This window comes from Typopeltis vanoorti, chromosome 22 (assembly GCF_054136105.1).
Source record: "Typopeltis vanoorti isolate ZY-2024b chromosome 22, IOZ_Tvanoo_1.0, whole genome shotgun sequence".
NCBI lineage: Eukaryota > Metazoa > Arthropoda > Arachnida > Uropygi > Thelyphonidae > Typopeltis > Typopeltis vanoorti.
The window spans coordinates 27,763,236-27,835,324 of record NC_143570.1 but is presented as its reverse complement, the minus strand read 5'-3'; positions in this window follow the sequence as shown (position 1 = coordinate 27,835,324).

Here is a 72,089-nt window from a genome sequence, read left to right as displayed (position 1 = left end):
CAAACAGTTGCCTATTTCTAAAGTGAACTTTGGTTTGAAAAAAATCCCTAACCTCCCAACGAAAACAGTAATGAAATACACTGACAGAAAAACTAGGCTTATCTACTAAGCCTAACTTACATTACTTTATAACGGCATAAGTAACCGAAATAATGACATGATTATAAATAACAATTTTTGTTTATAAACATAACTAAAGATGAATTTGATGCATAAACACGTAAAATAAACGTCTATTAAGAATTTAATTTACTAGAACGAGTCAAAATAAACTTCTCTGCTGTTTCATTATTTATTAACGAGTTAATTTACATTTGACTGGCATGAAAGTGGCCGCGTAAGGATGCTCAATTAAATGTAGTTAAATGAGTGAAGTGCTTCCACTATTATAAACTCTTAACTGTTCAACTATATCTAATTAAATTGCTTACAACGTAAAGTATTTGTTGTCTGGAAAATTTCAGCTCTACAGATCACTCCAAGCTTCGAGGAAAGTTGAAATTTCATCGCCAGAGGATGTGTTGGTGAGTGTTACTGCACTCGAGTGCTACGTGTACGTGGGTTGCTACTGTCATCACAAGTTCCTAAGGAGATGTAGGATGTAGACGGTTAATGCAACTTTATACTATCCCATAGATTTCTCTTGTTCTTTCGCTGTTGGAAAATCCTTTAGACGAAAATGCTTCAAGTGCAGCCCTCCTTTTGAAACTCACTTTGTATGTTTATTGTGTTTGATCGTAAATGTATTTGAAATTAAAATAATATATGTATGCATCATGAGAAAATAGAAAAAATACTAGATAGGTAAATAACCAGTATGAATTCCACTCAGAATTCATACTGGTTTTGTAAATTTTGTATCGTATAGAAATGTATTGATTTTATTTTTAAATTGTCTTAATATGTTCACATAGATCGTTGAAATATTTTGTTTATCAGATCAGATCATCAAAATACATTCTTTACCATCAAATACATTCTTTACCAACAAATCTTTACTATCAAAATACATGCTCTAACGAACAATCTATTTAAATTATTATTATTAAGAGAGACCTCCAGGGAGTTAGACTCATAGAGGGAGGCCACATACTACACAAACATTCTTGAATTCATTCATGCTACTTGCACACACAGCATCCAATGGCAATCCATTCCAATCACACACCACCCTCTGAGAGAAAAATCTAGCCCTCTTGGCGGCCTTCATTCTCAGCTTCCAGGGAAGAACCTTCTTGTCCTTTCCCCACCCTCCATAAATTGAAAAATTCCATCAACTGAAATCCTGTATGACCCTTTCAGAGTTTGTAAGTCTCAATCATATCACCCCTCTTTCTCCTGTTTGCTAGTGTCTGCAGCCTACAAATTCTCAGTCTGTCTTCATAATCAGTATTCCACAATCCTGATATCATTTTTAACACTCTCCTTTGCACTCTCTCCAATATATCAGAATCACAATGAAAACCAGGAGACCAGACCTGCGCGCAGTATTCCAAGTGAGGTCTTATCAAGGCCTTGTAAAGAGGCAAAAATAATGATCTGATGAATAATATTTTGATTAGGTATTTTGGTGTGATGAAGAATCTGTTTTGATTATCTGTCGATGGGTAATATATTTTTATTATAAAAATAATCCAAATATATTGTTAATCAGATCTAATGACTGTAAATAGTGATGCCACAATCTTTATCTCATCAGAATAGATTGTTTATCGAATTCAATGATTGTGGCATGATCACAATCATTAGCTCATCAAAACAGATTATTCAACGGAGAAATTGTTCGCTGCAGTCACATAACTGACGAACTAATTCAAGTTATTCTGCGGTAATACTCTCTCTCTAAAGAGTTCTACTATCCTTTCTGGTGTGAACAACATAACGAGAATTCGAAGAGACAACAGGACAGTACTTTTTCATTCGACCTTTCAAACATCCCCTCAGTTACCGAAGTAACGTGCGATGAAAACCGCCCCTAGGAAGTAACCCTGTCTGTCGTAAGAGGTGGACATTAATCAATGACAAGAACGTTCTTGTCGTCTTGTTGTTGTTCGTAAGCGATGGACATCCCACACAGCGAGAGTCTGCGTATAAATGCCCCCTTCCCCTAATGGAAAAGAGGGATGGAGAGGAAAATGGTAAGAGACGGAGCGATAAAAATAAAAGAAATACCTCGTACACTGAGAAAATGAAGAGGGAGAATACCTCAATCTATAAGAAATACAAAGAACTGTATAATTGCCTGGTTTTATAGCTAAAAGATTATTGGATTACGTACAATACGAATATTTTGATTTTGCATTGGTTAACGCTTATTAAACCTCTAAATTGATTCCGGTATATTCAACACCCTCCAAAGACCAGATGTAGAGGCACATCTTAAGGTGTAGTCTGTCTCTATGAAGGACACGTTCCTTTGACACTTGACTTGAATCATTTCTACAGATACGCTGTCTTTATTCTTCAATATTTATAAATGGTGAACTTGTTTGTATCGTCTTTCTTTCTGCAAACAGCTAAGACTACAACTCAAACCTCACCGGACACAAAACGAGATGAGAAATCCGTTACAAAAGTTCATTCAGAACAGTTAGTGACATTCTAAAATAAAGTGCACCTGAGACATGCGCATTTGAAGCATAAATGCCAACCGACCCATTAAAAATTAACATATTAGGGTTAACGAATGGTTTTAGAACCCCCAACATGAGAACGACATTCCCACAGCGTAGAATGACTTCTTCAGACTTTGTGTTGATTATTTCTTAGTTTCCCCCAAGGATGGAGCGTTGCTATGGTAATGCCACGATATGTTTCTTATCTCTCAGGTCTCCCAGAGCTTGTTTTCAGAAGGTGCGTTGTGACAAGACCATATAAGTGATATAAATGATCCGGTTCTGTCTAATGGCCATATGAAAGCATCCTGAAAGAAATAGGAAATATCAGAGCAGACTAAAATGTCTTAGGAGAGCTCTTTCTTTGAAGATACACGAGAGTCTTAAGACAAGGCACGTAAATGAAGATAGAAGTAGAACCGCAAACCTCAGTGACAGACACATCAACAATGCTCTTTTCACTAACTATACTAGCTCCATTAAGGGACTCTTAGTGCAACGATGGGGGACCGAGTCGGAATCATTTTTATAGTGAGGTGCGTGGGATGTTGTGAGAAACCAAGCAGGGAGTAAAGGCCATCATAGGGAGGTCTAAATCAACAGACAATAACGGCTCACTGCAGTTGAAATAACACGAGGATTTGCTACACCCTCGGCTTTGATTATAGATGGTGATGGTTTCCAGGGGAAAAAATTACCCATCAAAAGAACTTTTAACTTTTCATTACTTCGAAGTTTCTCTCTCTTGCTTACTTTCATTCATTTTCTTCCCTCTGACTCTTATTTTTTTTCTTTCATACTTCGACACTTAAGTTTTCTTTTAGTGTTTCTTAAACTTCACTTTTTTTTGCTTTCTTTTCCAAAGAAAGAAAGAAACAATACTTAAGTCTAAGTGTTGATTAGCTAGTGCGAGAAATATAGCAAGAAAAGATAAAAGAAGGGACAACGCAGATGTCCCGGCACTGATTATTTTAGTTTAGTAACAAGCACTGATACTGTTGGAAGGTTAATGGGTCTCTGTTATAGTTAAAACGCAGGCATAATTCACGTATTTAAAGTCTTACCAAGTTTTTATAAAAACTATCTTCACCTAATAACGAAAATAGTTATTCGAATATGTCGATTATAGAGTTTAGTTTGTCGAAATTACTCTTAGCACGCCATCGATACACAAAGACAGATCACATAGAACGCCTACGAAGTTCGACTGATAGAACTAACACGAAATTTGTTCGTCAATCGGAACGTTGCAGTCGTGACTGGCAAACTTCTGTCAGAATGATGATGTTGAACTTCCAAATGTGGTTAAAAGCACTTGCAGAGAAAAAGAAAGAAGGAAAAAAAAAAGTTTTCGAACGTACAAATACATCGAAAGGAAAATGGGGTGCATTCACGACGCACGCGAAAGCTAAATTTACAGAACGCATCTTACGTGTAATCTGTCTTTAATCGATTTTGCCATTACCTTTCGCGAAGAACTAAACGTAATTTACGAAGCACGTATTCCTTTGACACCTGACCCGAACGTATCCTCGAGTTTTATAGCAAACCTCTGTCTTTTATTCGCCAATATTTCGTGCGTAAGCGCTACCTGCCACTCTACTCTCTTTCTACGAATAGCTAAAGACGCACCGTAAACTTCACCAGGCATAAATGACTGGGGACGAGGATACATAAACCTGTTAAAGAGGTCGTTTCGAAGGCACCGACATGCACAATCTTTATCAGGATATGAGTAAAGCATGATTTAGTGAAGATTCTAAACCCGGTAAGAGGTCTGTCCACTTTGGGTTCTGTGTTTGTCGAGTGGTGCCAGTAGTCGTCGTACAGTTTTTCTTTCTTTCCCCCATCTCGTTGCTCGAGTGTGTGTTTTACTGATACGAGAGAAATGAGCAAGAATGATAGAAATCAAAATCAGAACCGTAGGGAGCCGAGGAAGAAAAATGAATAGACAGAAAAAGGTAGTAGACATTGACAGTTTATTGACAGAAGGACTAAATCGAAGATAATAGAAAATCAACAGACCTTGCCATAAGAGAAAGAAAAACAGAAGAGGATAACACACACAGCAACCACTTTTTATTTTCCCGCAAGATTATAAACCTATACCCAGTGTGGAGTGGGCTAAAGAAACTTAATCCGGATATTGTGCTCTAAGAATCAAACTGAAACGTTTCCAAGTCACTTAAGGGATCCAATAAGTCTTATAACGGTCTATGTCAATAGTCGTACACCGGACGATGAACATCATTTACTACATAAAAACATTTCGTGCCAACAGTAGGTTCAGAACCGATTGTCCATTAGGCATGAGTAAAGTGGCTATCCACTTGCTAAAGATACTGACAAAAACTATCGGGATAAAAATCGTGGGATTCTAAGAAGAAAATAGGTTCACCTACGCATGAGACTGGTCAACTCACCTTTCAAAGAAGAAAAGAAAAACTTATATTTCTCTGATATTATGATGAGAATCAAACTAATGTATTTTCTCTTTCCAGACTGCATTAAGAAGGTGCAAAATAAAGCGAAGAGTTGAGATGAAAAGACTGATTCATTCTTTGTAATAAAAAAAAAATATTTATTACAAAGAATGAAACAAATGAGAATGAATAAGACATAAATAGCGGACTGAAAGAAAAATCGAGGTTAGCTGGAATTACAGCCAAAGCAATTAACTGTTTGTGTGTGTGTGTTTGTTTGTTTTGCAGATAAAAATTGCAACCAAATTTAATTATAGAAATACGATGATGATAATAATGATAATTATTATTATAAAAGCATAATTAGGGTGTTTAATTATTATAATTAATTGTATCATTAATTATTACCATTAGGATAAAAACCAACATTACTTTTGTGAATTTAAAATATCACTTAAAAAAATCGTATATCTGTAAACACAAATAGGTTCTGTATGAATCAGATGCAATCTTTCCCATGAATCACAAACACATCTTGCAATTGAAAGACAAAAACGCATCATTCTTGGATAATATTTATAATTCATTTATTTTTACATATTTATACAGGTTTCAATGAATTAAAAATGCTAAAATGTATTTTGTGTACAATGTTTTATCAATTAAATATTTTTTTCTCTAAAATAATGGTGTAAATTATATTTTAATTTAAATATTTCATTTTTATTAGCTAAGACTTTAGATTTTTCTAAATTATTAAGAGAATTTTTAAATACCTATAATTATTCCATATCATAGTATTACAATTAAATTATGCCAAATATTCAAATTGTGATTGTTCTTCACAGCCATCGTCTATCATTTCTGTGCTGATACGTTGAACTCACAAATTATTATTTATAATCGGGAAACATCCCCGAGGAATTCGTTAAGAGCTATACAATCTTTATCCCCAAGAAAGACCGAGATCGGACTTTGTCAAATAACTGGCGTCCGATCTCCTTAACCAATTTAGACTACAAGCTTTTCGCCAAAATTGTCTGCACGCGCATTAAGGGCGGAATAAAAAATATAATAACAAGCTCACAGGTCTACGGAATCCCAGGTAGATCTATGGAATTTAATCTCTTCTTGTTAAGAGACCTAATCAGACTGGCCAAGGAAAAAGAATACCCCCTGGCACTTCTCTCCACCGACCTGGAAAAAGCGTTTGACAGCGTCAACCACATGTACTTGCAGGACACTCTAAAAAAAATAGGTGTGGGCCCGAGACTTCGGCGTACAATTAAAAATATGTACGCGGAGGCCTCGACACAACTGTCTATTAATGGGTTTCTGACAGAACCGATCCGCATAAAGAGAGGGGTTAGGCAATGCCCGCTAAGTCCCCTCCTCTTTTCTCTAGCATTAGAACCCGTCATCAACAGAATTGAGAACATCCCCGCAGTTAACGGTATTCCATTGCCCCAAGTCTCCAGACAATGTAAAATAGTGGCATATGCAGACGATGTAGTGACTACACTCAGAGATTCTGAGTTCATCTGCATCTATCTTGACATACTGCAAAACTTCAGCATAGTCAGTGGTCTCCGAGTTAACGCACAAAAAACTAAAATCAAAAGTTTTGGAAATTTCCATAACACTGGATTTCCCTACGGTTTAACGCTCGCTGCATACGTAGCCTCTAACAATACTAGGCGTTCCGTTTTTTGAGACCCTAGCATTACCAACTTAAAAATTACAGGAAACAAGCATGGAAAGGATAAAGCTGTTCAAATCAACCTTTTTCTCCTTTTATGGCAGAGCCACAGTAATAAGAACAATCGTTACCCCAATGCTAATGCACACAGTCAACATCACAGGCATCACACTGCTACAAGAAAATCAGTTATCAAAAAAACTCATAGACTTCTTCTGGAATGAGAAAAAACACCAGGTAAAAAAAGAATACCTACAACTAAAACATGAAGAAGGGAGGGGGGGGGTACGCTCTGCCCGATCTCAAAAGCTTGCTTTATGCAAATACATTCAAAACCGTACGGAAGGCCTTAAACTCAAACCACACTTCAGGCCTCCTCATTAGATATTTTGTAGGATTTTTCCTCCCCCTCTTTGGGATCACGGACTATGCTGGACCCCGCGCAAAGGTTGTGCCCAAGTGGTACCGTACACTAGCGAAATCGCTCACAACACTCAGAGACAAAGGAACAGAAATCCTCACACACAAACCCAAAGCAGTATACTGGGATTTCTTCCAACTCTCCAGGCGTGATACACCAAATCTCAGGACCAACAAAGAAATTCTTTTTAGAAACATTAAAAATAGCTGGGGACAGCCTTTTCATTGGGATCTCGCCTGGCGAATAGCCTACGGGCGGCTCCCGGTGAAACAGGTTAAATCCAAGTATGTACCCAGTCCGTGCGACCCCTTCTGTGATGTCTGCCGAGGCGTGGAAACGGTGGAGCATTTTTTTTATTTTTGCCCACCAGCCCAACGCATCTGGAAAAGACTGAGCACAGCATTGGGAATCCCGTTGCTGTCACTAGAAGAGGTCGTACGTCTACAATTCCCTCCACCGGTCAACAAGACCCAAAAGTTCGCTATCTTCTTAATTAACGTCTTAAAGTATCACATCTGGAAGGTACGGAAAAAATCCCAGGTACAGGACGCAAATTTAATGTACGCAAGAATAAGGAAAGGTTTTTTTTTTTTCTATCTACCTAAATTTCTTGCGCAAGAGAGACATTTATTAAGAGACTTTAAATTTGTGAACAAATACTGCAAACCACCGAAAATATGCTTTCTCCTACAGGGACGCATCAAGCCCTGTATATATCTTTAGAATCTACAAAACCCCACCTAACTCTCCCTAGGAAAAGGAACAACCACTCTGTCCTTCCTCGCCACAAAGCTTTCGCTGGCACGGATTCTCTTACTCCAAATAAGGGGGGGGGGGGGGGTAGATCTGAGAACCCGGGCTGCGAAGGCTTACAGCGAGGCGGTGCCGCTCCCTGTGAGCGGCATCTCCCGGGCCAGATTTCATTTTAAGTCCCAATGGTACAGGTCTGCAAGTTCTTCAAAACGTTCTTATTCATTTCAACTTATCGGACCTTAAGCCCTTATGAAAAAAAAAAAAAAAAAAAAAACTAGTCCGGACCTTAAGTTCGAATTTTATGGTAAATTTATATATCCAGTTTGGACCATAAGTCCTTAGATTTTCAATAACAGCAGTAAATTTTAATTACCCGGAATACAAATATGGATATTATACTTAGTAACAAACATTTAAATTGTAAAATACTGTTCCAAAATAGGGTCAACGGATATCCTCCATATTGGATAAATTTATATGCGAACTTTAGACAAAATTTTATGGTTAACCTTTTTTTGAACAGATAAATTGAGATTGTGTTACAGACCAATTAGCCTAAAACGGCTAAACAGGCCTCTTTTACCTCCTACTATCCTACTCTATCTTGCATTATCCTCCTCTTTTACTGTCTGCTGATCCTCGGCATGCTTTTTTCTCCAAAGGCCAATGATGAGAGCCATGAACTCCCATTCTACCTCACTTCTTTATAATTCTTCACACGAAGTATCCACAGTAAGTTCGAAAAAAAATCACCATGACAACGGCCGAAATAGAATGATTGAAATAGGGAAACAGTGTCGGAAGTAGTAGCCACGTGATTCATAGCGGCAGTAAACATGACATTACTGTGTCCGGTTTAATGCATCGATGGCGAACGTAACAGAAGAAGACGTATGGCGTGCGTGTGTAAGCATGAGCATTTCAGACATGAAATGAAGATGCATATATGTGTTTGGTGATGTATCTGCACTCTTGGACAAGCGTATTTTTCTTTCGAGAATTTGGTTTTTGTTGTCATAAAAATCAGCTTTTGTTTTGCACAATATTCAACGGCGCTGGTTTCAAATGATCCTCGCAAAGAATTGAGAAGATGCTTCTTATACATGCGACTTAATATTCGCCTCCCTGTCTTCGCCCTTACACCATGACAGATGCGTACTGTCTGAATCCGAAGTAGTCATATTTTAATGTAAGAGCAAAGCTATTTTCCCCTCCCGATATTTACTTTGGCATGTCCAACCATATCAGTAAAATGATAAACAAGGCTCTCAGCATAACATCAGCGATCCGGAACATAAGAATGAAAAATAATCCGGACTACCTCAGCTAATGAACAAATACATTCTAAGTGAATACGAAAAATTGCTGCATCCATACTCCAAATCTCTGACCAGAAGATAATAAATAAGAAAACATTTCAGAAAAAAAAATAATAAAAAGTGAATTTGTCGTGCTGCATATAAGGAATTTAATTCAAGGGAAATATATTACTTGTCATGTTATCATTTGAATTTATCAAAGAAAATGCATATCTTTTGAATTAATTTAAAATAAAGATCTGATTTCTAACGCATGCGCAATGCCAACCATTCTCGACATTGCATTAATTTTTGCAGAAACAAATTAAATCTGTGTTACTGACGATAGAAATTAACATAAATATTTCTGTAATATGTGCAAACGTATATTTTATCAATTCTGAGTTCACAACAATCGAATTATTTTGTACTTTTTCGTTTAATAAACTATGTATGAATTTGAAATTGCCATACGAGTATATTCATCTACAATATAAATAGTCTTCATTCCTGCATTATTTATGAATACGAATAATAAATAGATATATAAAATAAATATATTCTGGCTTAGTAAATAAGCTAGAATATATTAAAAAGTAATTAATGAGACTTGTTTACAAGTTAAGAGGTGAAAACAGACACCGCATCGTATGAACTAAGAATCGGACAAGCGTTTGAGGTGGCGCCATCTGGTGGTTATAAAAGAAATAATAATTTAGACCAATACCAAGTGCCCCTCAACCAATTGGAATTTTTCTGCCCCGTTCATTACGTATATAGCTAGTAGAAAAAGTAGAACATCAGCTATAATTATATTTTAAGTTTATAAAAAAATCATAATGAAAAAAAGGTATTTATCTCTTTAATCTCTTTAAAATTCGAAATTATAGTAAATTTTGATTTATACAGAAACTATAGTTTTATTTTCATTCTATTGGGAATTGCATCGTGGTAGGAAAGTATAAATCTCTGGCACACTTGTTAGCATTCCCACACTTGGATTAAGCACGTTGATTTCATAGCAACTGTCTAGATTATAAACGGATGACGTCAGCCCTAAATCACAGCGACTCATCAACGCATCAGTCGAACACATACATTTCATCGATGCACAAACCTAAAGTAAATAGATGAGTTTGCCGATAGATAATTCATCTTTCATGCCATGAGTTCACAGAATTTGTGCAGTCCAAATGAATACAGATTGGCTGAAATATACTACAATGAATAATAGCACTCACAACGAGGATAAAACAGTGGAAAGAAAAGAGAGAAATAAGGAAAGAATTCTCAGCAGCACATGACATGTTTAAAAGTCACGTTATATATGTGATTCGCATAAGTCTGTCTTTGTCTTAAGGCACCTGGAACCGTATTCACCTTGGGAACGTTGCATATTGGAATATGCTTCCGTATATTGTAATCAGTTTACTAAAAAGGAAAAGAGATTAAAAATATCTCCGTCAATATCTTATATTTCTCTATTTCTAACTAGTAATTGAGAAGCGAGAGTCATCTAGTAGCAAAGTTGTAAACTAAGTATCGTTGTCTGATTTCCACATAAAGACTGGGAAGTGAAGAGATTAATTCAATGGCCCAAAAAGAGAGTAAATTAATAAAATGCAAAAAAACATAATTAGAATAAGAATATAAAATAAATTAGAAAGAAAAATATAAAAGAAAAAAATGAAAAGAATTCTTGGAAAAAGAAATAAAATAGCAGGCAGCGAAAAGAAATTATATACACCATTATTATATAACAATAAAATAAAACAAGAATGATCATTCAACAAACGTTAAAATTTCAAATCTTGGATTTTTTATTATTATAAAAAACCTTTATTATAGTATTTTGTTGGCTACTAGACAAAAATTCAAGATGGGAGTTATATAAAAAAACTTGCATGAAGTTTGATCGCCTAAAAATTCTTGTTGGTGGTCAGTTACAATCTGATGTTTTACGTGGCCTAATACTTGTGGTAAGAAGGAAAAAGTCGCATATTTAACGTCAAAATCAGAGAATCATCTACAAAAATGTTCTCACAAAAGTAATCATGCATCTGAAACTAAATATGGCTGTAATCTTAATATGAAAATATAAGTAATCGTATTAATGATGTATTAGTTTAGGAATAAAAAAAATTATCAAGCAAATCGGACCACACAGTGAGACGCCGAAAGGGTTAGTTTATATGCAGAGGCACCTTGTATTTCCACAAATTAAAATTATTTTAAAAAATAACTAACGTAATTAAAAACAAATATTTAAGTTCGACAGAAGGAGAAAGTCGAATTAATCTGAAATTCCTAAGAAACTGTGAGGAGTAGTGTGTCTGCTAATTGATGCGTTCTTGGGCTGGTTTGCGAATGATAAACGCGAATCTCTGGAAGAAAGCACTCGCAAGCGAATTAGATCAGCTAATTTAATGATCCCTTATATTATAAATCCTTAATAATTATTTTTTTTCTCCTTTTCCGTTGCATACTTAGGTTTAATCAGGGATGTGTATGTTGCTAAAACATCACTTTAAAATCAGCGAACTAATTTCTCTTACTGATGACCGCCGTGTGTTGCTGCTGAGAAGAAATTCTATATTTGTTCTTGGGTATTTATTGTCGTAGACAGTGCAAAATAAACCATTTTCGTAAGCTCCCCACCACTGCCTCTTTCGCTCATTAAAAATCACGGCTACGGTGGTGTTAAAAGGCAACGGAGCAAACAGCTTTAATTAAATCACACTATAGTGGCGCATAGTTTGCGCCCGCCAGCAAAAGTTAGGGGGAGAGCAGTTCGTAAGGTCTAACCGAACACGAACACACACAGAGAATGCTTGACTTCCTTCTAACCCCCCTCTCATCTCCTCCTCCTAAGTTCGTCCTACGTATCCCTTGACCCCCCCCCTCCCCTTTCGACGCTCTTTTCCAGGGAATGCATTACTGTAGAAAAGCCTCTGTCTTCAGCGATTAGCCTGCTTTAATTTGAACTGCTTGTAATTATCACGGCTTTCGGCGCGGAAGTCGTTTACATCTTCAACGATGCTGCAACTAAGGAGGAGAACGAACATTAAGAGGTCTAGCGACTTGGGGATTTATCGAAATATCCCATAACCGAGAGACAAATGTGTTTACAGTCCGGCAATGACAGAAATGAACAGAGCCCATTTAACAATCTAAAAGTTCGGTTATCGTCGCCTATTTGAAAGAATTTTTTATAATTTGGAAAAAAAAATTTCAAGTCAAATCTCATATATTGTTTTCTAACAAATAATATTTAATTTCCGCTATTATTTTTTTGGGAAAAAAAAAACGAAACAAAGAAAAAGAAAAAAAATAAAACAAAAAGTTGCTACACTTGTACAGTATTGTTTGGTTGCTATTGTTATCACGTGATAAATAGTCTTATACTATCTATTGTAGAGTCAGTGCCTTTATATTATTAGCATAACACGATATCATGGAAGTGCGACGCTGAAGTTCGGCCACGCTTTTGATAGGCTGGGGGGGGGGAGGGTAATTTCAAACAAAAATTACATGATGTGCATGTAATTATCAATGCGACCATATCCCTTCTGTGATCGTAAAATAATGTGAACTCGGGGAGTTTGAACATTAGTATTTATTCAGAATATTTATCACAGTAATAAAATATTCAGAAATATTACTTTAGTTACTGAATTGTTCTAGTTAAGATGATCCGTAAGCAATAAAAAAGATATGTTGTGCTGCCATCTAATGGCGACGTTATGAACCAAAACTTACAAATTTAACCGAAGCAAAAATAATACTGAAATTCGACGCCAAGCTACAGAAAATGTAATCATTTCTTTTATAATAATCGTAAAAAACTTACTTTTATAACGTTTAGCGCTTGGTACGTAACTTTTAACACCTATGTATATTTATTCAAATATTCCGTCCAGTCTTATTGATCGAAGGAAATTTATCAAGTCAAATAAATTCATCTTCAATTAGGGTGCAACGATGTACACATCCTTGGCCATCTTTCAGACTGTCAGCAAATAATGTATTGACAGATGATCAAATAATGAACGGGCTTTAATCGTATTCATCTTTAGTCCCTTGCCTTCATTTCTAATAGTGCTATCGTGATCTGATACAGTTTACAAACATCATCTCTAATCAATATATTGTTGCCTGTACTTCTCTCTCAATTGAGTTTCTCATCATATATATATTGATCTGTTTATACTCTAGTTTAGGAAAGGATTCCTAAAATCCTATGTTAAACATGTAGAGAACAGCTGCGAATTTGCACAGGATTTAGATGAATGAATAGGACTGATCTCTTTGCTATTTACTATGCTGGATTTACAGCACTTCGAGAGATGAGTCCGCTCGATTTCAACACATTGATTACAAAAATATCATCATCACACGATCTCAAGTACACCGGCACGGACGCATGACTTCCATGCTGTATGTATTGTACGTCTAGCTAAGCAAAAAATTATATCAAGAAGATAAATATCAATTTAAGGTGTGTTATGAAAATTCTAATTATTTTAAGAAAATATCTGTAATTACCTAAAATTCCAAATATATAATATTTTATTAAAATAATAATAATGTTTTGTTAACGTTAAAATTTTTTCTTTCAAGTTTATACTATAAAATAATGAATCAATGCTCTAAATGAAACTTTCTAGGAATAAAAATCAGTCACCAATCACATGACAGTACAGTACTTGTTTTGATTGGTTGAAATTTAGAGACTTGTAGATTTTGGTATCCACAAAACCTAAAAAATGAAGCAAACTTTGTTTAGGTTGCTACAATGACTTTATACGAAATTCAAAAAGGTATTTGTTTGTTTCTTTTGTTCTAAATTATAAAGCAATTTAAGAAAGATAAAAAAATATATATATAAAAAAAAGCCCAGTAGATCAACACTGATCATCGCTAGGTGTGTCCAGTTTTTGGTATGGAAAAAAGAGCACAAAAAAAAAAGTGTTGTCAATACTGGCAGTGTATAATCCCACGGAATATAGATTTTGTCATTAGTGGAAACTGCGATAGAGAGGGCTTTTAACTATTACATGCCAGCCGTTCATTGCGTTCCAACGCACTTAATGCCAAAGGACCAATTAAAGGGCCATAAACGAACCAAAGAGACCTTTGTTGCCATTTATCATCTCAACCTTAACCCAAACGAAGAAGCCAGAGACACTACATTAAGTATTTAACACTGTCAGGGGAGCCATTGGCAGCAACACAAAGAGGGTGTTTAAACGAGATGCAAATGAGAATCGCCAAAGTTTTTTTTTTTTATTTCTTCTCCCCCCCCCCTTCCCATAAGCGGAGCTTGCAATTATGTCTGGATTAATGAACATCTCTGGAAGAAGGCTGTGGAATGAAGATAACAGAATAATTAAGACGTTCATATTTCTTCTCCGTCATTTCCTCCCTTGACAACTCCCCCCCCCCCTCTTCTCTCTTTCATGTGGTGTATGCATGACATTCGCAAGAGCCAAAATCTTCGGTTAGAAAATATGACGGAAAAATCAATATTTGCAGTCAGCGGGGATTTTAACGTGTGTGTGTGTGTGTGTGTCTGTGTGCAATAAAGTATCTAAGGTTATAATGCTTTCTTTAACTAGTGAAAAACTAATAACTTACCAAACTTTTCGGGTTAAATAGGAATTTAAACTTTTCAGGTTTCAAATCACGAAGAAATGCAGGTAACCTTACCGTTTTCTAATTGACATTTGTGTCTTCTCACTTGTAAGACGCCTCATACAATCTATGAAGAACATATACTAAGTTACAAAAATCATGTGTACACCTGAATGTTTCAGACATTCTTTTATTTTTAGAAACTTTCAACAATGGCCCATCATTGACCTCGATTACAAATGTCTCTCCTGTAAAACCTTTCCGCTAATTATATTGTTGATAAAAGGACAGAAGTATTGTTGGCCCATTCCTCCCTTCCTTCAATCAATCAATCTTGTCCTCAACTGAAACTCTGGTCAGTCTAATGTTTGTGTTCCCATTTGTTCAAATATGCTGCCATAGCCCTTGCAGTATGACACAGCACATTATTATTAAACAGACAAATCGACTCGATAACATACGCAATTAACAAAAAAAAAAAAAATTATTAATGGCCGCTAGGTGGAGTAGTGAAGACGGGAAAGGTGCGGTATAGGATGGCTTGCAGCAATGACCTCGAATACATGAAAGTGTCATATAATAAATAATTATTCAAACCGGATCATTTCCATAGAATTGTCAATGCAAGGTGTTACGAGTATCCTGGTCCAAACCCAGAGCACCCTCCCCCCCCCAACATAACACTGTCACCGCTGCTTTTAAACTACAGACTACCCTATAATAACGTTACCTAGCAGTCGTCATATCCAACCACAACCATGTGATTAAATAAAGGTGTACATCGTGTGTGTCCCACTCCATAACGCAGCGTTGCAACAATCTGTTGTCCAATCACGACGAACTAGACACCATTTGAGTGAAATGACGGCATTGTTTGGCTTATACGCAGCAATCTATCTACAGAGAATAGATTGGAGCAGTGCGTTACGTAACACTGTGTTACAAATCTGTACAACTCTGAGTGTGTTGGGCTCACGTGTGATGGAATCGACTGACACAGACAAGAGACGGAAAATGTTTTCATTTTAGGTGGTCTTCGAGACTGTTTCTTTTCACCGCTTCAGTCTTTTAACGCTCCCAGTCGATGATAACACTTGACTGAAAGTCAATTAATTCTAAGTTGTGATCTGTTTCCAAGGTTGAATACAAATAAAATCTCTTACTTCGCTGTGCTATGTGATTTGTTAGAAGTGTTTGGAGAGAAACAAACGAAGGACGGCAGAATCTGAATCATGGATGCAACACAACGCATAATACACCACAGCAATATGAAATTCCCTAGCTGCTAAAGACAGAATTAACGATCCACTCAAACTCTTTCACTAAAGAGTTCAATCAAGTAGTGATTTAACTAAACTATATCTCTTTTAATTTGCAGTCGTAAATCAAAAGGGATGCGTTTATAATGGCACAGCTTTTGTTTAGTAATTTATTTAAATATTTAAATATTTAAAGCTTTAGGAAAGTTAAAATCCAGAATTCTAATCAAAGTTGTTTTAATTCATTCACAATTAAATATTGCAATTCTTCTGCTGTTAAAAATATAATAAGAATAAGAAAACGCTATACAATTTATGATAAAAACTAACCAAATAGTATATTCATCACAAACTAAACGGATTACTTTTCAATATTTCATCTTAAATTAAATAAATGGTGTACCATTTATTCATTCATTTTTTTATTTTATTGCTTTAAAATTTTAAAATTTTTTTAAAATTTGTTTAGAAATTATTATTATTTTTTAAGTTTCATACCCTAATTTGAACATTCGTTGTTTTTTAAATAACTAGTGTTTAACAATATAAAAAGATCTTCTAATATTTTTAATTTACCAGATGAAATACATTATAAAGAGAACTGTGTGTGTGTCTGCGTAAATAACATTTGCTTCCCTAATACTAGATCACCCGAAAAAAAAGACCGCTGTAGGTTCGATTTTTATCGTCGGGTAGAGGAACTTACTCGGGTCAGTCGCCATGCGCACAGACAAGTAAGGTTTACTTCTTGGAGACACTAGTTTTTAAAACAGAAACTCAAATAATCGACAGTAAAATTCTCACTATTTCACATATAACATGCATGTCTGTTAGTGTTCACAGCCGTGACGTAGTTGACACTTACTTGCCTTAATTTCTCGCCCCCCAAAAAAAGCTCTGATTCACTGATAGATTAAGCTCACTATCAGTGATGGCGGGATGAAGAGTAGAGGCTGGCTACCCACTTCAAAAAATGTTGGGGCTAAAAGAGCTCCGCATACTCTCAAGAGAATAAGAGTTGGAAGATTTTCTACATTATAATATTCTGTCACTGTGAGGTTTCTCCCCACAAACATAAAATCGACACTTTAGTCGCATTTAGTTTTAATTAGGTGTACATTCCATCCTACTATTTTAAATATGAACGTGGAGTTAATTCATGGGGTTAGATGGAATACATCTAAGAACGGTGGTCCGTGCCACCGTTTTTGAGGAGCTGCCAATTGACTACTGATTGTGTTCATCTACGTTATTACTGATTTTTCTATCGCTTATTAAGTGGTGATTAAACTAATCTGACATCGAAGGAGATAGCTAAGACTTCTGAGAATAAACAAAAAAAACTTACAGGCACAAAAGAAGTCTTTTCGATGAAGCGATCCAATGAGCCATTTGCTCTCGTAATAGAAATGATCTGTTTGCAACGACAGAGCAATAATATCAGACCACGAATTGCTTAACTCGCTGCCGATAACGATTTCCTTACCTCAAGAATATATAGAGAGATCAGTTTACAGATGCTGTTTATATAAACGAAGTAGTGTAGCGAAACATGGCTACCCTTATGACGCCATTCGTATCTTTTGACGAATTATTTGATCTGATGAAACTTCGAAGTTTAATATCATCAATTCTCTTCCTTTATTTGGTATTCACAAACAAATCATTGAAAGCTAGAAAGTAAAATTCTACATTGCATCCAATTAATTTTAATAAAACTAAAGTGTGTCGCAATCGGTCTACGAATCGGCTGGATTTTTTTCTGCATTTATTGCCAATATTTCTTTCTTTATTTTATTTTATTATTATTTTCAGTAGCATCCTATCGTCTGTCCCCTTTATACTTTTAATCCTGTTCCCTATTCCCAACTTTGTTAAACATCACTGATTTAAATGACCTCCCACCCCCACCCCCCCAGAAATGTACATAGCATCTCAGATGAAATAAATCACAACAAAACAAACGGACGCTAATCATTACAACAAAAGAACTTCCAAGCATAAATGACAAGAAATAAAATTGTTTAAATGGTATCTTACGTAGTAAGTTTTCTACTGGACGACTTATGAAAAGATACACGCATTGGAACACTTTCAAAGTCGATAGCATGAGGCGGGTGGGTGGGGAGGGGAGATATCGAGCCGAACATATCAATTATAACAAAATGATAAATAGTAAACATAATAAAGTATTAAAATTATTAATAATAAAAATATTATTCCAATCATAATAAATTTAGTTTAATTCTTTATCCAAGTGTAAGCAAACAAAGTTTGCGCCTGAAAGTATCTTCAGGACTGAGGCAACTCGTGGTAAAGGTGGACCAAGCTCTCATCACTCCTTGTCTTAGTATCTCCCATAATACAAAGCACATCTCCTTGCGGACATGTATAATGCTATACATTAAGGGGAGGGCCACTACCCAGACTGGTTTCGAACTTTATTGAGGTCTCGTCAGTGGGAGCCAGACCCAGAGGTGATATACCAAGGTGGAATTATACATGTCTGCAAGGAGATGTGTTTTGCATTAAGGGAGATACTAAGACAAGGAGTGATGAGAGCTTAGTCCACATTTACCATGGGTTGCCTCAGTCCTAAAGATACTTCACGCGCAAACTTTGTTTGCTTACACTTGGATAAAGGATTAAACTAAATTTATTATAATCTAACCAAGTGGAAAAAACCTCCAGCATTATTCCAATCAGAATGATTGGAATAAAATTTTTATTCCAATATTGAATTTTTATTGTTCGATTTTAAATGTAAAAAAATTTGAATTAAAATACTTCGAACAATAAAAATTCAATAATTTAAGGAAAATCCATGTCGATTGTTGTATTATTTTGAATATTTTTTCATGAAGAACTCAAACTTACTAACGACTCCCGTTGGAATAATGATTTGAAAAGGATTCGATCTGGCTAACCCCATTGCATCACAGACTGAAGTTCCTTTTTTTTTGGTAAACTTGAAATATGCGATCTCTTGTTATAGCGTGGGGTTTTACTAATCAATCAGTCAATCACGTATTTTAGGTTTATCCGGATCCTTATGAGAACCGCAATAAAACTCTAAACACGAGTTTTCGATTCTCCTGATATTAAAATAAAATAAAATAAAATAAATATAATACAATATATTGGATTACTGGCGGATGAGGAGGCAATGGAGAAAATTCAGAGGCGAGTGACCAAGATGGCGAGTGGCCTTTGGAATGTTCCCTGTGGTGAGGGTGTGCGGATTGCAGAAGTTGGTTGATAGGAGTTGGTTGATAGGTTGGTTGACAATAATAATATATTATAATTATTATTATACAATATTATATTTATTATAATTTAATTAAATTATTATATTTAATAATGAATACGTACTCGGAAATATAATAGCACATGTCTGACATTTTTACTGAAAATTGCAGAAAGGAAAAATAAAAGGATGTATGTTTATGGAGTATTTCTTTGTTATAAGTTTTGTTTACCGATAGTGTATATGTTTAATTAAAACTATACACGTGTTTCCATGATATCAGTTTTCTCTATTGGCTTAGTGCATCAGAAAAGTACATAAATGTTTACATGTAAGTAGACCGTTCATACAATAAACTATGCATGTTAAAATTTTAATTCAAATTTAAGACCCTGTGCATATTGTTACTTTGCCGATAAATAAAACCTAAAAAACAGTATCCAGTAGTCTCTTCAAGTTTGATTCATATTCACAATTCTCACGCAAAAACAAGCCTGCTACCAATGATTTCTAAACTTGCCTTTTCTCTTCACTGTAATGATTATAGGTCAAGATGTGTTCACAAATATATCTTCTTTAGGTAACAAAAAGCTTGTATTAAGAACTTAGAGGAGTAGAGCCGAGTCCAGACCTACACAATCGAGGATGTTAGGTTCAAGATTAGTTGGCTTTTTTTTTTTTTTTGTTGACTCATTTTTATTTAAAAACGATTCGAGAATATAATAAATATTGTCTAGAAATTAAAACTTTTAACTGGAAATAATTTAGGATATTAATGTGGTTTTTTCTCTACAAATACGAGTACCGATGTAGCCTTGTGGCAACGTTTCTGGTAGCTTTAATGCTACATCACTGACAGGAACTCCCATTAGAATTTTTTACGAAATTAATATATCCCTGATATAGACGAGTCCCTCCCCCCACACGAAAATTAGGGTTCTAAACCTACATAGAATCCGTGCTATTTCAGACAATACGAGTGTTAGGTTTAGGATCGCAAAATGGCAGCAACTGTCTGTCATGTCGTGATATTACTTTTTCTGCGATGCATATAAAATCATTAGCTATAGAATCAGCTTTCGAGGGGGTGGGGGGGAAGCTAGACATGAGAGACATATTTAGACTATGACTCCATCCATTTTTTAAAATGGATGGAGTCATAGTCTAAGCATGTCTGTCATATATCGAGGAATACTGTAATATAATTGTGTTACAGTTCACGCGTTCTCAAATGTCCTTGAATCTGTCGTTTAATTCTTCTTCTCGAGTATTCTGCAATTGAGCAGGTTCTTCTCTTAGTAGCAAAAACTTTCCTTCCACTCTCTTCTGTTCTGAGCCTTCTCTTTCAAGGTTGTGTACCTGTCTCCATTGAGCATGTCATCTAGCATTGTTTTCCTCACTCTTCCTCTGGGTCTTTTCCCGTCTATTTTTCCTTCGATGGCATCTCTGATGATTCCATTCCCTCTCAGAATATGTCCGATCCAGTTTCCCTTTCTTCTTTTTATCATCCTTAACAGACTTCTTTCTTCTTCTACTCTTTTTAAGACCTCTTCATTAGTTATTTTATTTGTCCATTTGATTTTTTCCATCCTTCTCAAATCCACATCTCAAAGCTTTCCAAAATCTTAATTTCTTCTTTCTTCAATGTCCAAGTTTTAGCTGCATCGAAGGCAACACTCCACACATAACATTTTATTAGTCTTTTCTCTAAATTTCTGTCCATTTTAATTCTGATAAATTCCATTATTTCTGATAAATTCCATCTCTTCCCATCGCTATTCTTGCTTTTATGTCACTTTTACATCTTCCAGCACTGCTAATCACACTTCCGAGATATTTAAATGTGTTTACTTGATTCAATTTTCTCCATTTATTCTGATATCCATATCTTCCTCTTTCCTTGCTATTTTCATTACCTTTGTTTCGCTTATGTTAATTTTCATTCCATAATTCATACAGGATTCCAGTAATCTGTTCAACAGATGTTGTAGTCCTGTTTCAGTATTTGATAGTAATGCCTTGTCATCTGCGTATCTTATTGCAAATATCTGTCTACCTTCAATCTTTATTCCTTCTTACGAATTCTCCAGTGCTTCTTTTAACATTGCTTCGGAACACATGTTAAGCAAAATTGGTGACAGAGAACAGCCTTGTCTTACCCCTCGTCCAATGATACCTGGTTCTGTTGTACCATATATGTCTCTCACCATGGCAGTTTGTCCCATATATAGTGAAATAATTAGCCTTCTGTCTTTCCAATCTATACCAATCTTTTCCATTACTTCCACCATCTTATCCCATTTCACAAAGTCAAAAGCTTTTTCAAAATCTATATAACAGATATTACATTCTTTATTTGCTTCCAGACTTCTTTCACTTATTATTCTAAACAGTCCAATCGCATCTCTTGTTCCCCTTCCTGAAACCAAACTGATCTTCTCCAAGAAATTCTTCCACTTTAGGTGCAATTCTTCTTGTTAAGATTCTCATAAGTATGGAAAATGAGGCTTATTGTTCTAAATTCCTTGCAGTTAACTGCATTACTTTTCTTTGGTATAAGTATAACCAGTGGCGGCTCGTGGCTTGAAATCGTGGGGGTGCTGCAACTTTCGAAATATACATACACACTGTAATTACAGTGTATACGTGGTTGGATAAAATATTAAAATTATGGTAAAAATTTAAAAAAAAAATTAAACATGAAAAAATATTATTTATTATCGATAAAATTATACAGTTCGGTATAATTCAAAATTACTTAAAAATAAAATTCATTTTTTTAATTGTAATTAAAGGAATAGATTTACAATTTTTGGACATTACAATTAAATCCTTTAATTGCAATGTCCAAATATTTAAAGAGATGGAGTAAACACGATAAGCACTACGAACACTCTACTACTGGCGCAAACTGCATATAAACAACAGTGGAACTGCGCGACGGACAGTGCCGCATTACGCTAATAGCTCGCATCTCACTATGACGTGCATATGCTTGCGTGCGTAGCAATATGGCACTATGGTAAACACAGTGCTGCTAGCGTCCTTCGCCCTCCAAAGTGCTACAAAATGGATTTTTATTATTTTTTTTATATAAAATAAGAGAACTATATAGGATTGTTGAAGATAAAATTAAATATTACAAGCAAATATAAATAAATTAATTAATATATTTATATATCGAGCAAAATTGGGGGTACTGCAGTTCCGCAGAGCCTATGCACGAGCCGCCCCTGGGTAGATCTATTAACAATACGACCCGGAGAACAAAAAATAGATTCGCTACTATCAATCATGGCGAGTCAGGACTAGTAAACAATGCTTTGGACACTTTATGACATTGGATTAAGTGGAAAAACACCACTGGTACTATACAAAAGTTGTTAACAATCGGAGAGACTGTTCTAACCAAGCATGGCTGTATTAATCTTCAAAAAAGAAAAAAAATGGGAGACGGACATCATAAGATCAACTCAACTGTGAAAACTAAAAAGTCTACTTATTTTCATATTTCAGATCTTAAACGTGTTAAGTTCTCTAGAGATGCTATCATTTTAAAGCAAGCTACAACTGTGCCATCTAGTGACAGTTTGGTTACTAAAGAATCACAAGTGCCTTCGCTAGTCACCGTTTGCAATCACTATCTAGATCAACAGTAACACGAAGGGGCAACCAGTATCCAAATCACCACGTGACCTTTCTATCAACAACCACGGCTTCTAAGTACATTATTGAACAGCTTTCGAATAGGTATTCAGTTAATCCGTTACTGAATAATTCACTTTGATCTGGAATAGCGAAGCGGACGTTCGCCGCTACGAGAATGCGTAAAAGGAATATTCCAGGAATACATGAATGGATCAAGGGGAAACAGAACACGCAGATAGATAGAAATGGTGATAAAAATTGGACTGGAGATAGTTTACATCATTGTCGGTTTAGGGAAAACTAGCATGAATGGAGTGACAAAGCACTCACTTGGTAGAAACAGCATCACAGAGTGGCCTATGCTAATGATCTTTGTAGGTTCATAATTAATGCTTGAAGGCTCTCGGCCCTGCTCTTGTAATATACCGTAAAGCTAGTGCGTACGATTTAATTGTTCCTGACGCTGAGATTCATCTTGTCAGGGAGACATAGCGGCTGGTTTAACTCCTTTATTTAATTGACGACGCTCGCATTCCCTGGAGTTAAGCTACGGGCTAGATTATAATTGATACTCTCGCATCCGATGTGCTATTGTGAAATAGGGGGGGGGGGGGTTGCCTGCGGCATGGCCGTCAAAGACGGCGTACAAACGGGCGACATTGTTTCTCAAGTAGTTATCTCAAGTAACGTTCAATGGCTGATAGGAAGTACGTTTTGAACGTGGTGTGTGTGTGTGTGTGTGTGGCTTCATTCTTGATTGCTTCCGGTTTAGAGTTGCCTCGTGGCGAGTGCAAAATCAAGTAAACAAAAGATAACGAGGTTCGCTACTGATATATTCTATTGACGGGTGTATTCGGTGTTTATTCACGAAAATTGACCGACATATTCCGGAGATAAATGCTCCCATTGTGACACCAGCTGCCTTGTAGTTTTTTTCCACTTAAAACTGCTTCGTTATTATTAGATAGGTTGTGCAAGTAGTCTTAAAAGTAGATTTTAAATCTTTATTGGTTGGCGTGCGTTTTCTGGAATATTTAAACAGATGATTAGCTGATTACAGATGCACAGAAAGTTGCAGAAGACCATTCATGAAAGGGAATCGGTTTTCTTCATGTTCTTCTGCAACTTTCTGTGCATCTATAAGAGGAGATTGCAAATATTCATTTGCAACCTCTTCTTCCACAGCATCTTCCAACTGCTCTACATCTTCATTTTCACCTTTTAACTTCAACTGCTTAGCTAGCAGCACGGTATTGGCACTCTTGCATCCGATGTGCTATTGTGAAATGGGGGAGGGGGGGGTGCCTGCGGCATGGCCGTCAAAGACGGCGTACAAACGGGAGACATTGTTTCTCAAGTAGTTATCTCAAGTAATGTTCAATGGCTGATAGGAAATACGTTTTGAACGTGCTATGAATATATGCTATGAATATGAGCATATATTTTCAGCGACTTCAACATCATTCATACAATCTGCTGTCACCCCATTCCATACAGCATCTATATTCTTTATATCATCATCACGAACCATGGGCTCACTGCCCGTTGGTATCCGATGCCTCCTTCACTATCTTCTTCCACCTTTCTTTGTCCAGTCGAAGTTTCTGTAAACCCTTTCCACACCAGTCCTTTATGTCGTCTATCCATTCTCTGTGTGGTCTACCTCTTCTGTTTACACCATCCATGAATGTCTTTATCTTCCGCTCCTCACTCATTCTACAGATGTGTCCAAATAATTGCAGCTTCCGTTTTATAATCTTCTGCATTAGATTCTCCTTTGGTTGTATCTTCCGATAGAACTCTTCATTGGTGATTTTCTGTACCCATCCTATTCTTAGAATCTTCCTGTAACAAGTTCTTTCAAAGGCCAAAATTCTTTTTCTTGATTCCTTATTTATTACCCACGTTTCAGATTCATACAGTGTACCACTAAAGATGCACAGCACTCTTAGTTTTGTTCGCTGATTTTCCAGATGTTATCTATGGCCTTCAGATTTGTTCCTTCCTTTGCAATCCTGATCTTTATTTCTTTTTTACAGTCCAAATCATATGTCATTATACTTCCTAAACATATGAATTATTCTACATTTTCTATATCAATTCCATCCACTTGTATCTTTTGTTTCATGTTCTTATAATACGATTGCCTTGAAGGTGGTAACACATCCATGGATTGCAAGAGTGCGTACTATTGGTGAATGTATTAACGAGATGACTGTCGTAAGTCGAGGACTGACTGCGTATGTGGAATGGTGGTTTTTGAAGATCTCGTTGTATCGCGTGTATACGCTAATATTTTGTTACTGCTTAAAGCTGAAAGGATAGTTATTCCTTCTAATGCACAGAAAGTATTAACATTTTTTTGTAGGATCGGATCTCGAACCAACGCGAAAGCAAAGAAGTTAGGAGGACAACTGTTGGATCACTTTATGGACCTAAATCGGATCAGATAGATTAAAAGCCATGTAGAAGTGATGTCATGTGCATTTCTGGTTACTAACAGCAGGTTTTTTTTTTTCAGTCCTATCTATTTTTAGAAGATGTGGAATAGAAAGATGCGCCGAATATCGAAGGCTCTGGTCAATTCAATAGTAAGAATAGCCACAGATTGGTTTCGTTTCTGCTTTTCAATAACATGATTGAGTGGCTAAGTAGGAGCGGCTTAGAATTTCCTGAATTTTCATGTTTTTTTTTTTGTTTGCTAATTTCCTTAAACTGCTGCCATTCAAAATAAAATTATAAACAAAATTATATCAGATAACACAAACCGGAGTTCGGTTAACTCTATTGTGAAAGATTCCTATAAGTACAGTATATAGGATTTAAAAAGGTGCATTAAGCATGTTTAAGTATAAACAGAGTAGACAAAGAAAATCAATTAAAACTAAAAATATAAATAATATCTATCAGAAATACTAGTTTTTTTTAGGTTTTTTTTGGAAAAAAAAAACGTCAGGAATGATTACGAAAGCTGAAATAGTCGCGGTCAAATGAGTTGCATGTATAAAATTGCCTAACAATGAAATAGTACCTGGAAAAGCCATAATTGCAGAGCGCTAATCTTTACTTATCATGTTACCAATTACGCAGCACAAGAGAATTTTCCGAAGTCCATCTTGGTAAAGAACTTTGGAGGCATACGAAGGAAAGAATACCTCAGCAAATGTAAATCATCAATGAACGAGAACATATTTTGTTAAAATTTCACTTTAACGCCATCTTTTATTGGATTTTTATTCCAATTCATAATAATTGGAATAAAAAAAATAATCATTGGGGGGGGGGGAGGAATGGGAAACTTTAATTTTACATAACAGAATTCTGAAGTGAAAATTTTCAATTTTAATCACTACTGCTAAGTTCTCCAGTTTAATGGAAGTTAAATATCCTTTAGATATGTTTTTATTGTCTTTAAGACAATGAAATAAAGATGCCTTTTTTATATCGTTGACTGCAATTGTCTTCCGCACTTTCTCCCCTGAAAAGTGTCGATTCATTAAATAGCTTGAGTTCACTAATAGTGATTTCATGATTGTAAAAATTCAATTTAACTGAACATCCAAATTACAGAAGGAAAATTAGTTAGCGTCTTAAAGTGAGGGAAAAACAGTGCGGGTGACTACTGACAACGCTTAGTTTGAATTCTACTGCTTTAGTAAGTGGCTCCGCAGTGCAACTGCGAGAAAACAGTGAGACATTTGTTCAAAGTTTGAATTCCTTACAGAGAGCAACACCGTATAGGGGCTTTTCAAATAAATGCGAATTAACCGGTCTGATATGAGGGTGGACATGATTTCCACCCACAAGATAAACCTGATGGGGAAAGCACGCGATTAACAGCCATGCATTCACTATCCTGAAAAATTTGTTTCCTCCGATCGTGTCAGTCGCAGTTTCCAATCAGCAAAAACCCAATGGAGCCTTTTAGTTCGGTAGATAACGATGATGCCTTTTGGTTTTAAAATAATAAATAATCGGGTTCGAATTCCATTTAGGAAGAAAAAGACCTTTAAAGACTTTTATAGCTGGAGTTTTTTTTTTTTTTTTTTTTTTTGTCGGTTGGTCAACTTATAGTACATTACTAGCGGGTATGGGAAGAGAATTGGGAAACGAAGAATTGTTTCCCCATTGGATTTAAAGGGTTGTGCATTGTATTTCTTGGAAGTTAACTGGTCTCGTGCAAAAGGGATTTATCTCCCAGCAACCCAACTTTTCATCCCATAAAGCAGGCTTATTAGCCCTATCAATACACATCGTCATCAGACATGACACACATCAATTTGGATGCAACAGTCAAGTTGGACTCGCTGTTGATAGGAGAGAGAGAAAGTTCTGACATCACAGCTTACTGCGGGGGTATCCTACGATCAATGAGTAATTTACGTAGCACATCGGAGAGATATTAACACATTTAGATCTTTCCTTTGACGGTGCATTTTGCCATCTGTTCCTGTCGAATTAGAAGCAAAATTACTGCACATCTGGAGTGTTAATAGCAGTAAAATGGAGCAAAAAAAAGTTGCGGACAGAACGGGTAAAAGCATGTAAATTGAAGATCATGTTTTATTATTGGAAGGCAAACCCGACATCAGGATTCACATTGAAAATTTTCTTGATTTTCACTGTGAATTCTTTCCTGAAAATCGTAAATGAAGATCAAAGTGAATTCTACCAGGACATCATAGAAATGGAATAGGGATAGTATGAGAAATGGAATAGGGATAGTATGAGAAATGGAATATGTATTCATCAAGTATGTATACAGAGAGATACGCTCATGAGGATTCTGCCACATGAGAGTGTTTAACTGATTTAACACTCGGGAGGTCGAGGTCGTAATTTTGCAGCGTAGGACGAGGTATATCTGAGAGATGCATTCATTACTAGTATATGCTAAAATGCAATAAAACATAAAGAAAAAATACTGCAAATATAATACTTGATGGTATTATATTTGCAGTAAGCAAATTAAGCGAATATTGAATCCAACATTATTTCATAGCCAAAAAGAAACTACAAGAGTTTCGTGTCGAAAATATATATAGAAACTAAACGTTTCGACGGAAACAAGCATAAGTATAAAAAATATTGCATAAAAAATTATAGTGCAACTGTGGGCAACTCGTTGCAAAGGTGGAACAAGCTACAGATTTCCTTAGTATTTTCCATAAATGTAAAGCACATCTCCTAGAGCAGGGATTCTCAACATTTTCCAGTGGCGTACCACTATATTTAATTCAAGATATTAGATGTACCAGTAAGGCAGTGGTACGCGTATACCATAGGTTGAGAATCCCTGTCATAGAGGATATGTATGATAAAAATAAGCCTTTGGCTCTCTATTTTTGTTACAAAATAAGCAAGTATCTGTCAGATCTGCCGCGGGTCAAATATCACAAATCTTTGCATAACACGTGTTAAACCAAACTAACAGCAACAAAAGTGTGAAATAGCACTCATAATATACTCACGCGCAGCTACTCATGAGCTTCAACCTATACAATAGATAGGTTAAAGAATATTCATGTTAACAATTAGCATGTATCTGTCAGATCAGATTCGACCTCCGGAGTGAATCTGCATTAGATGCCGAGTGCTGTGATAAAACCTGTCCCACTCTACAAGGATAAATCTAAATACATACAGTAAATAATAATTTTACCTATTTTTGACTATAAATTTATTTTGTAATCTTAATATATATTACTATATAATGTTTTAAAAAATATAAAAAGTTTACCATTCTGAAATCTATTTAATCAATTTTCAAAACACCTTTCATTTTTTCTATTAATAATATAATTTAAGAGTAGTTTATATATATATATATATATATATATATATATATACATATACATATATATACATACATACATATATATATATATATATATATATATACATATATATACATACATACATATATATATATATACATATATATATACCTCAGTGCATATATATACACTGAGGATTCATTGAATCCAATACCCTTGGAGGGTAATGGATGGCAATGCTGTAGCCAATGAAGTTCTAACTGAGGCTTGGCTATTGCTGTTACCCTCCTCCCATGATCAGAGCTTTAATTGCTCAATAACACCTTATCTTTACACTGTCCTCTACAGATAACGGGGAAGATGAAAAGCATTCTTGCTTCGCCCATTTAAGCCAGTCCTTATAAGGCTATATATATATATATATATATATATGTATATATATACATATATATACATATATATATATACCTCAGTGCATATATACACTGAGGATTCATTGAATCCAATACCCTTGGAGGGTAATGGATGGCAATGCTGTAGCCAATGAAGTTCTAACTGAGGCTTGGCTATTGCTGTTACCCTCCTCCCATGATCAGAGCTTTAATTGCTCAATAACACCTTATCTTTACACTGTCCTCTACAGATAACGGGGAAGATGAAAAGCATTCTTGCTTCGCCCATTTAAGCCAGTCCTTATAAGGCTATATATATATATATATATATATATGTATATATATACATATATATACATATATATATATACCTCAGTGCATATATACACTGAGGATTCATTGAATCCAATACCCTTGGAGGGTAATGGATGGCAATGCTGTAGCCAATGAAGTTCTAACTGAGGCTTGGCTATTGCTGTTACCCTCCTCCCATGATCAGAGCTTTAATTGCTCAATAACACCTTATCTTTACACTGTCCTCTACAGATAACGGGGAAGATGAAAAGCATTCTTGCTTCGCCCATTTAAGCCAGTCCTTATAAGGCTATATATATATATATATATATATATATATATATATATATATATATATATATATATATATATATATATATATATATATATATATATATATATATATATACTATATATATATATATACTATATATATATATATATATATATATACTATATATATATATATATATATATATATATATATACTATATATATATATATATATATATATATATATATATATATACTATATATATATATATACTATATATATATATATATACTATATATATATATATATATACTATATATATATATATATATACTATATATATATATATATATACTATATATATATATATATATACTATATATATATACTATATACTATATACTAGGAATGGGAGATGAATCAATCGACCGTGAGATGCGGGGATTGATTCATTAATGCCCTGGGAGGTAAGGGATGGCAATGCAAGGCTGTACCAATGAAGTTTAACTGAGGTTCGGCTGTTGCTGTTACCCCTTGGGCGATGAGTTTTTGAGTTCACTCTCTTAGGGTTTTTGCCTTAAGGGAGCACTTTGAGTCTCCGGGGAAAGTGTTCTCCGGCACGGCCCGCTGAGGGGCTTTGTCGGTGAATTCTTTTCTTCGGAATTTGAGCGGTTCTGCTCGGTGGTCGGGGAGCCCGTCACTGAGTGGAACCAACGCTGAGATATGGACGGTCTTTCGCCCATTATGGAGTGGCCTAGAGATCGTCCGATTTTTTGAGATTTTACCCTTTACTTACATAGTCGGTGACTGATTCATTCAATCCAATACCCTTGGAGGGTAATGGATGGCAATGCTGTAGCCAGTGAAGCTCTAACTGAGGCTCGGCTATTGCTATTACCCTCCTGCCATGATCAGAGCTTTAATTGCTCAATAACACCTTATCCCTACGCTGTCCTCTACAGATAACGGGGAAGATGAAAAGCATTCTTGCCTCGCCCCTTTAAGCCAGTCCTTATAAGGACTATAAGCTATACTATATACTATACGATCAAGACGAGATAATGAAGAGAGTCCTTTTTAGGACTTCCAGGGTAGCGAATGGTAATATGCTGTAGCTAATGAAGTTTTAACTGAGGCTCGGCTATTGCCGTTACCCAGCCATGACTGGAGCTTTTAGCTCGATAACACTCCACATACACAGATTCTCTTCATTCAGATGACGGGATAAAGAGTCAAGGACTCAGTCCATCGCCCAGTTCTTTTAAGAACTTAAGAACTATACTATACGAGTTTACCCTTGGAGGGTAATGGATGGCAATGCTGTAGCCAATGAAGTTCTAACTGAGGCTCGGCTATTGCTGTTACCCTCCTGCCATGATCAGAGCTTTAATAGCTCAGTAACACCTTATCCCTACATTGTCCTCTACAGATAACGGGGAAGATGAAAAGCATTCTTGCTTCGCCCCTTTAAGCTAGACCTTATAAGGACTAACTATACTATACTGTATAAACTAAGGAATAGAACATTCATGTCCAAATTTGCAGGTTTGATTTTATCTTATAAAACGATCACGTTTTTCAATTGTGATTCTGCTTTTGATGCGTGATTTTTATGGCGACTGTGAAGTTCTCAGTGAATTCGATGATGTTATTTGATTGATATATAGAGGTAAGACTGATTTAGTTGCAATTTAGAAATTGTCCTGATTTCTTAAAAGAAAATACGTCATTGGATTTTAACGGTAGCTATCGCAGAAAAGCTAACTTGTGGAAAACTTTTCCAGTTGCATTCGATACAAAGGAGTGCATTTTGATTGAGATTCACGCAGCGATAAGTAAGGTTTCGCTATTAATTCTCAGTTTTAGTAATTGACCAACCTCGAATCAAAACCTACTAGTCGTAATTATGACTGACATAGACACCGACGCCCTGATAGAAACACAAGACAAAGGTCTGGCTCTAAGCCTACTCAAAAAATTACTAAAAAATTTGAAGCGGAATGGCCAGGTTATTTGAACCTGTACTCCACAACGAGAGATGATGAGGAAAGTGAGGATTCTGCTAATACAGAGGAAAAATTGAATTTGGTAGTCTCCAATTCCCCCCCCCCCTGGATCAAGGAGAGTCCCACCCGCGGAAAAAACGCAAAACACAGTCGACAGAACCACATACAGATGAAGGTATGGAGGAAGACGGACACAACTCTGACCCTCCTACCTCCGCTAAAGAGAAATTGCCTCCAATTATCTTAAGAGAAAAGAATAGGTGGACAGAACTACGGGCCACTATGACTAGTCTGCAGATTGCATACACTACTGCAAAGAATTTAGACGATGGTATTAAAATCCAACCCGCCACTATAATGGACTACCGCAGACTCACAAAGGAGCTAGACAATAAAGGTGTACAATACCACACCTTCACCCTTGACTCCGAGAGGAGCCTGAAGGTGGTTCTCCGTGGAGTATCAGAGCACCTACAAACAGAAGACATAGCCGCCGATCTCTACTACCAAGACCTACCACCCATCAAGGTCAGCAGAATGACCAGAGCAGACAAAAGTCCGATGCCACTCGTCTTAGTAGAGATTCACCAGGCATATAAAAATATATATGACCTAACTTCAATTTGTGGGCTAAAAATCAGCCCAGAACCGCTAAGAAAAAGAACCTCATCAGGACAGTGCCACAGGTGCCAAAAATATGGTCATGCCCAGAGATTGTGTAAAGCGGACAAGTGCTTAAAATGCGGGGAGAGCCACCCCACATATACCTGCACTAAGCCAGAATCCACCCCGGCTAAATGTCCAAACTGTGGGGACCCGCATCCAGCAAACTATAAAGGATGTATACAACACCCAAAAAACAGACGATCTGCTTCCTCTACTAATCTACAAAAATCAGCAGCAGTAGCTCCAACTCCTCAACCCTCCAGAGGTCGACAAAACACGATACAAAACCAAATGCTGCAACCAGAAGCCCCGATCGAAGCAAACCGCAATCGGCAGAAAAAGTCCTACGCAGAAGTAGTCCGCTCAACAAAGACCACTCATGAGCAATACAACCCAAATTTAGCAGCAGTCATCACAAACTCCCTTGCAAATATGCTGCAAGACTTCAGCAAATCTAACCCCACATCGGACTCCAGAAAAAGATTTCTGCAAGAAACCCAATCCATCCTAGTAGCTCTCATAAATGCATAAAAATAAAAGCACTCCAGTTTCCCTACAGATCATTGCTTGGAACGCTAATGGACTTAAAAACAAGATTCTGGAACTCCAAGAGTTTGCACAAAGATACAACCCAGACATCATCTTAATAAACGAATCCCACTTAAAACTAGCAGACAACCCTAAAGTTAGAGGATACCTTCTCCACAGAAATGACAGAATAAACTACAGAGGAGGAGGCACCGCCATTTTCATAAAAAACCACATCGATCACCACTCTGTAACCAGCCCCTCAACCAAAAATCTAGAGCTCACAGGAATAGTAGTACCCACTACCTCAACTGGGAAACTAACACTTTATGCAGCTTACAACCCTCCATCAAAGAATCTATTATATTCAGATCTAGATGCCGTCCTAGGCAATAATGATCAAGTCATCATTGCCGGTGATCTAAACGCGAAACACTCGGCATGGAACAGTAAAACCACAAACAGAAATGGCTACACACTCTTCAGCTACTCCAGTTCAAATTATGCAGTGGTAGCAAGCCCTGCAGAACCAACCCATCACAGTACGTATGGCACAGCTGACATACTTTACATTGCTATATTACAAAATATTAATCTATAGTATAGCCTAGTCTCTTTAAACGAACTGACATCTGATCATAACCCAATCCTGCTCCAGCTGGGAAAGCAAAAACAACTGCTGCCTCCTCCTCACTCCTTTATCTTATGGAAAAAACTTCCAGAAGTACTATCAGAACACATTGGACCTGTCCCTCACATCAGATCCATAAAAGAAATTGAAAATGCTGTCAAAAGTCTGACTCAGCAAATCAACTCAGCCATAAAGGTTGTCACCTCTATCAAAACCACTTTTGAGCCAAACCGACTTCCAGAAGACATCATGGATCTAATTAGGAACAAAAACAAAGCAAGGAAAAGGTACCACAACACCTGTGCACCTCAGAACAAGGGGATTCTCAATAAACTGAACAATGAAGTTAGAGAAGCACTTAAAGCTTACAGGAACAAAACTTGGGAAGCCAAACTAGCCTCTGTATCACCCGGCGATCACTCCATCTGGAACAGAATTTGTTTTTGTTTCATGAATCAGAAACAAAAACAAATCTCTTCCCCCACTCAAGTCAGACATAGGACTAGTACACACGGACGCAGAAAAAGCTGAAGAAATAGCAAAGAACCTAGAAAAACAGTGTAGCCCTACATATGACAACGTGGACTTCAAGCATGTCTATAAAATCCACCTCCATATCAGACATGCACTGAAAGTCACCGATACCTGCAACAACATACCTACAAACACCTCACCAGCGGAAATCTATGAAATTCTAAAGAAGCTAAAGAATAATAAAGCCCCTGGCCCAGATGGCATATCAAATAGAGTAATAAAACTGCTGCCCCCAAGAGCTGTCGTACATCTCACCACCATAATCAACTCCATGTTCCGATTTAACTATTTCCCCAGCTATTGGAAAGTCGCAGATGTAGTCCCAGTGCATAAACCAGGTAAAGATCCACGCCTGCCTGAAAGCTATCGACCCATCAGCCTAATCTCAAACTTAGGCAAAATTGCCGAAAAAATCATTCTCTCTAAACTCCAAGCCTCAGTAAATGAGTTAAATATCATTCCTAAGGAACAATTTGGCTTCAGACAACATCACAGTACTACTCAACAAATTTATAGAATAATTGAGTATATCACCACCGGATACAATTGGCACCAGCACACTGGAGCAGTCTTCCTTGACATAGCGAAAGCTTTTGACAAAATATGGCACTTGGGATTACTACACAAACTCATTTCAGCAGGTATACCATCAAGTATCGTTCACCTAATTAAATCTTTCCTCCAGGACAGACACAAGTCAAAATAAATGGTACACTTTCAAGTCAGCACCGGATCTCTGCGGGAGTTCCTCAAGGTTCCCTACTGGCTCCGATCTTATTCTCGATATATATGGCAGACATCCCGCACAACCCAATGTCATCCATCTTAGCACTTTATGCGAATGACACAGCAGTTCTTGCCAGATCTCTACGACTTCATCTTGTCACTAAAAAGTTGCAAGAAAACCTGCTACAACTAGAACATTGGTTCTCCAAATGGAGATTACAAGTGAATCCCCAGAAGAGTGTAGCAATACTTTTCACCAAAAGAATGGCAACTCCCATGGGGGACCTTTATCTTTTCAACACCAAAATCCCCTGGCAAACAGAAACAAAATATCTTGGAGTAATTCTGAACAAAAGATTAACGTTCAACCCACACACCAAAGCCTTATGTACGAAAGCATCTAAAACCATTGCACAACTTTACCCTCTAATAAATAGAAAAAATAGACTGAATACCAGAATCAAAGTGCTCCTCTATCTGCTGACGATCCGCCCCATGATGACACATGCATCTCCAGCCTGGAGCCACACATCCAACACCAACATCCTGAAGCTGCAGAGAGTGCAAAATAGGTGTTTGCGCATGATATTGGATGCATCGTGGTTTGTAAGGAACGTGCAACTAAGGAACGGGATGTATCAGGAGCAGCTGCTCCTGATACATATACTGTACATATCGAGGCTGCTCCTGATATAACAGCAATCCATACCACCACGTCTAAGAAAAACCGTAAGGGAAAAAAAAACTTCCACAAGCAGTAAAATCCAACAAGAAGAAACAGTCGTTATTGAAACCATCAATACTAATATAGATATAGATAAGGAAGAAAGAAAGGTGGAGGTGAACACAAACACCTCCAAACGGCCATTAAGCCCACGGGTAGAAGAGTTGTTAACGCCCAAAACAGCAAAAGTATCTGAGACCGCCGACCCAGAAGTCCCTCACGCAAAAGCAGGGGAGATTCTAAGCCATCTCATTAGAAGAATTCCCGGGGTCGAGGAAAAATTCAAAGAAGCGATGGAAAGAATAGGAGAACCTGAACTCCTCATCACAGGGGAACATGGATCTGACATTGTCAGCGCAAAATGGGGTGACGTCTTCGTTGATGACATCAGCAAAATCACCCCCGAGCAAGTAGAGGTAGCCCAAGGTTTAGAGGAGGAGGCGGCTTCGGCGTTCTTCATAGCTCTCTGCAAACTAGGCATGGCCAAGGGAAGTGAGGTGGCCAAAGGAATAATAACAGCCCACAACAAAAGAAAGACACAGTAACCACCTTGTGGGGTTTCTGTACACAGCTGCACCGGTTTCAGCTATCACAGGTGGGGGAGGACCTGAGAACCCGAGCGGCGAAGGCTTACAGCGAGGCGGTGCAGTTCCTTGTGAGCTGTATCACTCGGGCCAGATCCATCTCCACCTTTACGTTTACCTTTCAATTTTTGCTTTTCTCTGTATCTCTTCTTTTTTTTTTTTTACATGTTTTCCTTTTTTTAAAGTGAAAAATCAACGACCGTTTTAGAAACGCCCCTGGGGGGGGGGGGGGGCAAACAGCTAAAACAGGTCAACTGAGGCCTCTTTAACCTATTCTACTACTATGCACTCTATCTTTATCTCCTCTCCTACTATCTGCTGACTCTCAGCCTATCTTACTCTACAGGCCGATGAGGAAGATTTGTTGAACTCACAAATTATTATTGTTATTATTATATATATATATAACCGGGAAGTGGAATGATTATATATATATATATATATATATAATCGGGAAGTGGAATGATTATTTTTCCTGGAAGGGTAATGGATGGCAATGCTGTAGCCAATGAAGTTCTAATTGAGGCTCGGCTATTGCTGTTACCCTCCTGCCGTGATCAGAGCTTTAATAGCTCAATAAACATTATTACCCTTACACTGTCTTCTACAGATATCGGGGAATATGAAAAGCATATTCTTGCTTCTCTCATCTAGCCAGAAAAAACTATAACCGGTGTGTTTATCTCTGTACAATTTGTGTAAGGGTTACTGAAAACTTCAATATCTAAATAAAATTTAAAATCTAAAAAATGGATCAGATGAACTTCACTTGGAAAATACTATACTATCAGCAAATTAGCGCCACTTCATCGAAATTAGATGCCTGCGAGTATATTTTTGTTTTAAATATTTTTATTTTGAATGTTATGAAAAGTATACAAAAATGTTCAATTTAATTGAATAAAATGCGTATTACAATAAATATGTTCTCTGAGTATTTTATGAAGAATCGATTTTTTTTTTACTGAAGAATGAGGCGCTATAAAAAATAGTTGGGAACCAATGGGTTAAGCGATAGCAATAATTATGGAAGTTCAAGAGTCTACACCCCGACATAAATATGTAAGAGGAAACTTCTCGAAATTTCATAAAATGTTTTTATCAATAACTATTGTGATTTTATCTGAAAAACTTCCATATTTATAGATTTTTTGAAACTAATTACCAAATTAAATGATTTCAGTTAAAACAATACATTTTACTGAAAAGAAAAAAAAAATCACTTTCAACCCGAAGCGCACGTGATCTGCTTAGTTAACATACTGCGTAATTGAACTAAATTCGTCGGATTGGTAAAAATAAATAAATAAAAACGAGACACGTTTAAAATATAATTAAAAACTATTTTCCTATTAGCTATCGTGTCCACCACGTGCAACCATAATCTACTTCATTGGAAGTGTCACAGTGGTTCCATCTGCCGATGAGAAGATGAATTACTCGATACTCTTTCGTATCGAAAAAAAATTTCGTATCGAAAGAAAAAATGACCAAATTTATTCAAATATTCCACAGCAAAGGATTCCATGCTATATAATAGTTTGATATATGCCATATTGGAAAGGGGGGAACTATTATTCCTCTTCTTTAAAGTAAGCGATGGAGCTATTTCTGTAAGTTACGTCTTAAAATAGTAGGTTATTCTCAGTAAATACAGCCCCCCCCCCCACTGACCACTCGCCATGAAAGGCTTTGCTTACTCAATCATCAATTAGTGTTGACTGCTGCTTCCTTTCTCTCATCTCTGTTGTCCATATATAACGCCTTAAATTTATTATGTGTTTATTACCATTAAAGAACAACCAGTTCATCATAACAGCATACGTCAATTTGAAATCAGTGCACTTGTTATGCAGAAACTCTAAAATTTCGTGAATCTCGGAGCTCAAAAAACACCTCGGCATGGGGGGGGGGGAGAAGTACACGATAAAACCAAGCTACCGGCCAAGACGTCCATACACGTCAAGGTTATCATGGATGCGAAGTACATATTAAAATTGTAATACCATTGATATTACATTGAAATACATGATGGATACGAAGCGTATGAGGATGCGTATTTGATCCATAATGGCCGGTTAGGTGGTTAACCGATTCTCTAATAAAAAAAAAAGTATAAATACATTTTACATTTGAAAGAACAGAAGGTTATAGCAGATCATTTTTAAGGAGGTCACTGATTCGAGATAGTTATCATTAAACGGAAGATGCAACTATTCCTCGAAAATCTTGAGGGATTTTATCAACAGTCGGACAGTTATAAATCTAAATCAATCACACAACGTGTACAGTGTGCGTTAGTTGCTAACAATGTTTTACAAGTTTTGATACAATTAACAATTATCAATGATTAAATATTAAAAATCATATTTAAAATATTAATACTCATTTAAACTTTAAGTAAAAGATTTAATATATATATTAAATAATTAATAAATATTATAAGTAATCTAAGACACCTTTTTTATTATTGATTAATGATAATATAAATAATTTTAAAAAATCAACTTTTATTTGTCAGGAGATTATGGCCATTTCCATCTAATACTCAATTAAATTTAAATAAGATCATACTTCACAGAATCATTTCTGTAGTGTGATTAGCTCATACTTCACAGAATCATTTCTGTAGTGTGGTTAGCGCTTCTCGGCCTTTTGGCTTAGATTAAGTGTGTAGTATAGAAGTTCTTTTTAGGACTTCCAGGGTAGCAAGTATAGTTTCTGTTCTTAACCGTTAATATCGGTACGAGTCCCATCGGGTTTCACGATATTCAACGGGAAATTTGCAGAACTTCCTAAACCCCAGACTGGGGAAATATCAAACACTCGGTGGTGGGAATACTTAGGCTCCCCCATCTGATCATGCCCTCCATTCTGCCGCGTGTGCGTACACTCGGAATTCAGGTTGACGCCACAATACCGGCAAGGGCGATGGCGAAAGCTATCATAGACTGCGTCGGCGCAGAGAACATTTTTGGATTTACCCCTTATGGGGGAGGAAGATACCAGGTAGTGACCAAAAATATGGAGACCAGAGAAAAGCTTCTCAAAGGATTTGACTGTGGCAAAGTAAAAGTATCTCCCTTCATGGTTGGGAGCATCCTTAGAACTCTTAAGATACCACGATTTCCCCTAGAATAGGCAGAGAACAACGATATAATTCATAGCGTATTCTCTAAGTGGGGAGTTGTACGGGAAACCCAGGTTCACAATGATGCAGACAATCCTGAGTGGAAGTCAGGGGAGGTAACTATCTCTCTTGAAATGAGGACCGAAGTTCCTAACTTTGTCCTCATAGGATCTGCCCGGGTAATGGTAAATTACCCAGGCGTCAAAAAGCAGTGCTTTAGATGTAGTGCCTTCAATCATCTTGGGGCAGACTGCCCTCGCATAAAATGCAAGAACTGCCTAAAAATTGGCCACAACCAAGAAAAATGTGAGGCAGCTTGTTTAAAATGTGGGGTCACTGACCACAAAGTCGACACCTGCCCATCCAGAACCCTCGCAGAGAGGATGGGTGGTGCAGTCACATCAGCAACAAAACCAAGTAATGAAAAGATCACACCACAGGAAGAGTTTCCGCCTCTTGAGGCCACTCCTGATCATGCCGCCATGTCTAAGACAACGAAAAGGTCCCGTAAGGGAGGGAAACCTACCAGAATTGCAGAGACCAGTCATACGATCCCAATAGAAGAGATTGACAATGCAGAAACCATCATGGTAACTCCCACGGACGTAAGCGAAGCTACCACTGCCAATATAGACATCGCCAATTCAGATACAGTAGTAGAGATGGAGACCAACACCAAAACTTCCAAACGGCCATTAAGTCCGCAGGAAGAAGAGCTGACAAATCTCAAAACAGCAAAAGTATCTGAAACCGAACACCCAGAAGTCCCTCATGCAAAAGCAGGGGAGACTCTAAAACATCTCCTTAGAGGTATGCCCGGGGTGGCAGAAAAGTTTAAAGAGGCAATAGATAAAGTAGGAGAACCTGAACTCCTCCTCACAGGGAAATATGGACCCGACATCGTCAGTGCAAAATGGGGTGACCTCTTCGTTGATGACATCAGCAAAATCACCCCTGAGCAAGTAGAGGTAGCCCAGGATTTAGACGAGGAGGCAGCTTCGGCGTTCTACATTGCTCTCTGCAAACTAGACATGGCCAAAGGAAGTGAGGTGGCCAAAAGAATCATAACAGCCCACAACAAAAGAAAGGAACAGTAACCACCTTGTGGATTTCTGTACTCAGCTTCACTGGTTTTTAGCTCCCACAGGTGGGGGAGGACCTGAGAACCCGAGCGGCGAAGGCTTACAGCGAGGCGGTGCAGTTCCTTGTGAGCTGCATCACTCGGGCCAGATCCTTCCTCCACCTCTAAGTTCACCTTTCAATTTCTGCTTTTCTCTGTACTTTTTTTTTTGTTGTTTTGTTTGTCTTGTTACATGTTTCCTTTTTAGGATTTTTCCTTTTTTTTTTAAAGTGAAAAATCAACGACCGTTTTAGAAACGCCCCTGTGGGGAAAAGGAAAACAGCTAAAACAGGTCAACTGAGGCCTCTTTTACCTACTCTACCACTACGCACTCTATCTTTATTTCCTCTCCTACTATCTGCTGGCTCTCAGCCTATCTTACTCTACAGGCCGATGATGAAGATTTGTTGAACTCACAAATTAATTATTTATTTATTTAATTATTTATTTAATTATTTATTTAATTATTAAATTTAAATAACTTTAATTATACTAATCAATTATGTTAATAAGATAAGAGCATCTTGAATGTTGGAATAAACAGCCCTTCTGTGGTTTATAATCTACAACCGCAAGGGAACCAAAGGGGTGTTATCTGCCATACTTCTCTTCCTTTCTGTACAATAATCGTTATAGCAGGGTTCAAACTCTTACTGGTCCCTTTTTAATTTAAAGATTAACTTCGCTACGTATGCTAAATCAACCTTTTGGGAAGGAAATAATTCATGTATGGGGGATTTTCAGACCCAGTGAGACGTACTTCTCACAAATGCCACTACAAGGCCGACGTGTTGCGTGAGTGTCGGAATCTATCCATAATCTACTGTACTTGAGTGACTTTTAGGCGAGTTATTGGAATATTCTTGATTCTTAGAATATCATATAAGCAATAAAAATTAATAAAGAAAGTTGAAGAAAATATTCAAGAGGAAGCCATGCGTACATTTTCGTATTGGAGATTTAAAAACAAAATTATCAGAAATATGAAATACATGTGTTTGGACGGTAACTGGATGAATAAATGTATGTGGAAAAAGAGCGAAATTATCCAAAACATTACGTTAGCAGCATGCATGACAGGGCTCCAAGAGGTTTTAAGATGTAGATCTGAGAACTTAAAAATAAAGTACTTGGTCAAAGACTGAAAAGCACAGATAGATGGAGTAACATTAGGAGAGTGAACAGAGGGCATCAATGCCAGCATTAAAAACGAGGATAGTGGAAAGCAACTTGACACTGTTAGTACTCAGGAATATATGAGTGGAGCTATTTCAATTCTGGGAGGGCAGGAAAAAGAACAGAAAAACTTAAGATCTACTTGGATTGATGCAAAGGCGTCTTCAAGAAGCGAAATATATGAGCTGAGTAGTGGGGGTCTACAAAATAAGATATTAATATGAAAGAAAATTGTTAATCGAAGCAAATATGTGGTTTCTATGTATGTATTCATCAGCAGGAACCTGGGATGATCTCGCAGTCATCATTGAAATCTTGTGAAAATCAAAATGAGATACAATTCTTCACATAGTTGTGCATTTCCATGGAGACGAGGGATGTCATATTCGTGTGCTTCTAAATCAAAGTCTTAAAGAGATCTGTATTTAGAAATTATGATGATCTTAAGGCATGTGTGGATAATATCTCGAGATATGTTTCATCGGTGTTAGGCAGTTCTCTGTCAGCCGTATACCCGACTGTCAATAGAATTACCCCGCAAGGGCTGAGAAGACGTGATATAAATTGATGAACGTTTAGAATTAATTCCATTTCTTAAGCATGCAAGAAATCCAAAAGCTTGAAGAAATTAATAATACAGTACAACGCACTTAAACTAATATTTTTGTGCTTAGTTTGCGATTGTCCTTCAGCTGATTGTGCATTCTTGGGATAGTCTTCGTAAATTTTCTAACTTGCAATGAACTTAGAGCTTCTTATCAGTATGCATTCATTATTCAAGTGATATATGAATCCACATAAAAGAGGACACACACACACACACACACACACACACACACACACACACACACACACACACTGGAATATCAAGGTTTTAAGTGAACCGAAAAATTTCGGTTCACTTAAAACCTTGATATTTCAGGTCTACCTACTGACTGATGAGACCTCAAAAAGGGTTGAAACCGGTCTGGGTAGTGACCTCTTCTCATAATGTAAAACAGTAATACATCTCCAAGGAGCTGCGCTTTACATTATGAGATAATATTAAGGAGATGACGGATCTTGCTCCACCTTTGCTCCGAGTTGCCCTGGTGTTGTACTTCCCAAGTGATTCCTTACACTTGGGCTCGCCGATAGTTTTTTCGGCATGAAACTCTAGGATTCAATGGATTTCGATCCGAGTTTCGTAACCGGCTGTACAATAATACGGAATTTATCATCTCCCTTAAATTTACAAATATTTATGTAAGAAAGATGTACAGCTTTCCTAGGCTGAACGCGCATAAAATATGAAATTAAAGAGTTAGAAAAAAAATTGTATTAATATGTTTACCTACACAGATTGGAGCATCATTCATTGGGGCTGGCATCTGGGTTATGCCCTCTGGAATAATGTAAATAAATTGAACACGTTGACGTCTTCCATCAGTCATTTTGAAATCTATAACTTGAACAGATCAAACTCAAACTTACGATGAATATCGGTAAGAGAAAAAGCTAGAAAAACGGGTTATATAGGAGTATAGAGTGGGTTAGCTGTGTTAGCTTCCCCCTCACCTCTTCTCTTAACTTCAGAAGTTAACCAGCATTGGAAAGAACACCTTTGCCGCTTGTTCCCAGAAAGATCTCTAGGAGAGCGTGGCATGGCTTTGTTTGATTAGCGTTTTGGTAAACGTTAACTAAAGCTATGAAGCTAGGGTAATTGTGGCTATTCACTTTCTTTCTGGTTGGTTGATTGTCGTGTCCAACACTAGATTCCAACTAAGACTTTCTTACCACTGGGTAAACGACACATGGTCCTCGCGACTTTGCTACTTCTCATAGAGCAGACCAGTATTTAAGTTAACAGTATTAAGGCTGATGGGTTGTTCACATTATAACCAAGCAATTATAGATGTCAGCCCTTTATATTATGTTTGCAAATGTCCGTGTGTTCTCTGGGAAACAAATATTTAAAAAAAACTAGAACTGAGTATATTTCTAGTTTTCTTCATGATTTCATGCCCTAAATTTTATTGCCTCATCTGACTGGCTATACTCAAAAGGCACTCGCAAAGCATTGAGTTATCCCTGGCTCTTTAGAGGTCAATATTAAAAAAAAAAAAAAATCCACGATCAACCAACAGAAAATAGGAAAAAAACTGTAATCCTAACTTTGCTTCTTTAGCATTCGATTAGCACTCAGTAGATTACAATTAAATTTAGTAATCGTAGAGTAGTCGATATAATTTTAAAAAAAACTCTAATTCCTATTTTTCTCTATCTATCTTTTGAGATACGGCAATCACCGTAATTTTTTGAGGACTCTAAATTGTAGCTAGCCCTAAATGGGATAAACTAGAGGAGGGGAAGACTCTTCTATTCCAAATCATGAATGCGGTTGGAAGGAGAAGTAGGAAAATAAGATTATGACTACTTGGGTATCGAGTGGTTAACAGGATTCTGCTCCTGTTTTCATCGATTTGGAGAAATGAGTGACAGCACTTCCTTTTTTAAGTAGTCATTGCGATAATCTTTATCATTTGCCATCAACATCGTTTCTACGTGAAAAGCAAGCCTACGTTAAAAAAAAGGTATTTCTGAGTAGCTTATATTTAGAAGCCTTTTCTATTCTATCACTTTCTTTAGAACCTTCTAATTCATTAATTTCCTTTACGCACCGCATCTACTCTTCCATTTCTCATTTCTTTAACAGTCTCGGGCATCCATTATAACTTCTGGAGACGAAAACAGGCTTACAAAGTAATTTTATACAATTTCATACGTCGTGCATGAAACTGCATTGCATTCACTATTATATTTGAAATGTAGCAAGTAAATGAAGTTATTAGGGGGGGGGGTTGTTACGCGCTGATAGTAATCATCCCAGACAGATAAGTCAGGCCAGTAACTGAACACGAATCAACGGGATAAAAATCGTGTCGCTTCTTTAACTGGTGACATCGCGGGAATAAGAGGATGAATATCAATCACCAGAATCCTAAAAATAGTGAGCCTAACTGTAGTAGTGTGTGGAATGAAAGGAATCATTCCACACACTACTCTACACAGGTGAATCTAAGGAAAACTAGTGGCGGTAAATTTATACATCTTAGATCAATCAATTTAACAACACTAGTTTTTTTTTTTTTGAAAGACGTTTATTTTTTAAGTATAATTAATAAATTGTATATACTTATGATGTTCAATTTCATTAATTTCTTTAGAATTTTAAATATTATAAATAAAAAACATTCTAAGTATTAAAAACACCTTTTATTATCAACTATATCATATATATATATCAAACTGTATAAGTAAGTTGGCTTGCATTTTCTAGGTAGATCAGAAGTTGCTTCGTAGCTGTTGGGTTATTACAAGTTTAATTTATATTTTGTAAATACATAAATAAATAGTTAAATATTTTATAAATACATAAATAAATAGTTAAATAAAATATTTCTCTTCACTGGAATCTTCACATATCCCACGGAAGAGTTAATTATTGCGCCATGAGAATTGCTCTTTGAAATTCTTCATTATAAAGAAGATCGTATTCTTCTGGGCAGAAATTAATGACTGTCAAAATTCTACAGACATCACTTTGATTAAAAAAAAAAGAGGAGTCATTTCTATAATTTCATGCATTTTATTTTGCATGATGTATCTGCATATTTTACATTAAAAATAATAAAATCGGGTTGTTTAGAGCAACTGAAATATTTCTTCAAACGAGAACTATTTTAATAGCCAACTAAGTTAAATATTTAGTTGTTTAGTTAGTAAATATTTTAGCAAGTAAAGCGTATGAACCAAACTCTTATTTACTTACTCGTGTGCAATGGTGCCATCTATCAGAAATAATGGGAACTAAAATATGGATTGTCTTTTTATGTGCGTGTCGAATAATACGAACTTCAACATCTTCAAATTCACTTCAACAGCTGGAGACTCTTACGTTTCTGAAATTGCTATCATATGATAATAAATGGATTACCACGAACTCTTCTCTTCATCATCCTAACATGGAATTTAGGCCAAGTGGCTTGTTCCAGTCTCATGCCATCTCTTTCTTGGTATTCCGATTCTTCTTTTCCCACTTATTTTGTATCCCTATGATATTATTGTTAGTCGGCTGTTGTCCATTCAAGTTAAATATTCTTGCTTCATCCATCTAGTCAAAAAAAAAAAAAAAAAAAAAAAGAAAGAAAAGGAAGGGCGTGAAATGAAACATTAAAACTTATTTACGGATGTTTTTAACTTCAATGTGTTTTCAAATATAAATGACAAAGTGAAACACACAGTTCATTTAACAATACTGTTTTTGTCCAAGTACATAAAAAATAAGTAAAATACATGCGCTAATTTCTAATAAAAATTTATGTAGCAAATGTAAAAAAGCTTTATATAGTAATAACGTAACAACAGAAGTAGTAAAAAATGCTATTTCACCAAATAATATTTGCTTTCTCGTAAAAAAAAACTGGTCGTAAATATTATTTGTATTTTTTTTCTTCCATCACTCGCTCAACTTCGATTGAAGCATCTTTCTGATTGCACAAAAGGTATCCGGCATCCATTGAGTTACCATCGCCGCTTGGAGGTCAATTGTAAAACAAATCTGTAAAAATTCGAAATTACAGAACATCGAGTACTTTAAACTCCCACGACCGACTAACACAAAATTCTGTAGGGCATTTGACACGAAGAGTTGAAGAGAAAAACAAATTTCTTCAATCCTAACTTTGCTTCTTTATCATTTGGCGTGTACCAGTACTCGTTGGATCGCAAAGAAATTTAGTAATCTTAGATTGGTCAATATAATTAAAAAATTCTAATTCCTATTTTTTTTATGTGTGTTCTGAGATACAGAATTTATTGTAATTTTAAATGGCTCTAAATTGGATAAGCCACAGGAGGAAGACTGTACTACGTTTTACTATTCCAAAGGTGGGATTGTAGTTGGAAGGTTAAAAGAGAAAAAGTAAGAGTATGACAAACTTTTTACCAAGTACGACTTATTATTGCTGACTCGCAGCTGCATGTCAGCAGTAATAACATTCGCAAGGTCAAGCATATACATCTATTGTGTTATGCACAAAACGAAATGTTTTGTAACATACGCTAATAAATTGAAAGCTAAATAAAAAAATATCGGATAGGAGGGAATATCCAGAACTTGACGTAAGGGAATAACATTTGCAAAGCTGTTATAGCACGAGAATGTTGCTGAAAGATTGTGCAAGTTCCAAACATCATTTAAAACGCTTATCAGGTCTAAATTGTAATGAAAACGAAACAAGAAAAATAAACTGAAAGCCAAAATGAAAGAGTAAGGAAAATACATGAATACAAGCAAATACCAACAATTGAAAACCCAGACAAAGTGACCCAAATAGGGGGGGGGGGGGGAGGATCAATCGATAAACAAATTTCACTAACACTAAAAAACCAGACTCAACGTAGGTAATATGCTACAACTGCATGCCAATGGAATTAAACTGATAAAGTGGAAACATGCCGACAAGTAAGCCTTGTAATCTGTCGTGTGGGTGTAATACACATACCCATAGAGTGAAATACATTCAAACTAACCTCTTGTGTGATTTCTCTAGTTTACTACAGAAAGACGTGTCCAATATCTTCCGGATCCAAAACTTAAAAATGACAAAGTTAAACGTTAGAACTGTGGATACACACAGTTTACACAGTATAAAGCTACCCCTCAAAAATTTGTTTTGGAAAAGGTTATAGTTTTAAATGTTCTTTAATAAAATATATATAATTATGATACATGATTTTAGTACTTTTATGCAAATTTTCAAAATTGTATTTTATTAGAAAAATTAAAAAAAATTCAAATATCAAAAACACCTTTTTTTTTCTACTATAATAGATATATTTTTTCTTGCATTGATTTTCAATTTTCGTTGATTATAACAATGGTTGATATTGATATTGATGTGTATACCGCTGAGCAGGTAGAGGAAGTCCAGGATTTAGACGAGGAGGAAACTTCGGCGTTCTTCATAGCTCTCTGCAAACTAGACATGGCCAAGGGAAGTGAGGTGGCCAAAAGAATAATAACTGCCCACAACAAAAGAAAGACAGTAACCACCTTGTGGGGTTTCTGTACACAGATTCACCGGTTTCAGCTATCACAGGTGGGGGAGGACCTGAGAACCCGAGCGGCGAAGGCTTACAGCGAGGCGGTGCAGTTCCTTGTGAGCTGCATCACTCGGGCCAGATCCTTCCTCCACCTCTAAGTTTAACTTTCACTTTTTTGCTTTTCTGTGTACTTTTTTTTGTTCGTGTTGTTACATGTTTCCTTTTTAGGATTTTTCCTTTTTTGTAAAGTGAACAATCAACGACCGTTTTAGAAACGCCCCTGGGGGGACAAACAGGTCAACTGAGGCCTCTCTAACCTACTCTACCACTATGCACTCTATCTTTATTTCCTCTCCTACTATCTGCTGACTCTCAGCCTATCTTACTCTACAGGCCGATGATGAAGATTTCTTGAACTCACAAATTATTATTACCGTTTCGTAGTTTCCATTGCTCCACAAGATAAAAGTGGATCTTGTGATAATCAGCTCTTCAACATTGATAGAGTTAGTGGATTGATTTTTCTGTTTATGGTTTCCACTCGTGATGTTTTGATTACGGTTTGATGCAGTAACTATGTGTGACAACAATGTGTTGTCATATAAACACAAAATACATACAATGTGTTGTATGTATTTTGTGTTTATACGTTATACGGAAGACCTTGAGACCCCAGCTCAGGTAAGCATATTTGAAAAGTTTAAACATGAACAGTTTAAGTCCCGACGACTTTATCCAATCGTTAGATAAGAAGCTGGCGCTCGACCTCAAAAAACTGTTGAGGAAATTTGAGGTAGAATAGCCAGGGTACCTAAACCAATATTCAGCGACAGACGACTCCACAGAAGAGGACAACTCAACACCAGGGGAAGAAGCGAAGATGAATCTGATAATCTCTGATCCCACTCCAAACATTATACAGAAACCCATGCTCGAAAAAAAAGTAAAACAGTGGAGACTCAGGTAAACGAGGGGATGGAAGAAGATACCTACAACACTGACCTCCCCACACCCAACAACGAAAAAGTTCCTCCAATTGTTCTACGGGAAAAAGAACGATGAACGGCCCTTAGGCCTATTATGCAAAACCTCCAAATTGCCTATTCATGGGCAAAAAACGTAGATGACGGAGTTAAAATCCAGCCTGCCACAGTAGGCGACGACAGACTCCTCACAAAAACCATGGATGAGTCAAATATTAAATATACTTACTCACTGAAGTCGGAGAAAAACCTAAAGGTTGTACTCAGGGGAGTAACAGAGAACATCTGCACAGATGAAATTACTGAAGACCTCTGCCTCCACGATCTCCCACCTGTCAAGGTTAGCAGAATGTTACGGGCTGACAAGAGTCCAATGCCCCTAGTACTCATTGAGATACCCAACACACACAAGAACATATACAACATAACAACGATCTGTGGTCTGAAAAATCACAACAGAACCACTAAGGAAAAGAGCCTCGTCGGGCCAGTGCTACAGATGTCAGAAGTACGGACACCCACAGAAACTCTGCAAAGCAGACTACAAATGCCTCAAATGTGGACAAAACCACTCTACAGTGACCTGCTCAGTACCCAGGACCTCTCCAAACAAATGTGCGAATTGCGGGTGCCCCACCCGGAAAACTACAGAGGCTGTAGTCACTACCCTAAGAATAAAACGGACAACAAAAGGAAACAGATCTCTCAACCTTGCCCACAGTCATCAGATTCGACGGCTCCCCAGTTGCCTGACACCCAACAAAAGACAACACAATACCAGCTCTCACAAATTGAAAATACCAACAGTCTGGAAATCCACCGTCGAAGTAGCCTGCCCATCAAAGATATCCAGCAGGATCAAATTCTTCCAAACATGACAACAGTCATCACAGCCTCATTGGCAAACATGCTTCAAGACTTCAGTAAGTCAAACCCTTCACCAAACTCCACAAAACGATATCTAAAAGAAACTCAAACCATCTTATCAATGCTTGTTAATGAACAAAACTGGATTACTCCCAGACTCACTACAGATCGCCGCTTGGAACGCCAATGGCCTAAAAAAACAAGACACTGGAGCTTTAAGAATTCTCTCACAGATACAACCCTGACATCATCTTAATAAATGAAACTCATCTAAGACCTGCAGACAAACCAAAACTGAGAGGCTACACACTGTATAGAAATGACCGACTGGACTACAGAGGTGGTGGTACAGCCATATTTATCAGGCACAATGGAATACTCACCCCCCCCTCCCTTCCAACCTTGAACTCACTGGTGTCGAAGTCCACACAAACTCAACTGGAAGACTTAAAAAATACGCCGCCTACAACTCCCCCGCTAAGACCCTACTATTTTATGACTTGGATGCTGTACTGGGCGTAAATGAATCGATCATCGTCGCTCGGGACTTAAACTGCAAACATCCCTTCTGGAACAGCAGAACCACAAACAAAAATGGCCGTATCCTCTTCAGCTACACAGGATTAAACAACGCTGTTGTAACAGGTCCCACCGAACCAACCCACCATAGCCCAACTGACACAGCTGATATCCTAGACATTGCCATCCTACACAACATCAAATACCAGTACAGCATTCAAGCTCTGAACGAATTATCATCTGACCACAACCCAATTCTACTTCCTTAGGAAAGTGCTGCCAGAACACATTGGTCCGGTTCCCCATATAAAAGCCAAGGAAGAAATAAACTCAAATCACTAAAGCCATAACAGCAGCCACAGTATCCACGATTACCCACAAACAAAACCGTCTCCTGGAAGAAATCATGGAATTAATAAGGGAATAAAACAGACAAAGAAAAAGATACCACAACACTCGTGCTCCCAAGGACAAAACAGTCCTCAACAGATTAAACAAATCTGTTCGAGAAGCTCTTCAGAACCACAGGAATCAACAATGGGACAACAAGCTCACCTCCATCTCCACAGAAGATCATTCCATATGAAATTCCTAAACAACCTCAGGAACAAGCGCAAATCCCCCCCCCCTCTGCAAGCAGAACAGCACCTTGCATACACAGATGCTGACAAAGCCGAAGCCATAACAAGAAACCTAGAGAAACAATGCAGTCCTGCATATGAGAACCTAAACATCAGCCATGTATACAAGATCCATCGTAAAGCCAGGTTCACAGTAAATCGTCCCGACGTCAATCCAAGCCCTATAATGCCTACCTCATCTACCGAAATAATCGACATCATCAACCATCTGATGATCAAAAAAGCCCCAGGTCCAGAAGGCATCACTAACAAAGTCATTAAGGCACTACCACGCAAAGCCACAGCACATCTGGCAAACATCATAAACTCCATCCTCAAATGGCAGCACTTCCCCCAGTCATGGAAAATAGCTGACATCATCCCAATTCACAAACCAGGAAAAGACCCACATCTACCTGAAAATTACCGTCCCATCAGCCTGCTGTCCAACTTAGGGAAAATAGCAGAGGAAAAACATCCTCATCAGACTCCACGATCATGTCTGCCAATTAAATATCATTCGACAATAACAATTCGGCTTCCGTCAAAATCACAGCACCACCTATCAAATCCATAGACTGGTAGAATACATCGCCACAGGATTTAATTGGAATCAGCACACTGGAGCCGTCTTCCTAGACATCTCAAAGGCCTTCGATAAGATAAGATCTAGCACCAAGGCCTCCTCTACGAACTTATCATCGCTAACCTTCCACTAAACATGATACACCTGATCAAATCATACCTCTCCAACAGGAGGATGCAAGTCAAAATCAATGAAACAGTCTCAACCCAACGGAAAATCCTCGCTGGAGTTCCCCAAGGATCACTGCTAGCCCCGATCTTGTTCAACATCTATATGGCAGACATCCCTCAAAATCGTCTCACATCCACCATTGCCCTTTATGCAGACGATACGGCTATATTAGCTAGATCCGCCAACCACATCTCGTAACCAAAAAACTACAAGACATCATCCTGAATCTAGAAAAATAGTTTACAGACTGATGGCAACAATTACACCCCCAGAAAAGTACAACGATACTCTTCACAAGAAGACGAGCATCCCCCAAAGGAGACATTACCCTGTTCAACTCTAAAATTCCCTGGAAAACTGAAGCAAAATACCTCGGAATACTTCTCGATAAGCGATTATGCTTCAACAGCCACATCAAGAGCACATGCACCAAAGCTTCAAACGTTATCGCCCAGCTATACCCCTTGATCAACAGACACAGCAAACTAAGCTCAACAAATAAAATTCTACTCTACAAGACAGTGGTCCGTCCAACAATCATATACCCCTCCCCAGCCTGGAGCCATACCTCGAAGAAAAACATCCCCAAACTACAAAGACTACAGAACAAATGCCTGAGAATGATTCTGGACGCCCCGTGGTTCCTCTGGAACGTCCAGATCCACCGGGATATAAACATCCCCTACATCTCTCCACTACTACGCTCCCTAGCAGAGAAATTCTTTATGAAGACATCTACGCATCCAAACCAACTAATACAACAAGCAGGAAACTATGACGGTAATGACCACTGGAAACATAAAAGACCGAAAGCCATCCTAACACCCAACGACGAATAACCACTTCTGTCCACTCAGGGCGAGCTAAAATAGCTCACAAATCTCTCCCATCACTGCTCCAGAAACAGACAACAGGGAATATGAAAAGCGTCAAGCTTCACCCTTTGCGCCATACATGTTCTGCGATCTGCGTTCGATTTTCGATGGTGGGATGAAAATCGACCGTGAGATGCGGTGATTAATACCCTTGGAGGGTAATGGATGGCAATGCTGTAGCCAATGAAGTTCTAATTGAGGCTCGGCTATTGCTGTTACCCTCCTCCCATGATCAGAGCTTTAATAGCTCAATAACACCTTAACCCTACACTGTCCTGTACAGATAATGGGGAAGATAAAAAGCATTCTTGCTTCGCCCCTTTAAGCCAGTCCTTATAAGGGTAATAAGGATAAGGATTTTCGTTGATCACTTACAGCCCGGATGTGGTATGTGGCAGTGCGTTTGTGTAGATTTATTGTTTCGTGTTTTTCGTAATTTTGGAGTGTTAATAAAATATGTGAAAATATGGTTTTGTCGTGTAGCTGTTAGATTAAGTAGCAGAGACGCGATGGAAGTTTTTTAAATTGCGGATAATATATAAAACAGCAACACAGGTAAGTGGACTGTAATTGCAACAAGGGCGATTCGTTAGGCCTAACCGCCGTTGCAATCGCCATTGTTGATTAATTAGTAAAAGCAACTGAATCGTAGGCTCACTACCCCACGTTGTTGAGGGGTTTTTTCGTAGCCCTTACATAACTCCAGGAGATTCCCGATTGGTATGGAAGGCATCAAACAACAGATTAAGACTCTATACAAGGAGGAGTCATTAAAAGTGTTAGTTCGCACACCGTTTGTAGATCTCTCCTTGGCATTTTGCCAAGAATAGTCGATTCATGCTGAAGGGGAGAAAGAAATGAAAGATTGAAAGAATGAAAGTACGAATTGGTCGCCAACGTGCGAAATCACGTGCTTTCTTGTCTGTCGCTGTACTAGCTTGATTTTTGTTGTCGCTTTTTTACATTATTTTTTCATTATTAATTTGCATGATGGATCCAGTACAGTCAACAAGTTCTGTTGTTGTTTAACAACAGAACTTGTTGACTGTAGTTTCAATAGCTCTTGCAAAAGAATATTGAATAATGTGCTGGCATTCTGCGAAAAAGAATCGTCTCCTTGTTCCCCTTTCTCAAGTCATAAAACGTGCAAGTGCAATTGCGGGCGTATCAGGGTCGACTGTTAAGGTGAAGGTAAGCCAAAATTTAAATCTCCTAAAAATAGCGCCAGAGAAAGAAAACCATCGAAACCGTAGCTTTGAATGATTTTGATATAGACGTTATAAGAAGAACTATTCACGAATTTTACGTGGTCGAGAAAAGAGTGCCAACTGTTCCGAAATTGATTCCTGTGCTTAAAGAAAAAATTAATTTTCCTTGGAAAAGAGAAACTTTAAGGAAAATACTTCATGAAATCGGATTTTGTTTTAAAAAGTCCCAGAATAAAAGGAAACTTATCATGGAGCGAAATGACATTGTTTTATCTAGAACGCAGTATTTGAGAGCAATAAGACGTTTCAGGGAGGAGAAAAGACCGATTGTGTATCTAGATGAAACTTGGATTGATAGTAATTTAACTCATGGAAAATGTTGGCAGTCTAAAGAGGAATGTGGAGTGCTACAAACCGGAAATTCCTCGCGGGGCATAATAATTTTGTGTGCGGGTGGAGAAATGGTTTTTTTTTTTTTTTTTACCGAATTCAAACTTACTATACAAAGCCAATTACCATAGGCAAATGAATTCTACGATCTTCGAAAAGTGGGCAGAAGAAAAACTGATTCCAAACCTTCCTAAAAATGCTGTTGTTATAATTGATAACGCTTCATATCACTCTATTCGATCAAACAAAGTTCCAATTTGGTCTAATAAGAAGCAAGTTCTTATGGATTGGCTCTCTGCAAATAACATTTCTCATTCCCCAGATATGCGAAAAATTGAATTGCTTAATTTGGTCAAAAGAAACTCGCCCGCAACTAAACTATTTAAATTCGACAGGATGCTCAAAGAGCATGGATTTCTAGCGTTGCGGATACCACCATATCATTGCGATATTAATGCTATTGAGTATGTTTGGGCAGAAGTGAAAAGTTTCATTCGCCATCGCAACGTAACTGGAGATATTGACATGTCGAAACTTTTTAAGCTTTCAGAACAGGCGACTGAACGAATTATAGTTCAAAACTGGGGGAAATATCTTTCATGTCACCTCATTGGAAAATATGTATTGGGACAGAGACGGAATTATCGAAGAATTATGCGAACCTTTGGTGATCAGTTTAAGTGAAAGTGATGGCGATTCGGACACCGATTCAGATGACTCTGAAGATTAAAAGGATTTGATAATGGTATTTTTTTCCAACCTTTTTTTTGTTGCATGGGTTTGTTAAAAGAGTCGCAACAAGTCATAAATAATTAATCGGTTTAGGACATTAAAGTGTCTCAGTTCTCTCAACTGTAAGTTTAGAATATCTAAGTTCATTTGAAACAATTTCTGTTTTTCATTATAATTATTTTTATTTTATAGAAAACTTTCTTAAAAATAAACTTAGTTAAATTTTTGTTTTATGCTATACCTTTTTTAATTTTGTTAATACTCTACGTACATTTTCCCAACTGTTATACATACAAGCAAAATAGTTACACTTTAAAAACTACAATGTTCGTAAAAGAAAAGCTACATTTTCTTTTACGAACTAAATTTTATCAATCTATCCCAGAAGATAGATTGATTACCCTATTATCGGAATGGATTCTCCTTTTTCTGACATGAGTAGAAGTATAGAGGGACCGCTAATCGGTGGGCGAACTATAAAGCTTATCATAACAAAGTTTGAGACTGACTGGTCAAACAAATGATTCAGAAGGAGAGAATGAAGTATCCCAAAGGGAATTCATAACTGTTCCACCATCTAAACCCCCCCGTCATAACAGCTCACAAGACGAGCATTCAAACAAGCTGAGAAGAACAACAGACGACCTAATGGAGGATTACTCACCCACATAGGACGCCCGGAAAAACTCGGAGAGGATTCCCCCAGTTATTCTTCGGGACAATGAGAAATGGGTTTCTGTCATATCAGCCGTCAGGGAGCAAAACATCACATACTCCTGGGCAAAAAACTCAGATGAGGGAGTCGAAATCCAGCCAGCTACTGTCACTGACTACAGGCAGATGACAAGGCTAATGGACAACAAAAATCTTCCTTACCATACATTCGCTTTACCAAGCGAAAAGACCCTAAAGGTGGTAATACGTTGAGTCACAGAAGGAATCACCCCCGAAGAAATCTCCGCTGATCTAAGCAACCAGATCCTGACCCCAATCAAAGTGAGCAGGATGCTTAGATCTGATAAAAGGCCAATGCCTTTAGTACTAGTGGAGATTGAAAACACCCAGAAGAAAATAAATGAACTAACTGCTGTCTACGGTCTCAGAATTACTATGGAACCTTTAAGAAAGAGGGCGTCAGCAGGACAGTGCCACAGATGTCAGCGTTTTGGGCATACCCAAAAGTTATGCCGGGCCAACTACAGGTGCTTAAAATGTGGCGAAGGCCATCAGACCATCATTTGCACCAAGCCAAGATCTACGCCAGTTAAGTGCGCAAACTGCGGAGGTCCTCACCCTGCCAACTATAAAGGATGCGTAGCACACCCAAAGAACCGCGGGTCTCCCAAAACAGTTCATCCATCACTCAGTAGTGATACTCCGGGCAACTGTGCAGATCGCCATCCAGCTCAAATAACCTCCACCTCGATAAGTCAGAAAGGAAATCAACCTGAAACCAGGACCAAAACACATGCAGAGGCTGTACGATCAAGAATACTTCCTCCAATGAATTTAGAGGCTCCAATCTTACATCATTTCTAACAGCCTCACTAGCTACCATGCTCCAGGAATTCAGCAAAACAAATCCTACACTACCCTCCACGAAGAAATTCCTTCAAGGTACCCATTCCATTCTCAGAGCTCTCAATCATGAACAATAGGAAATATAAGCCTAACTCCCTTACCATAACTGCATGGAATGCAAATGGACTGAGCAACAAAATCTTTGAACTACAAGAGTTCACTCACAGATACACTCCTGATATAATTCTAGTAAACGAAATTCATCTCAGGCCAGCTAAATTACAGAAGTACGCAATGTATAAAACAGACAGACTCACTGCCAGTGGAGGAGGCACTGTCATATTCATTAAAACAACATACGTCACAATGTCCTGACCAATCCACAAACCAAGAACCTGGAGTTAACAGGCGTTGAAATTTATACGGGCAATGCTGGTGGCATCAAAATCTATGCTGTATAACCCTCCCGTCATCCCATTACTTGTATCTGACTTGGACTCCATCCTCGGCTTTACAGACTCAATCATCATGGCTGGAGATTTTAATGCCAAGCATACAGCTTGGTATAGCTCCACAATCTATGACAAAGGCCGCACCCTAAACCATTACTCAACGCAAAATTCTATTGTTATAGTTGGACCCACAGAGCCCACTCATTACAGTCCAAATGGAAACTCAGATGTACTGGACATCGCAATTCTCAGAAACATCAGATACCAATACCAACTGGAAACACTAAACGAATTCTCATCAGATCACAACCCCATCTGCTCAAGCTCGGTACACAAGAACAATTCTCTCCTCCGCACTCCTTTATATCTTGGGAAAAGCTCTCCAAAACTCTCAGACTACATTGGCCCAGCACCCATTATCCACAACAAAGAGGAGATAGATATAGCGTAAACAACCTCACTAACCAAATTAAAATAACACTAACTTCAGTTACACAAACCACAGCTTTTCACTCCAGTGGTCGGATCCCTGAGGAAATTATGGACCTGATCAGACTGAAAAACAGAGCCAGAAAGAGGTACCATAACACAAAAGCTCCAGAAGACAAAACGACTCTGATTAGCCTAACCAGACAATTACGGGAAGCTCTACAAAAACACCCAAATCAAGAATGGGAAACCAAACTGAACAGTCTGAACCCAGAGGATAACTCCATCTGGAAATTCCTGAGAACCCTTCGCACTAAAAGGAAACTGATACCCCCAGTTCAGACCAAGAAAGTAGCAGCTCACAATGATCAAGAAAAAGCAGAAGCTCTAGTTGACAATTTGGAAACTCAATGTAATCCCCCCTTACGATAATCTAAACATCAATCTAATCTACAAGATTCACAGCAGAGTCAAACAGATCATAAAACAACAAGGGAAGATCACAGAACCCATCACACCCAATCAACGTACTCTCCAGAAAAGCCATTGTGCATTTAGTCAATATAATCAATGCTATCCTCAGATTTAAGTATTTTCCCTTAATGTGGAAAACGGCTGACATCTCAACAAGATGAGAAAAAACCCTCCACTCCCCGAAAGCTACAGACCTATCAGTCTACTGTCCAGGCTGGGTAAGCTGGCAGAAAAATTCATCCTTACAAGGCTTCAATCAGTAACAGATAAAATGGGTATTATCCCTAATGAGCAGTTCGGATTCAGGAAAACTCATAGCACCATACAACAGATACACCGACTGGTTGAATTTATCACCACAGGTTTCAACTGGAACCTCCACACTGCAGCGGTCTTTACAGACGCTGCGAAGGCTTTTGACAAGGTGTGGCATCAAGGTCTCCTCTACAAACTCATCTAATTTAACATGCCAACTGATTTAGACGATATTCTGGACATCATGGAGTCCACCATCATTGCTGGAGAATTAGATTACAAGCATCCAGCTTGGAATATTAGCACAACTAATAAAAACTTTTACTGCTTCGGAAAGATTATCCAAAGTATTCCCCGAGTACTTTGGTCTAGTACCCAACATAAAATCAAAGGAAGAGATTGATAAAGCACTAGAAAATCTCGCTAATCAAATCAACAAAGCACTAGCAGCAGTCACCAAAACTATCCACGAGTCTAACTGTCTTCCAGAAGATATCAAACAAATTAAAAAGAAAAAAAAAACAAGGAAAAGATATCACACACGTGCTCACAAGATAAAAAAACTCCTCAATAAAACGAACAATTCAGTAGGAGAAGCTTTAAAAAATCACACAAACCAGCAGTGGGTAAATCTATTAATTCTGAAGATCGTTCTATCTGGAAATTCTTAAAAAATCTCAGAAACAAAGACAAATCTCTCTCCCCAATGCAATCAGATCAGGGTTTAGCACACACTCATGTTTAAAAAGCTGAAGCTGTAGTAAGTAATCTGAATAAACAGTGCACTGCACACGATAATTTAAACGTTAATTATGTTTATAAGGTTCATCATCATGCTCAACGCATACAAAAACCTGATAATAATTCAAATCTGATCACTCTTACTTCTCCAGCCAAATTAATTATCATAATAAAATATCTCAACAATTAAAAAGCTCCAAGTCCGGATGACATCACAAACCAAGTCATCAAATTGCTACCTCGCAAAGATATAGTGCATCTTGTCAACATCATGAATGCAATCCTGAGAGTACAATATTTCCTTCCCTCCTGGAAAATTGCTCACATTAGACCAGTTCACATGGCGGGAAAAGATCCTCCTTTTCCTCAGAATTTTCGCCCCATCAGCCTGTTATCAAACGTATGAAAAACTGCAGAAAAATGTATCCTCTCTAGACTTCAAGAATCAGCAGACAGATTAAATATTGTACAATGGGAACAATTCGGCTTCCTCGAAATCGCAGTTACCACCCAACGAATTCATCGTTTAAGCGAGGACATTACTACGGGATACAACTGGAAGCAACACACCGGTGCCGTATTCCTTGACATTGAAAAGGAGCTTTTGACAACATTTGGAACGATGGCTTGTTTTATAAACTTATCACTGCTAACATATCAATGAATATGATACGTTTATTCAAATCATACTTTAAAATATAAAAATGCAGGTCAAAATTAATGGAACAAGCTCTATCCAACGTAGAATTTGGGCTGGAGTTCCACAAGGATGCTTATTGGCTCTGTTTTTGTTTGCAATCTACATGGCCGATATCCCACAGAGCCACATGGCATCCATCATAGCTTTATACACATATGACTGCAGTATTAGCTAGATCACTCCGTCCTCACCTTGTAACAACCCCCCCCCCCTTTAAGATAGCATTTCAATGTTAGAAAAATGGTTCTTACTCTGGAGACTGCAAGTAAACGCTCAAAAAAGCGTAGCCATAGACTTCAAAAAAAGACTTCTAGCATCTCCCAAAGGGGACATTATTCTGTTTGGTACGAAAATCCTATGCAAAATAGAAACTAGAAATTGGAAATAGAGAAACGATTGTGCTTCCGTAACCATATCAGACACATCCGCGTTTAAATATTCAAAACTATCGCTCAACCCTACCCCTTGATTAATGGACGCAGCGAATTGAACACAAAGAACAAACTATTACTCCACCAGATGGTGATACCTCCTGTAATCCTCCCCAGCTTGGAGCCACACCTCCAAAATCAACATACAGGGTGATTATAAAATAAGATCAAGTATTGAGAGCCCTCTAGCGAGTAATGTATTCGAGGAAACACACCAATATCCGGTAGACGTACACTGTGGAACATGGGGATTCGATTTAACGAAAAAAAAAAGTACCAAAAGTCGCCAATAGGGGAAATTTTGGCCCTGCCAAATTAATTTTAGTAGGTGTGACTAATGAATGACTAAATTGCAAATGAGAAACAGCACACATCAATTTCATGACGTTTATTGTTAATTACAAATGAGGTTCAATATAACCACCATTCTGATGTTCCAGGAACTGCATACCGTGCACGACATTTTCCACAGTGGCTCGCAACATATCGGAATTGATTTGTCTCACGTGTAACGTTATTCGATCTTTCAAAGTTGGAATATCGGGTACATGTCCTTGATACACAATGCTTTTAAGAAATCCCCACAGCCAAAAGTCACAAGGATTGAGATCAGGCGATCTCGGTGGCCATGGCATGGAAATGCACGACTAATGATTCTTCTGTCAGAGAAATGTTGTCGCAAAACACGCTGTACCTGAAGTCCGATGTGGGGTGGTGCACCATCCTGCATGAAGATGGTCGATTCGAGACATCCTCTTGGCATATTGACATACCTGTTAGCATTGACGGAACAGGTCACTGGACCATTTTGGCGATTTTCCTCGTAAAGTATGGACCGATGATAAACGATGCCGTAAATCCGCTCCACACTGTGACTTTGGGCGAGTGGATAGGCATCTGCAGACACAAGTGCGGATTAATGGCAGCCCAAATGCGACAGTTGCGTGTGTTAATATCGCCGTTCAAATAAAAGTGCACTTCGTCACTCCATAAAATCTGCCACGGCCATGCATCATCCAATTCCATGCGCGCTAAGAATCTCAAAGATAAGCCGATTCGTGTGGTCGCATCACTAGGGCGCAATTCTTGAACGTGACTGATTTTATGGGGTAAAACTTCAACATCTGATGTAGGATTTTCCACACCGTTGTGTATGCGATATTCGTTTGCTGGGATATTGCTCGTGCACTGTTGGTACCCCGCACATTCGTCATCTCCTGTTCCACAATAGCAGTTGCAACTTGTTCAACTTGTTGGTGATTGATTGGTTTGCGTCCCCTGCCTGCCTGCCTGCTAGAGTCCCAGCAGTTTCAAATCGCCGAATTAGTTTTCGTAAGCTTGTTACGCTAATCGTCCTTTTCGTAAATTTTTCATACGCCGAAAATCACGAAGACAAGCCCTGGCATTATTGTTCCGCTGATAATAGTTTGACTAACAAAGCACGCTCGCATAAGGTAAGAGACATCGAAAAGCAGTTCGTTTACGAATGATAAGAAATCTCACAGGCTTTCCTTCGATTGCATGATCGCTCACAAGAAACGCGATAATGAAAATTAATGCATTTTACTCGGTAAACAGCGCCAAAATTTCTCAAGTTGGCGACTTTTGGTACTATTTTTTTTTCGTTAAATCAAATCCCCATGTTCCACTGTATACGTCTACCGAATATTGGTGTGTTTCGTCCAATACATTACTCGCTAGAGGGCTCTGAACACTTGACGTTATTTTATAATCAGCCTTTACTAAAATTAAAACCATTGCAAAACAAATTATAGTAGATACCAGAAACGAACAGATTCAGCGTGACACCAATATTCTATGTCTTCTTATTCCTTCGCTCTCTAGCAGTCAAGTTGTTTTCAAAAGCGGCTGCGCACCCTGCCATGACTGTGAATGAGTTCAAGGCAAAGTACGATAGATACTGTGTGAATGTCGAATAGTTCTTGACATGATGTTTACGATCTCCCTCGATGAGTCTAAGGACTCCTTGGAGTTGCCCGTAATAATAGTAATAATAATATGGAAGTAGCAATGTTTCCCCCACTTCACCAGCAAACTCCGGTTTTTTAACCAGCGCGTAAGCAAATCAACCATTCAAACACGCAATTTACAGACAACAAGTACTTGTTGTTTTGGTAGGTAGATGGCGCTAATGGTAGCGGTAGCGTCATGACGAGTAGTTTTAGAATTAAATAGTAAGGAAGATACATAAATTTATCAATATATCTTTGAATAAATAAATAAATAAATGACTATGTGCATCCATGTGAAAGACATACATACATACGGCTAACACGTGCATCTTTGTTACCATGATAACTCTAGCCTTAATCCTGTAAGGTCTGCCGCGATAATCGTATAATTTATTGGAAAAATGGCTATGCAGTTTCAAGCGCTATGACTGTACTTCAATAAGTCGCAATGTCATAGCACCGAGTTTTATTAAAATAAACATTATTTTTCTATTTAAAAAATGGATATTTATATCTGTCCTCAAGATTTCTAAAAATTTAAATATTTTAATTTTATATAAATTTAAATTATTTAAATATTTTTTCTTTCTTTAAGACACCTTTATTAAGAATATATAACCTATATATAGGTTCACTTTTATTCATCTTTATTCAATATGTGGCTTTAGAAATAGAGCAAAGAATGGCTGACATAGCCAAAGGTCATTTTCAGGACTTCCAGGGTAACGAATGGCAATGCTGTAGCTAATGAAGTTTTAACTGAGGCTCGGCTATTGCCGTTACTCAGCCATGACTAGAGCTTTTTAGCTCAACAATAACATCTCATCCACACAGATTTTCTTCATTCAGATGACGGGATAAAGAGTCAAGGACTCAGTCCATCGCCCAGTTCTTTTAAGAACTTAAGAACTTTATTCAACATGTTCGGTATCAAAGCCTATTGAGAACCAATGTAGTTCATTCTTAATTTCAATCAAGATGTTTCAACCAAGGTGCATTCCTTTCCATTAAATAATTACCACTATACAAAAAAGAAATAAAAAAATCTTGGTCGTGGTAATTCCTGTGATCCTGCAACTTGCAAATTTTCACCGATTATGTTCATTTCTAGACAGTAAGACTAACAGATAGTGGTTACTATAAAATTGATCAAATGATCTTTATTATTGTAATTCTTTATTTCTCGTATCTAAAATAACGGAGAAATCCATCAATGATTCATTAATATATTCCTTCGATCTTCTGGATGGAAGAACCAGAAGACCGAAGGTTGAAGTCGCACGTGAAAAAATCCATGAATCTCTAGGAGTAGGGTTTCTGAATTATGTAACTATCAGCCCATCTACTGTACTGATACACGGCAGTTTCACAACAACGTGCTTGATTTACAATTAAAAATAAACTTAAAATCAAAATTTTTATTAAAATTTCTTTATTTTTAAACAAAAAATGCTAAACTATATTTGAAGAAAATTTTATCAGTGCTGCATCCGGTGAGATTAATTTTCATATTCATTTTTCTCTCTACTATTTAAATGGTACATATTTGAAGCAGTGTTAAAAGTATGTGCAATGTATATTGTGCTGCAATTATCCCACCCACACCTGGTTTTATGTACATTTTTTTTATTTCTATAGAATCAAAATAATTGCTTAGATTATTGCTAGATCTTTTTACAATCTACTTTAAATTCTTAAAACAACTTTAAAATATATTAATTTCAACATTTAAATTAATAATAAATTTTATATGAATTTCGAATACCAATTTTTCAATCAATCAGCAGTGACTGATTACATCATTCAGGAGTAAAGGGTTTTTTATTTTCCAATAATCGCTGAGGTCCTGTCGAAAAGAATTCGATGCATATTATCGTATATGCAACATGAATGTTGGAGAAGTAAGTAAATTGGTTTGATTAAGGAATTGCTCAGAGCTATGAGAACTATACACAGGATCTGTTCGAAATGTATACGAACTACAAAAGCAATAAGAACGTACTGGATGATTAATTTCTTTTAAATAAAGTTCCTACCACAGCAACGCACTCTTCGTTGTCTCCGCCATTTACAAAAATTATTTTTTAGTCGAAATGGTTGGTTATTCTTCTTCTTAAAAGCAAATAGAACTACTTCTGTAAGACCCAGAACAGTGTATGTTATTCTGAGTAAACAATTCTCTGAGATCTGTAAGTTGATATTTGTTGGACACTCTTGTATAGGTAGTTTAGTGTTTTGAATAATGTTTCCTTGTTTCTAATAAATTTTTCAACTGACTCCCTGCCATATCAAGTTTGCTTAATCCAATATCAATTTCCATATTTAATTTGCCGTCTTACCTAAAACTTGTGCCTAAATAGCTCAAAATGTTTTATCTGTTCTACAGATTCTCCACTGAGAATAGGCAAGAATATGGAAACTCAATTTTCAACTCTATTTTCATGTTTGTCTTTTAATTGTGGATTTTCCTGTAAAATCTGTTGCTGCAATCATTCCATTTAGTTAAAGAATACCAACCACTTCCGGTAATCAAGGGATATAACAATAACTTCATAAAGCTCGTAAATTGTAGAAAATAATAAATATAATTTTGATATAAAGAATGCTTCTTTCTTTCATAATGTGATCCATATCAGTGACGAATGGTGAAGATCGGGGAAAGGCATGCCCATATTCCTGATATTATATTAAACCATCTTCCTGCATTTTTGTATTTCGAACAGCTTTTCTCTTGGCACCTTGTCGAATGCCTTTTCGAGATCTACAACCCTAAATATAGTTTCTTCTTATAAGTTACGATTTCTCAAATATTTATCCTAAATTAAAATTTAGTCTTGTATCTTTTGCAGATATTTTTCTTTGCCTCCTCTGAGGTATCCTTCCATAGATATTCCTGGACATCCGGAAAGGAACTATTGTAATTGTCATATTCAAGTTTATTTCATTTTTTTAAAGATGGAAACTATCAGAGTTTTAATCGAGTCATTCGAAGTTCAACCTTCGGAATTATGCAGCGCAGCCACTCTAAAACTTTCATAGCTCCAATATTTGAACATGTCTGGTTGCATATCCTCCACTAATAATATAAATTACTGAGTAAAAATTTAAATGCAAACAATTTTTTCTTTATATTCTAAAGAATGACAGCAAGAAATCTTTTTCGGAAGTAAATAATATTTTGTATTTTAGAGCGGGTGAACAGCAAATAAGACCAACTCTAATGATGCCAACACTTGCATAAAAGGACATTCTCGGATAACTCATTACGAAACATCACCCAATTCACATCTGTTAACCCTGTCGATAAAAATAAAAGGTGTTTTTAGTTTACTCATAATATTTATTAAATATATAGAAGTCTTGTTTATTTTTATTTAAAATTCAAAGAAATACTAATTTCCCGGCGAATTACTATAAAGTTTCTTAATGCGGTTCAAATCCCAGGGAATTTTCTGTGGCTTGAATATAAGTGAATTGGAATTTTAAAAAATAAAAATAAGTAATATAATCTTCAGATAGAAACTACTAAGAGCATTTTCCTCTCTTATAGCTCCACACTTTGATAGAAGTTATTGTATGCTACGGAATATGAAATCGAATCTAACAGTAGACGTTTCATTTGAAGGTGGGAGTTAGATAAGCTCGAGCATATTCTTAAGCTTATTTATATGAGCAAACTAACAAAGTATTATAAAATTTCAAATATTAAATTAAAAAACGGTTTACTATAAACGAAGACATTTCGCGTAAAAAATGCGGCCAAATTAAAAACATTAAAGTTACTTATATGAATTTCAGAGCCATGTTTGAGTAGTATAAAGCATTAAGGGGGAGGGGGGGAAAACAAAACGCTCTTCCATCTCTCTCTGTAATCGGTTAACTTGTTTCCAGCTAAAAACATCTTTTCTTCAGTCTTTCCAACCAATGGGCATCGCGGTTACCGACAGGACTATGGGTTAGAGGTGTTACAAGCAAAATGTAAAATAAACCGATAAAACAATTTAATTTTTTAAATTTCATTTTAAGCCACTTTTAGTATAAAGAAAATACAAGATTAAGAATATTCAAAGTTTAACTGAGGTTATTTAATGATGGAAGTGAAACAAGAACCATCAAAAGCCCTTCAGAAAGAGTTCCCATCACTTAGACAACAACAGACCCAAAAACTGTGAATTTTGTGTGTGTGTGTGTGTGTGTGTGTGTGTGTGTGTGTGTGTGTGTGTGTGTGTGTGTGTGTGTGTGTGTGTGTGTGTGTGTGTTAGCGTGCGCGCATATTATTAATCTAAAATAATAAGCGTATTTACACGTTTCTATTGTTTCATGTTTTTCTAATTAATCGTTTACATTTGAGATTTTCTCTATCGACTTAAGACCGCACATGAACACACTTGGGGGAAACGTTAAAATAGACCAAATAAAAATAGTGTTAGTTGCGAACTTAGTATCACTCTGAAAACCTTTGGGTTAAACAAATTCAACAGTCAAAAAAAATCGGTTTTTTTTTTTGGCTAGATGGGTGAAGCAAGAATGCTTTTCATATTCCCCGTTATTTGTAAATAAAATGGATGGATGGGCAATATAGCGCTATAAGCTCAGATCATAGCAGAAGGGTAACAGCAATAGCCGAGCCTCAGTTAGAACTTCATTGGCTACAGCATTGCCATCGATTAGCCTCCCAGGATACCCATTTTAGTTGCCTCGTACGACATGCATGGGCGATTTTTAACTAAAGCCCTTTCTAAAAATTGGACCATCCCTACGAGTGGTCGAAAGATCGTCCAATTCAGCGTTCGTTCCACTCAGTGACAGCCACCCCCCCACCACCACCACTGAGCAAAACCGCTCATATTCAAGGGAAGAGCATCCACTGACAAGCTCCTCACGGCCTACGCAGGAGAACACCCTCCCCAGAAACTCAAAATGCTTCCTAGGGGCAAGATCCCCCCCCCCCCCCGAAATCATCTCCCCTCATTGGGAGCACAATTCCGGAAGAAACCTGAGAGAGTGAAACTCTCGAAACTCAGCTTCCCATTTTAGTCGCCTCTTACGACATGCATAGGCTACAGAAGGATTAATAAGTAAAGCTATCTCTAAAAATTAAGACGATCCGCGGACCACCAGTTACGAGTAGCCGAAAGCCGTCCAACTCAGTTACAGGTCCTCCCACATCTGAGCGGAACCTCTCATATTCCAGGGAAAAGTATACACGACAAGGCCCCTCACTGGCCACGCCGGAAAATACCTTCCCCTTAGAATCAAAATGTTCTCTCAGGACAAATTCCCCGAGATCAAGCCCCCCACCTCTTCATCGGGAGAAAAATTTCGGATGAAACCTAAGATAGCGAAACTCATCCAATTTTAGTTGCCTTTTACAGACATGCATGGGCTGCAGGGGGGTTATTCTTAGCTCGGTCACCACACGGGGTAACAGACAAAAAGTCAGAAAATTCCTTATTATAGCTTACGTATATAAGTAATTTTTAGGTGTCTTTAGTATGAAGTGTTTTAGAAGAAAAACACTTACTATTTTCAAAAATCAATTAAATGCTAGAAAATCCATCCATCCTAGTACATAACATGGGATGAATGATAACAGCTGATGAATCAGAGTTCACTAACGTATCGGCATATTTTCAATTTATGGTGTATACCCCTTCCTATCCATCCCTTCCCCTCGATATCTAATGGATGGAAGGCTGCTTTGAACGTAAGAATTTCAAGGTGTCTATAGCAACCATAGATGAATATGAATTTATGTAGCAGTGCTGGATGTGAAGCCGAGATATTCATCAGTAAATTTGGACTCGCTGTTGATAGGAGAGCGAAAGTTCTGACATCACAGCATCTGCTGGGGTAGCATACGATCAACGAGTAATTCACGTAGCTCATCGGAGACATATTAACATATTTAGATCTTTCCTTTGACGGTGCATTTTGCCATTTGTTCCTGTGGAATTAGAAGCAAAATTACTGCACATCTGGAGTGCTAATGGCAGTAAAATAGAACAAAAAAAAGTTGCGAAGAGAACAGGTAAAAACATGTAACTTGAAGATCATGTTTTATTATACGAAGGCAAACCCGACAACAGGATATCGATGAAACTTTTCTTGATTTTCACTGTAAATTCTTTCCTGAAAATCGTGGTGTAGTAAATGAAGATCAAAGTGATTTCTACCAGGACATCAGAGAAATAGAATAGCGATAGTATGAGAAATGGAATGTGTATTCATCAAGTATGTATACAGAGACATACGCTCATGCGAATTCTGCCAAGATGAGAGTGCTTAACTGTTTTAAGGAATCTCCAGTAGATGCCGAGTGCTGTGATAAAACCTGTCCCAGACTACATGGATAAATCTAAATACATACAGTAAATAATAATTTTACCACTTCATGACTATAAATTTATTTTGTAATCTTAATATTATTTTATAATATTTTAATATATATTAAAAAATTTTAACATTTTGAATCAATTTAATCAATTTTCAAAACACCTTTAAATTTTTCTATTAATTATATCATTTAAGAATAACGATAACTTCTTTTTCAATAACGTTATCGTTATCCTTAAATGATACATTCATTTTCTCCTAAAGATAACGAGGAATGCGAAAAAATTCTGGCTTTACCAATCTAGCCAAAAAAAAAAAAAAAAAACAGGTGTGAAAAGAAACATAAAATGTTATTTACTGATGTTTTTAACTTCAATGTGTTTTCTAATATGAATGACAAAGTGAAACACACAGTTCATTGAACAATACAGTTTTTGTACAAGTACATAAAAATAAGTAAAATATATGCGCTAATTTTCAATAAAAAATGTATTTATACAAAAAATGTAAAAAACTTTATATAGTCATAACGTAACAACAGAAATAGTAAAAAATGCTCTTTCATCAAATAATATTTGCTTTCTCGTAAAAAAAAATAGTCGTAAATATTATTTGTTTTCTTTTTTTTTCCATCACTCGCTCAACTTCGATTGAAGCATCTTTCTGATTGCACTCAAAAAGTATCCGGCGACCATTGAGTTATCCATGGCTGCTCGGAGGTCCAATGTAAAACAAATCTGTAAAAAATCGAAATTACAAAACATCGAGTACTTCAAACTCCCACGTGCAACTAACACAAAATTTTGTAGGGCATTTGACCTGAAGAGTTGAACAGAAAAACAAATTTCTGAAATCCTAACTTTGCTTAGGATTCATCAAAAGATTGGTCAATAGAATTAAATAATTGTAATTCCTATTTTTTTTTATGTGTGTTCTGAGATACAGAATTTACTGTAATTTTAAATGGTTCTAAATTGGATAAGCCACAGCAGGAACACTGTATTATGCTTTACTAATCCAAAGGTGGGAAGGCTAAAAGAGGAGGAGAAAGAGAATAAAATTATGACCAACTTGGTACCGGTAACAACACGCTGCTGCGTTTCAGCAGTAATAACATTCGCAATGTCGGTATTTAATAACACCACAAGCATATACGTCTGCTGTGTTATGAACAAAATGAAATATTTTGTAACATACGTTAATAAATTGAAAGCTCAATAAAAAATAAAAAATAATCAGATAGGAGGGGATATCCAGAACTTGACATAAGGGAATAACATTTGCAAAGTTGTTATAGCACGAGGATGTTGCTGAAAGATTGTGCAAGTTCCAAACATCATTTAAAAGGCTTGTCATGTCGAAATTGTAATGAAAACAAAACAAAAAATAAATAAATAAACTGAAAAACAAAAGGAAAAATTAGGAAAATATATGAATACAAGCAAATACCAACAATTGAAAACTCAGACAAAGAGACCCAAATGGGGGGGGGGACATTGGATAAACAAATTTCACTAACTCTAAAAAACCAGACTCCACGTAGGTAATATGCTACAACTGCCTGCCAATGGAATTAAACATGCCGACAAACGAAAGCGTTGTAGCCTGTCGTGTGGGTGAAATACACATACCCGTAGAGTGAAATACATACAAACTAACCTCATGCGTCTTTTCTCTAGTTTCCTATGGCAAAACGTGTTCAATATCTTCCAGATCCTGAACTTAAAAATAACAAAGTTAAACATTAGAACTTTGGAAACAACAGTTTACACAGTATAAAGCTACCTAACGGAAATTTATTATGGAAAATGTTTTAGTTTTAAATTTTGTTTAATAAAATATATGTAATTATGATACATAATTTTAATACATTTATGTAAATTTTCAAGTTTACAATTTATTTGAAAAATTAAATAAAAATTTGCAAGAATCAAAAACACCTTTTTTTTCTACTATACTAGATATATGTTTAATTACATAGTTTTTAAGTTTTTGTTAAATGGTATGCGATTTGATCGTTTACTATTTTTTCTTTCTTTCTGCTAGTAGCTAGGCTTAAGCTACAGGATTTGCTGGTAAGACTTGTTCTTACGGGATTTCTCTCTTTGCTTGTAGAACCTTTCCTGTCCTACGGTATTTTTACTAATCTACCACCACGATCCTACTCTTCCCTAGATTCTATATCTTTTTTTTTTTTTTGCCGTGGCCAAACCTAAGACTGACATGTCTTCACTACTTCCTAGGTTGAGAACGGTCGGTTTTCAAACGGACCCATCCCTAAACAAAAGACATATCTGCAAAGCACTTTGTGAGGCAGTAGGTTCCGAAAACATTTACGGGTTTACCCCCATCGGGACAGGGAGATACCAGGTAGTGGTAAAAAACACCACAACTAGGGACAAACTGCTGGAGGGTTTTAAATGTAATGACGTAGAAATCACTCCGTTCTTGGTGGGAAGCCTGTTAAGAACGGTAAAAATTGACAGGTTCCCCCTCGAATATATAGAAAATAGCGACAACGTCATCCACAAGACATTCGCTAAATGGGGCACAATTAAGAACATTAAACGGGGCACTGATGTCGACTACCCGAATTGGAAATCAGGAGAGGTCATCTTCACAATGGAGATGAAAACTCCTGTTCCGAACTTTGTCACCATCGGCTCCGCAAAAGTCATGGTAAACTACCCAGGTGTCACAAGGCAATGCTACAGATGTGGCTCCCACGAACACCTGGGAGCAGAATGTGCCAGGGTCAAGTGCAGCAATTGTGGCGAATCTGGTCATTCCCTACCACATTGCACCAACCCCTGAAAGAAATGCCACCAAAAAGACCACAGTTACAATGTGTGTCAACACAGAACATCAGCAGAACGAATGGGGGTGCGATACAACCACTTCCCGTTCCTCCCCCCTTAGCTCTGACAACACAGAACCACCAAAAATACCCACCCCGACCCCGCCACCGATAACAACAGCCCAACCCAAACGTGGCAAACAAGAGGGGTTCAAACAGGTATCACTGGGTAAAACCAAAAAGTACAGAAGCCAAAATTCAACAGCCAGCGTTTCCCCCACCACCACGAACACAGATACAACCACAGCATCTGCCATAGAGGAAATGGACACCTCTACAGCAAAACGTCAAAGGGAACAGGTAGAAGACGAACAAGCTTCGTTTAAAAGGTTGCCTGTGGGCGGAAACCTTACTACCCTCCCCACGACAGGAACAGAACCCACCCCAGCACCATTCCCTAAAATAATTCCAGGGGGAGCTACTATTCTCCACCACGTCCAAAAAGACCAGGACGGGTTCGAAAGAATCCACAACGCCATAGAGAAAAACGGCGAGCCACACTTCTATGCCCACTACACAAAGGGTTCATCAAAACCCTGTGTCGGCTTGGAATGGGACAAACTTGCCGTGCCAGATATCCTAAATGAGGAACAAAACTCCTTTAGGAACTCCATTCTGGCCGCCAATATGGGCTTACACGACAGCGACATCACAGCGCTATACCAAGCACTAATCAAAATAGTTACCGAAGAGACACTAAAATTCTAATTGTCCCTCCCTATAACTACGCCACTAAAATGAACAACACTTTTCGCGTCGCCACTCTCAACATTAACGGTCTGCGCTCCGTCAACGCACTGTTTGGAGCCTACTCTTACTGCATGAGGTTCAAAAACTTCTCCAGAAGCTTCCCCGTACAAAGCTTCTGGTGTTTCGGAGAGCGCTGTGCGAGGGGGGTGGGAATCCTTGTTCGTCAGCCCATTCTAGGCGGGTTTTTCAATGTACAGAAAGATGCTGCAGGACGTCTAGTCTCTATAGACTGGAAGTTTGGAGGTAGAGTCATCCGCTCCCTTAATGTATATGCCCCTAACAACGTCCACCAGCGATGCAGGTTCTTCACGTCCCTAGAACCTTATTTACACGGGGCTCAGTATATCATAGCCGGGGGGGACTGGAACTGCATCGCTGAAGTAAGATTTGACAAAATTGGTGGCAGCAACAACACCGGTACCGGTGGCTCTAGGGAACTGCAACTGTGCTGTGATAATGTCGACCTCATTGACATCTGGAGGGAACACAATCCAGACACAGTGGGTACCACATGGGTGAGAGGAGGAGTCGCAACGCGACTCGACCGCCTTTATATCTCCAGGAACCTAGGGC